Genomic DNA, 70900 nt, shown 5'->3' on the forward strand with positions numbered 1-70900 from the left:
ACGAAAAGGTTATGCTTAGCCGCTCAGTTACACCATGTTCTGTGTTGTACAGTATACCAAACGTTGCGAACGTCTTTACATTTCCAGGTTCCACTAACCCTAGTTGCATTTTCAGAATGATCATTTTGAGGTTTAGATGGATATTTTAATTATAATAAGTGCACATTCAGATGCACCTGAAATAATATACCACCTCACATCCTCCCTTCATTCATATTCTAAGATGGCATGATTTCCTTCAGGTAACTTCTGTTACACAGTGGCCTAATCATGTTACTGGTTTTCTTGTCTCTACCACGTTTCTGATCATATTAAGTGGCTCATTGCTACACACTGTTTCTAACTGGGTTTTCTAATATTGATCTTTTCTACATGATCTTTTATCAAGGTATTCACTTAACATTTTAAATGACTAAAAATTCTTAAATCTATAAGATAATATCACCCCCCATCTAAAAAGCATTCAGTATTCTTTGCCTTAGAAATATGTAGATCACTGAATAGAAATTTACTGTAAATTCTAACATGTTCATTAGGTACAAAATGTGTTTTTATTGCTAGTGGTAGCACTGAGCAGCAGTTATTAGCCATACTTGTTTCATTACCACAATGAACAAAGTAGTTTTTAAATGAGAGCAGTGACTTCTCTGTGGATCCGTTATAATTCCTGGAATGTAAACTTTAATGCTCCATAGAAATGTAGAGATGTAGTTCTGTGTACTGTATATATGTTCTGTTAGAGTATATAGAACTGATCTTTGTTGTTCATCTCTGTGGTACAGTGACTGTGGCAAAGGTAGGACAAGAAGACTGCCACCCATATTTTTTTTTTTATTTATTATTATTATTATTTTTTCTTTTTGTATCTGATGCTTGATCCAGCAGTTTCACAAAACTGCATTGTAGAACTATGTACATAATTGGTGAACTTTTCAAGAAGGTCTGAATGCTCTCAAATATGTACATGTTCATACTGTTACCTTTTAATGAATGTTTAGTACTGTACCATGAAACAAAGTGTGAAGACATGAGTTCTCTCTGTAGAAGTCCATTAATTATTCACATGAACAGTACATAATACATAATCTAATCTGGTCATCAAACTTTTAATCTGTACTAAATATCCTATCCTATCATTTCTTTACACACTCCCCAACGTTATACCCTTTATATACCCCCAGTGTAGGTTTGCTAAGGGTACACAATAAATAACACCACAGTTGAAAAACAATGCATTTCATTATAATGTGTACATGTGAAGCCATCAATGCTTGTCAGTTTCCTATTCAGCAATAATTAAGGCTTGTCTGAATACACTAGTTACGAGAATGGAGAACTATTCATAATTTATTTAAAGTGTCTTTTAAAAACTTCTACACAGCCTACAAATTGTCCATATAAACTTCATAAACTGCCACCCATGCAAATAATCTTAATCATTACAATAGAAAAATATTGCATCCTATATTATCATAAAGACTTTACACTCTGAAGTGGCATGGCCTGATATCTTGTGCAATATTGTGAGTATTCTGGCACCTCCTCAAACACTTGTTGATGTGGGTAATAAGTGTGGAGTCTGACCTCTTGTTTTTTAGGTACTATCTGAAAGAGTCACGGGGAAGCAGAAGATGGTTGATCTTTCTAGAAGGTAAATTTAAATGAAATATCTGCTCTGATTTGTACCTTTTGTACCTTGTCATGTCATTTATCTTTTACAAAAGTCATCACATACATTTTCAATGTTACAACATGGAGCAATACTCTATCTAGAGTACTGTGTGTAGTGTAGAAACTTGGACTATATCTACTTGTCTTAGCGTTATAGAGAACTAATTTCTTTTAGGTCATTCCTACAACATTACAAATGCTGTAATCTGAATAAATTGTAGGTATATGAGCACAGTAGCCCATTGCCTACACTTTCTTCCAGAGTACAGTAAATGCATAATCAAATATCTGTTTGAAATATAGGTCAGATCAGATCTGTCTGGTGCTGCTATTTTTTTTTTAAAGGAATTATATGCTGTTCCTGGTTATTGTTATGGGGACCCAATAAGTAGGTTTATACCAGTGTTTTGTATTCTGTCTATAAGTGAATGAAATTGTGCATGCTAATTTCAGTGGGATGGACAGAGGCACACATTAGCATACCTAATACAAACAGGTAAAGTGGTGGTGTTGTTTTTGTTGTGGTTGTTGTTGTTGGTGGTTGTTGTTGTTGTTGTTGTTGTCTGTCCAAATCAAGCCTTTTTCTTTTTCATTGTGGTGAGTGTTAGGCGATGTTGTGTCCTCATATTAATCTGCCTTTGTTGAATAAAGCCACATCTAGCTCATTTAATTACTTATTCAGTTTAATAAAATAAATTATATGTAGGTAAGTTTATATAGCTTCTTTTTCTACCAACATTTCTTTACAGAAGCATCAAACATATCAGTATAAACAAAAATCAACAAGGTAATACAATAACTGAACACACAGAGCGAGAGAGCGAGCCTGTGCACTGAAAGAAGAGTGAAGAGTATCATAGTGGCTTCAAGTAGAGATCTACCATCATGAATTTTTAGAGCCAATTCTTTTTTTTTTTTTTTTTTTTTTTCTTTACAGCTAAATTGTCTGATACTTTTATTCTTTTGGCAGATTTTTAATGAATGCATGAAACCAATTAGTGCATTACCAGTATGTTATTAGCAAAACCTGCAATCTGAACATTTATTTGCCCTTTAATGGCAAGGTTGCCCTTGCATAAGTTTTAAAATTTTAAATCAGTTGGCTGTTTAAATAAATGACTTCAGAAATCTTTGGCCAACCATCCAGAGCAATGGACAGAGTAGAAAAGAGGTGAAGAAGGTGCAGGCAGGATGGAGTGGGTGGAGACGGGTGTCAGGGCTGATGTGTGACAGAAGGATAGCAGCAAGAGTGAAAGGGGAGGTTTACAGACAGTAGTGCGTCCTGCTATGATGTATGGTTTGGAGACTGTGGCTCTGTCTAAAAGACAGGAGGCTGAGCTGGAGGTGGTGGAGATGAAGATGCTGAGATTTTCGTTGGGAGTGACAAGGATGGACAAGACTAGAAATGTGCAGATCAGAGGGACAGTGAAGGTGGAGCAGTTTGGAGATAAAGCCAGAGAGGCCAGGTTGAGATGGTTTGGACATGTGTTGAGGAGGAATAGTGGATATATTGGGCAAAGAATGTTGGAGATGGAGCTGCCGGGCAGAAGGAGAAGAGGTAGACCTCAGAGAAGGTTTATGAATGTAGTGAAGGTGGACATGGAGATGGTTGGTGTGAAAGTAGAGGAGGCAATGGATAGGGCAAGATGGAGTCAGATGATCCGCTGTGGCGACCCCTAAAGGGAGCAGCCGAAAGAAGAAGAAGAAGAAGAAGAAGAAGAAGGCTATTTAAATAAATGTAATCAAATAAAATGCTAGAATAAATAAAAAGCAGCTGGCTGAGTATGCTATGAAATTTTGGTATAAGTGTACCAGCAGCATTGGAATGCAGCACAAAGTAATTTACCTTAATGTTGTTATTTATGTCATATAATTACACCAAAAATAAAAACAAAAAATTGCCCAAACATCGATTTTGATATTTGAGCCCAAGTCTGACCATTCCAGTTGTGCATCCTTCGTATCACTGCTACTCTTTGTATTAAAGTTAAATCTGTTGTGTTATGGATTTTATACAACCTCTGTCATGCAATAGCAAAGCCACTCAACACAAGGGATATCTTACTCTTTGTAGGTGGGTGGTACTGCTTCAACAAGGAGAACTGTGACAGCAGATATGAGACAATGAGAAGGCTCATGAGCTCCTCAAAATGGCCACAGACCAAGACAGGTTAGATATACAACCTGAATGTTCTGCTTTATAGATCAGCATAAATACTCAAAGTACTTTTAAACCCATCATGCTTATGTGGTTCCACCAAAGAATAGCAAGAATTACATGCTTTCACAATGATGCAGTAGGAAGGCTATTCACAACAGATGTGAGGCACAGATGGCATTTTCACTTCATCTTTTCTTCTGTAGGCACAGGTATTTTGTCTCCACTACCGGAGGATAATCCTCACTGGTGGAATGCCAACATGGTGTGAGTACTTCAGATTTTCTTGTTCTCACACAAGTTATGTGGTCAATGATGCAGTTTAATAAATTGAATATGTTGGCTATTACTGATTTGAGGGAGTCTTGCTTTAGGGGGGAAAAATATTTTGCATATTTTTCTTCAGGTTTATTCCATATTGCTCCAGTGATGTGTGGAGTGGAGCCACCCCCAAAACAGATCAAAGTAAGGAACTTCTGCACTGCATTCCTCTGGGAGATGGCTTGTCAGATTTTAGTTCTGTTAAAATAAGAGTTGAATGGCATTGACATGTTCTGGTTGCATCCTGCTTTTTTTTAATTTATTATTCATATTTGTGGTAAGCAGATGACTATGCCTTCATGGGTTCGCTCATTATAAAGGAAGTGGTGAAAAATCTGCTAAGTAAAGGTCTGGACAACGGCAAGATTCTACTCCTAGCTGGAAGCAGGTTAGTCTGTAATGTGAATGTTCCTAATAGGGCTGCACGTTATTGACAAAATACTAGTATTGTGTTTATCTTACTACAAATTGCAAAACACCTTGCAGTATGGTAAAACAAATGTGTATATTAATAATGTGACCACATTGTCCTGTGTTATTTTGATTAAAGTTTATTTTTATTTTCTGAAGTGCGGGCGGTACTGGAGTGCTGCTGAATGTGGATGCTGTGTCAGAGCTGCTGGAAGAGCTGGGTCACCCCAACATACAGGTGAGGGGTTTATCTGACTCTGGCTGGTTTCTGGACAACAAGCAGTACCTCTGCACAGACTGTGTGGACACAATCAGCTGTGCCCCTACAGAGGCCATCAAGAGGGGAATCAAGTAAGTAAATGTTTCTCAACGTTGATCTATTACATAAATTTATATGCCTGAATTGTCTCCATTGAAGAGTGCTGATCTCAGCACTAATTGTAGGATGCATAATTTCTCAGATTAGTACAACCCCAATTCCAATGAAGTTGGGACGTTGTGTAAAACATAAGTAAAAAACCCTTTTCAACCTATATTCAATTGAATACACTACAAAGACAAGATATTTAATGTTCAAACTAATAAACTTTTTGCAAATATTCACTTATTTTGAATTTGATGCCTGCAACACATTCCAAAGAATTTGGGACAGGGGCATTTTTACCACTGTGTTACATCACCTTTCCTTTTAACAACACTCAACAAGCATTTGGCAACTGAGGACGCTTTATTGAAGCTTTGTAGCTTCTTCTTTCCCATTCTTGCTTGATGTACAACTTCAGTTGCTCAACAGTCCGGGGTCTCCATTGTCATATTTTGAGCTTCATAATGCGCCACACATTTTCAATGGGAGACGGGTCTGGACTGCAGGCAGGCCAGTCTAGTACCTGCACTCTTTTACTACGAAGCCACGCTGTTGTAACACGTGCAGAATGTGGCTTGGCATTGTCTTGCTGAAATAAGCAGGGACATCCCTGAAAATGCGTTGCTTGGATGGCAGCATATGTTGCTCTAAAACCTGTATGTACTTTTCAGCATTAATGGTGCTTTCACAGATGTGCAAGTTGCCCATGCCATGGGCACTAACACACCCCCATACCATCAGAGATGCTAACTTTTGAACTTTGTGCTGATAACAATCCGGACAGTCCTTTTCCTCTTTGGCCTGGAGGACACAACGTCCATGATTTCCAAAAACAATTTGAAATGTGGACTCATCAGACCACAGGACACTTTTCCACTTTGCGTCAGTCCATCTCAGATGAGCTTGGGCCCAGAGAAGCTGGCGGCATTTCTGGGTGTTGTTGATATATGGCTTTTGCTTTGCTTGGCAGAGTTTTAACTTGCACTTGTAGATGGAGCGATGAACTGTGTTCACTGACAGTGGTTTTCTGAAGTGTTCCTGAACCCATGTGGTAATATGTGTTACAGAATGATGTGGGTTTTTAGTGCAGAGGGATCGAAGGTCACGGGCATTCCATGTTGGTTTTCTGCCTTGCCGCTTACTTGCAGAGATTGCTCCAGATTCTCAGAATCTTTTGATGATATTATGGACTGTAGATGATGAAATCCCTAAATTCCTTGCAATTACATGTTGAGAAACGTTGTTTTTAAATTGTTGGACTATTTGCTCACGCAGTTGTTCACAAAGTGGTGAACCTTGCCCCATCCTTGCTTGTGAATGACTGAGCCTTTCAGGGGTGCTCCCTTTTAACCAAGTTAACCTGTTCACCTGTGGAAAGTTCCAAACAGGTGTTTTTTGTGCATTCCTCAACTTTCCCAGTCTTTTGTTGCCCCTGTCCCAACTTCTTTGGAACGTGTTGCAGGCACCAAATTCAAAATGAGTGAATATTTGCAAAAAACAATAGTTTATCCATTTGAACATTAAATATGTTGTCTTTGTAGTGTATTCAATTGAACATGAGTTGAAAAGGATTTGCAAATCAACGTATTCTGTTTTTATTTATGTTTTGCACAACGTCCCAACTTCACTGGAATTGGGGTTGTACTTGTAAGTTGTATAGTTGTAAGCTATGTCATTATCAGAATTTTCACGAACACTTTTTTTCTTTGTTTGTTTGTTTTTGTTTTTCCTGACATTAGGTTATCACGATGCTTTCTGAGGTGAAAGCGTCGTGACAACCTAATGTCAGGGGGGAAGAAATGTCATCTGACATGGATTTTTATGTCAACTTGGCATCAAAGTTGGCTAGGGCAACTGATATGAAAATGAGTATACATAGACTTATATTTCAGATATATCATCATAGATATTAATGCTAAAAATTTTGCTCGCATGGATAAAATGCTAAAACTTGAAAAAAGTGTGTGGGAAAACAGAAAGAAGGCATGTGTCTAAATTAACCACAGAGACATCTGTCTAAAATATGCACATGAGCATTTAGACAAATTGCAACTAATGCAGAACAACGTATTCCGGTCATATGAAACAAAAACAGAACTCTTGTACATTAATTCTGCTCATCATGTTTGATGAAAGAGTTGCACATATGATCTCAAGAACATCATACCCACAGTTGGAAGCATCATGATATGGGACTGCTTTGCTGCAAACAATGCTAGGGCATTACAAGTCGTTGAAGGAAACCTAAATATATCAGGACCTATTAGAGAATGTCATTTCCTTAGTGAATAACTGAATATGTGGAGAAGATGTTTGTCTTGACAAGACAACATTACAAAATTTACAGCAAAAATAAATCAAGACTGGTTAAAAAAAAAAGGTGAAGGTGCTTGCATAGTTGACGGGCTTGAATTGCATGGAAAATAAAGGGAGAATTTTGAAATTCCGAGTCCATCAGAGGCCCTTCATAACCTTGTGCAATTGAAGGCAATTTGCTGAAAGGAATGGGCCAGATCTGAACCACAGTACTGGAAAAAGCTACTGTAGATGTCTCAAAGCTGCCAACAACTTTGCAAGTACTGATGTTTTAAATTTTTTTGTGTCAGTTTTTTTCCATTTGTTTATGCTTCTGAACATGTATGTTTAAGTACCAAGTCCCCGTTTGTGGGATTACAAAAATATCACTTAACAAGTCAATATATTTAGTGGAAATTTGAAGCAGATAAATGCATAGGAAATAAGTGTCTGGATACTCGTTTCCTCTCACTGTATGTCCGGTCTATAAAGGTTATCATGTGTTTACATTATAAATGTTTTTTTTTTGTTTTTGTTTTCCCACTCCCAGGTATTGGGGAGGTGTTGTGCCTGAGCGTTGTAGACTGGCACATGAAGGGAGTGAATGGAACTGTTTCTTTGGTTATCGAGTTTACCCAACAATTAGACGTGAGTCACAAAGCACATGGTTCCAAAGAACAAATGAATTCAACTCATGAAATAATATAATTCTAAATGTATACCTTGGATCTTTATGTGGCATGCATTTGCATCCAGCACACATCTGTCACACATGCTGTGCTGATTTATTATCAAGGTGTGTGTTTGCTTGTTTGATTTATTATTATTTCTCACCCCCACCCCCACTATCCCTAGGACCTGTGTTTGTGGTGCAGTGGCTTTTTGATGAGGCACAGCTGACTGTGGACAACATCCATCTTATGGGTCAGCCTGTCCAGGAGGGACAGTGGCGTTATATACAGAACCTGGGCATAGAGCTCAGAAACACTCTCAAAGATGTCCCGTAAGTACAACGCTTCTTTCAGAACTTTCAGAACAGGCAATCGGAGAACACCTTTCTGATTAAGAGTTACTTTGTGGAACACACAACATTTTCTTGTTCTGCCTTTGATTTTTTTTTTTAGAGCCATGTTTGCTCCAGCATGCCTCTCACATGAGGTCATCACAAGAAAGTAAGACTTTTTCTTACATTGTTTTCCTATTATAAGCCATATACCCTTACTCCTTTCTAAGACGGTTCCTTTCTCTTACTGTCTGGAAGTGGACATTCTTTGAACAACAGTGCCCTCTTATGTCTGTTGTAGCTACTGGATTGACATACAGGTGAAAGGGACATCTCTTCCAAGAGCTCTCCACTGCTGGGAACGCAGTCTCCATGACAACAGCAAAAACAGCAAAGCCCCACCCAAAGGATGTCCCATGCACTTGATTGACAACTGCCCGTGGCCCCACTGCAACCCAACCTGCCCTACCATCCGAGATCAGGTCACCGGGCAGGAGATGAATGTCATCCAGTTTCTCATGCATATGGGCTTTGATGTGCAGAAGATGGCTCAGCAGCAGGGCATGGACCCCAGCAAGCTTCTGGGCATGCTCAGCAGTGGCAGCTAAACATCATGGCAATGGAAGGACTGCCTCCCTGCTTTGGTGGTACTTCCTGTCTGGCTGTTATGATACCTCTGAACAGTGACCTCGGACCACCTTAACCTGACCTGTTCCCTAACCTCACCATGAACACCTCCCCATCCCTCAGTATAACATTCCAGTCCTCATTGGAGATGTTAGAGATCCCTCAAATGTTTATTTAGGATGATAGTGCTGTTGTCAAATCCACTTCAATGAAAAACAAGGGCTGCTCACTGTCTCATGCAGTGCATAGTTGCAGAGGGAGCTTTTAAAAACAACCAGGGCATATCATGCGTGTTTCTTGCCTCTTAAAAGAATACTTAACCCAAAACATGCTGTTGGTGCTAATGATCAAAAGTGACAGGCAGGCAGTATTAGCATGTCAATCAAGCTAAACACTTCAGTATAGTTCTCAGGGCGCATTTACTAAGCACATCCAAAAACAAAGTTAAAAAACTGCAAAGTAGTAGTAGTAGTTTTTAACTAATTTACATTAGTGTATATGATACCAGCTTTCTTTGTTCATCAACTTTTTAGGCATTAACTATGTAGATAATAGCTAGTGAAGACTTGCGTTGTGTTGTAAACAACCCTACTTTCACCTGACGTCCCATAGGGCCAGTTGACTTTGGCATGTTTTTGCAGTCGAAAGTTAGTTCTGCACAAATTAAGCCTGTCTAGCCTGCCATTAGTTACTGTTCATTCACTTTTAGCCACATAAATGTTTTTGGGTGAAGCATTCTTGAAATTAGTCTTTGGTTGTAAACGTATGACGAATGTAATGCAGTTTTACAGATGGTGACCGTTGCTGATTTTTTTTTTTTTTTTTTTTTTTTTAAAAACCTTTTTAAACCCATATATTACACATTTTATTAGGTTCATATGTCAGTTGAAAGAAAAGAGTACAGCATGGTGGGTCATGACTGAGATGTAGTTTAGATTTGTAGCATTTATGAAGTACAATTAAAAATGCTGAGTTTATAAAATTGCTATAAGGAGTCATATAAAAGCAGGCAGACACTGATGTGACTCCTAGCAATGCTGATGTTGGATAAGCTTCCTTGTGTATACATAATTGTATTGATTAAAAGTATTCCAGGTCAGCACACTGCAAGTAGATGCAAGTAGATGATGGTTAGTGTACTCTCACAGCAGCTACAGTTTGTACAAGTCTTTAGTAAAGTTGAGTTTAGATTATGAACTGAAGTTCCTTTATATGGTCATGACAGCTTTTCAGTTGTACACAAAATTGAACCAAACTAGGATGCTAGTGTTTAAAACCTGCTAGAAAGTGTATACAGTGAATCTGACCCAAGTCTCTTTTATACTACTTGCTGCTTCCTCACCATTATGACCAGAAGGAGCTGTACAATAAACATCTTTTCAGTTTTTACAGGTTTTTACTCAGGTTAACTTCTATTCACTTTTTGATACACCTGAAAAGAGACCTTTTTTATATGTGGAGGAGAAAATTTTACTTCTGACCACAGTACTCTTGTACTGCCATGATGGTATGTAAAGTTAAAGGAAATGTTTACCATTTTTCTTAAATTTAACCTAGACATTTCAGCTTGCCTAAAAACTATATTTATTACAATCAGAGCCAGAGTTAAGTAGAAGTAATAGTACCTAGATTAGTTTTATATTCACAATATTATTTGGAGTATCCAGAGTGAAACCTGTTTATTTCGGTAAAATGGCCAACTATTTCTTTTAATTTAACATTTAATGCAAATTATTTAAATTCTATAAGCATAATTTTTCTTCAACCTTTTGTCACTTGAGAAATCATTAAATGCGACCCTCTGGATTGTTACAATATTTACTAGAAAGTTTTGCTTTTTAATCTAAAGTTTATTTCTTGAAACATTCTGCAAAAAAATCAATACAAAAGCATTGACAAAGGTATTACTTTTTTTTTTTTGTTCTAACTTTTTTTTTAAACAAAAACTCGAAGCTACATGGTAATTTACATATTTATTTTGCTATGTAAATCATATTTATAAGTGATATTTTCACAGAGAAGTGATTCTTTGTAAATTGTACATAGTTTTCCCATTGTGTTGTCTGCATGTGTTTGTATCAAAAGGGACACATTACAGTTATTCCAAAGAATTGTTTGTCGTTGTCTCTTCATTCCCAAGACAGCTTTTTTTCTGAAAGTCCCAATGTAGTGCTCCCTACATGAAAAGGTATAACCATTTAAAAATAAATTTGATCCCTCACTCAACTCTTCATACTGATGTTTTTGTAGTAAATGTCTGAAACATTGTCCCTCTACATCCACAAATATGTTGTGTAAATTTTTAAGTGTATAAAACGTAGGTTGACCAACACTGGGTTAAAAATAGCCTTCGTCACCAAGCAGTTGTGTTGCTTGGGTTTAGCACTCCACCCAATGAGCACAAGCTTTATTCTCTGAAGCTGGCACATGGACATTGTATGCACTCCATAAGACATATCCAAAACCAACAAGCCTACAATAGAATATGTTCACTCTATAGAGATATTGTGATTTTTCCCCAACATATAACTATGATCATTTAAAAAAAAAAATCGCTTTTCTGAAGTTGAATGTACTTGAAAACACACTTGTGGTCCTCCACCCAACACGTTCCCATAGATAATTACCCCAGAATTTTCAGGTTTTTTTCCCTTTGCTCTACTGAAGCATAAATGAGGATCTTTTCATCAAGCTCTGTCATTACCTCACACAAAAACATTTCCCTAGGAGTCTCACGCACAACTTCCCCACTCTATGAAACACGACTCCCCACACGGTTGCCTGACACAGACATGTGGACTCCCACCCCATTCCGCTGTGGAATATAGGCACCTATTTATAGAGATGGTGTGGCTTATGGCCCTGAGCTCAGCAGAACGGTCATTTAAACAACTTTCCCCAGTGCTCTACTGCTCTTTCAGAGACTAGAAGAAAACCCAGTATAAGAAACAGTTCTAGATAGACTAGAAATAAGGAGGATGATGTCCTTAAACGGCTGGACTTCCTGATTTGAACCCACTTTTTTTTTTTTTTCTTTTTTTTTTTGTGTTCAGACCACCAACGGAACAAAATTTTGTGATCTACCTAGTTTGGAAAAGGCATTTACCAACTTTTCTGGGACCTATTTCTTGAAAGAAACTGCTGTTACTGGAGGTGACATATGTCTCTCTCTAGATGGAACTTTCCATTTCACTCCAAAGGTAATGTTTGACTGGCAAATACTGAGCACATTTATTAAAAACAGTACAAATAATGGACTTAATAATATCCTTGATTAAACATGATTGAACAATTTTTGATATACAGCTCAATCAAAGCTAAGACATTGCTGTACCATAAAATCCTCTTATCTATCTTTATCTAAGATCTTTTTGTAAAATTGCTTTAAGAGGCAGGCACGAGACGGACTGGAGTTTTCTCCGTAATCTGATCTCCCACATATGGCCGTAATTACAATGCATGGCGGCAAAGCACTGAAGGAGATTTGTAATTAAGGGCATCTATAAAAAGATCCAGGCAGAGGGCGAGGTTTGTGGAGCCGGGTGTGGAGGTGCAGTGATACCCAGTCTACATTCAAGGGTGCTTGGGCCCATCCGGAGTGCAGCATACAGGCGTGCTAATGGATCCCTACGGAGGCCACTATCTGAACCGGGATGCAGTCCTGTCTGGCCTGGGGGCTGCCCGCATGTGCCAGCTGGTGTTAGGTTGCACCACCATGTCTCTGGTGGCCCACAGTGCAGGCTTCAGTGCCACCTATGGCACTTTTTGCATGTTCGTGTGGTGCTTCTGCTTCGCTGTGACATTGGTCATCTTCACGCTGGATGTGGCAAGGCTTCATGGCTGCATGCCCATCTCTTGGGACAACTTCACCGTGGCCTATGCCATGCTGGCCACACTCATGTATGTCACAGCTTCTGTGGTGTACCCAGTCTACTTTCTCAATAATGAGTGTCCATCAGAAGGCTGTGAGGTACGCAACTACCGCATTGCTGTCACAGTCTGCTCCAGCATCTGCTGTTTCACCTATGGGGCTGAAGTCTTCTTGACCAGGGCCAAGCCAGGACATGTTGTAGGGTACATGGCCACCATGTCTGGCCTGCTGAAGGTGGTCCAGGCCTTCATTGCCTGCATCATCTTCGGTGCCCTTGCAAATGACAGCGAGTACAACCGCCACATCCCCACCCAGTATTGTGTGGTTGTCTACAGCCTGTGCTTTGCCGTCACTGTGGTGGTAGTGATCTTAACCGTCTCTGGAAGGACATCAGCGCTGAGGTTTCCCTTTGATCGATTTGTCATCATCTACACCTTTCTTGCAGTGCTGCTGTACATGAGCGCCGCTGTGGTGTGGCCTGTTTTCAGTTTCGACAAGAAGTACGGCACCCCTGGTCGCCCAGATGAATGCCCTCGTGGGAAGTGCCCTTGGGATAGTAAGTTGGTGGTGGCTGTGTTCACTTCTGCTAACTTGGTGCTGTACTTTACTGATCTGGTGTACTCTCAGAGAATTCGCTTTGTCTCCCAGTCAGCAGCCTAAAATAATTTTTCTTCCAACTGCCAGAACATGAACACATACCTCAAAGGACATTATTAAGAAGCAATTATTGATACAAATAAGACCACTGTCATTTAACCAGTCTCTGATATGTAGGTGTTGTTTTGGGTCACTGGAAGCTGAGGTGGCTAATATGTCAATATGTTATTCTTATCATAATAAATTACATAATAGTATGTTAACTTGGGCACATCACAGACATTATGTATTCATAGATAATTGATTTGTGTATTCCTAGCACAATGGAATAAAAAAATCTGAGATTTCTCATTTTTTTCCTATTGTAGAAATCCTGGAACCAATAATGTGTCACATTTGTACTGTTGTGCATTGTACCATTTCCAACTTATTAGCAAACCACAGAAAAAAAAAATCTCATATTTCCCACCCCATATTTAAAAGGTTTTTATGCACATAGATAATGAATAAAAATTGTTCTTAATGACCTCAGCCATTTTTAACAAGGAAACACAGATGTCCTGTAAAGTGCAGTCTACCAGCAGTTATAACCATATCTGCTTCCATGCACTGGAAATTCTTCAATATCTTTATTCTCAAGAAATGCTTTCATTAATTATCTATAATAACACTTTTTAAAGTCACAATCAGGAATTTGTATAGTCATTTTTGTTTATATCAAGTGTTCAGTACATGAAGATAAAGCATTTCAAATACAACTGCTTTATATTATTGTGCCCACAATACTATAAAGCAGTCGTATTTGAAATGCTTTATCTTTATCAAGATTTTACATAATTCTTTATTAGCAGTGACTGTCAATTTGTCAATTTATGTGAGTAATGGTTGGTTATTGTTTGTCCTTTTTTTGCCTTTTGTCTAAAACCTTTGTCTAACCCAAAACCCTTCCTTTAGTGTTTCAATGTTTTTACTTTGTTGTCCATAAATTCTAGTTATGGTTTTAAAGGCAGGAAACGTTTAGTTTAGTCTATTTAGATCTGTCTATTTCACTACTATTCAGTAGTATTAATTGTACAAGTTAATAAATTTTTATTTATGCTTAATGTTGAAAATGGTCAAATAGTATGTGAGAAAAGTAGTTTACTTAAATTCATTGATAAATGGCTGTTTGCTTGTAATAAATGTTTGATTCATTCTCCTGACATGCCATATGTTTATTTATGATAAATTTAATGTACACTCTTAAAAAAGATTCTTCAAGAAGTTCTTAAGTAAAGAATATGGTTCTATATAGAACCATGAATACTCAAAGTACCCTTTACATGATTAAAGGATTCTATGTATTGTGAAAGCATTCATTAGATTGCTGGTGGTATACACCACCAAAAAGGGTTCTGCTATTGTTACAAGTTTGATATTGTCACTACAGAAGAACCTTTTTGGTGCTATACAGAACCCCTTTTAAAAAGGTTCTATATAGAACCATATGCATCACGTTCCTAATCAATCTGGAGAACCCTTTCACAATGCAAAGGACTCTTCAATTATGCTGAGTTCTTTTAGTGTTCATGGGTCTATATAAAACCATTTTCTTTTCTACAAAACCCCTAAGGAATGATCTTTTTTTAGTGTAGCTTCTATTTCAATGTTTCAGATTTTTCTTTCGTGTAAGTATCCCTTTCTGATTGTGGTGAAATGTATACAACCACTGCAGTGATTGAACACGATTTCATATGGTACTAATCTCTCAAATCAGTGTGTTCAGGCTCAGTCACTCTGTCACTTAATGGAATAAAATGGAATTAAAAGGCAATAAAATGGAATACATTTGGCATATCCAAATATGCTGTTGAATTGTGTTTTAAATCTGCCCTGAACAAGGGTATGTGCCCTATAAAATCTGCCCCCAGATTCTTCCACAGTACAACTGATGAAGCAAAACAAGCTTACTAACTTTGGAATTGTTTTTCCCTGGCAAGGGAACCTCACTCTCTGCACATATAAGCTAAAAACAGGCTTGTTATTGTCAGACAACGTTGATGCTGCACCAACACCCCCTTATTTGAGTCCTGCCTTCACCAAAAGTTGGATTGGTTTAGAAATTTTACATGGTTTGTTCCAACCCTGACAGGTCTTTGCTTCCATCCACACTTCACCCAAAATTTCTTATAGTTTTCCCCAGATGTTCTAGCTACAAGATTATGTCTGGTCTTCTGAGACTGCAAGTAATCTAGATTTTCAGGTTGGAAAGCATGAGCATGCTCTGGTTGTTTTGGTTGTTGTGATCAGTACACATTAGTAGGTTATACTGCTTAACTGTGATTAGACTAGGGTTTGCTTCCCCACCTAGGCAAGCACACCATGCTCTATTGATGAGAGTCCTTAGGCAAGAAGTGCTACATTTGCCTACCACCTGTCAAATTAAAAAATGTCCTGTAAATTTAATGTGAATTTCTCAACAAGGCAGGAGTGAAGTAGCATGTTGTGAACATGTAATCCATTATTAAACATCTACCACATAGCCTATGTGTCTGTATTGTAGAATGTATGCAATCATTTCATCATATAGGTTACATCGAGTGTAGACATCAGGCGTCGTACAAACATGTTGTTACATCACACCACATTTTTTATGAGATTAACAAAACAGCTGTTTCATTTTAGCACCTTAATATATGTGTATAGTACTTCTCCAGTAGAAATAATTAGATAACATAAAAATGATCTTTCACCTCGGGCGCCTGAGCGAAGTGATTTTAAAAAAGTGACGTAACTGTCGTCCCGCCAATAGAGAAGAAAATCGAGCACGATGATTGGCTGTTTGCATGGCAATGCTTTCCTGTTATTGGTTCTTCAGTTTGTCAGTTTTGGCTTGTAATCTCGCAAACGCGCACCGTCTGACGATTAGCAGTTGTGACACGACAAACTAAGGAGCGGCTGAAGTGTCTGAAGGTTTTCTTCCTTTCTTTTTTAACGTAGGTAAGTATGCTTATTTATTCTGTACTTACTTAACTAGTTTGTACTGCAAAATTTCCAACGTGCCTCGACTGCGACCAGGAAATGAGCGTAAATAAACATTACAACTCCATGCACGAAATGCTTGTCGTAGCTTCGAGTGCTTTCTACAGACTATGCTACGGTCAGATGTAACGTTTTTGATCCGAGTTTTTAGCAGTATTTGTTCGGTTCTGTTCGGTTCGTATTCAGCTAGGCAGCTCTCAAAATGAGTGTTGGATTCATCGGAGCCGGCCAGTTGGTCCACGCGTTGGTGAAGGGATTCAGTGCTGCAGGTAAGTTACACTGCCTTAACGTTTTTTTCGTCGGTTTATGTAAGCAAAACCTGAGCTGCTCCTTCCTTCCTCCTCAGGAGTGATCGCTACACACAGGATAACAGCCAGCTCTCCTGAAACGGGCCTGTCGACAGCAACTAGGCTTCGGGTCAGACCCGTATTTTTCTGGTAGATTGTATACATCTCAATACAGGAAAGCCTCTGGTGGCAATATATTGTAGTTCTGTGTGTCTTGAAGTAGTTCGTTTTAATGCTTCTGAATGCTTATTAGTAGTTTGTCTTTACTTCAGAAAATGGGAGTGAACCTGACCACCAGCAACAAAGAGACTGTCAAAAGCAGTGATGTGTTGTTTCTGGCCGTCAAGCCACATATTATTCCATTTGTGTTGGATGAGATTGGACCAGATATTGAAGAACGTCATCTAATCGTCTCCTGTGCTGCAGGTGTCACCATCAGCTCCATAGAGAAGGTCTGTAAAATGATTGCGAAAGACTTTAAACATGGCAGCCTGTTCATGCCTCATTACAAGCAATGTTAACGAGATGAGAAGGCCAAGAAATTCATACACAAGAACTTTACATCAAAACCAATATTGGCAGACTCTGCTGTCAAAAGATGTATTGTTTCTATATAATGCACAATAAATAACCTTGTGCTATTCCATGTCATTAGGGATTTTAAAGATCTTTAAGGTAGGTCACAGTTTTTTTTATTTAAAAGCATTCAACTTAATACCTAAAAATGAAGCTATTTTCTTTTTGTTGCACAAATGCAACATTTCAAACCAACTCTTTATCTAAGAAAACACAGCAGTTGGCCTCATTTTGCTTGAATATCTTTGTCTTACAGAAACTGCCCCAGAATAATTAATGTTAATTTGATCTATAAATAATGGTCAATTTCTGAACATTTCTTATTTTGCAGAAACTGCTTCAGCACCAGTCTGCACCCAAGGTGATGCGCTGCATGACGAACACACCGGTAATGGTACGGGAGGGAGCAACAGTGTATGCCACTGGCATGCATGCTGACTTGGAAGATGGGAAACTGCTTGAGCAGCTGATGTCCAGTGTGGGCTATTGTACAGAGGTGGAGGAAGATCTGATTGACGCTGTCACAGGCCTTAGCGGCAGTGGGCCGGCCTACGTGAGTAAGATTGGGGAAGTTTTGGCTGCTTGGACAGCCAAGAATCCATCTCCGGCATTGAGAGACTTTGTCTGTACTATCTCAGATAAATTGTTTGGTAAAAATACGTTATTATATAGTTTTACCCTTATTCTAAATGTCCTGAAGCTACATGGCCAGTGTAGCTAACAAGTGATGAGTGATACCCCACTAATTAGCATCCTGCAAATTGCATACCTAAATCATTATCAGTGCTTTAAAATGATTTCAAGACATAACCAGAAACAAGCAGTATTTCGGAACGAACAAAAACAAAATCAAAAGTGTAGGTATCCTTACCTCTATTAGAACAGAAATGTTCATTGATTTTAGCTTCTATAGCGTCTAGCTGTTATAGCATCTCCAATCTTTTGAATGACACCACTACACAATTTGGAGGTAGAACTGAGCTTACTATAAATGTTTGTGTACAATTTACATTATGTTAAAGTATACTGTTTATTTGGTATACACTAAGTTACAATAACAAGTGCTTTAATAACAATGCTTTAATCAATAGGCTGTCTAATATATATATATATATATATATATATATATATATATATATATATATATATATATATATATATATATATATATATATATATATATATATATAATAGCAACATAATTTGATTGACTTTTTGATTGCAAAGTTTCAGAGTAACTTACTGATTGAAAACAGTAAAATTCCATAGCCTGTGTGTGTCCTTTTCAGTATAAACGCAACAACCAAGCCTATCAGCTTTGCAGAACTTACTACTTAATATTAGGCCTACACACGGAACTAGTTTAGGAAGATTGATGTTATATTTGGAAAGCAATGGAAATGTGTGGTTTCTGACACACTCTGAAACTGTCAGTACACTGTTGTCTATAGAAATGGTCAAGTTCTAACAAATACCAGACTTTAAGATGGCTACTACTGCTTTTTTTTTTTTGTCTGTGTGATGTCCACTTTTTCTGTGTTCCTTTAGCACTAGTCCTCAAGAGCGGCTTAACCTGTCCAGTTGCTTTTCGGAAACAGATCGAATGTGATAAATGCCACAGATTTGATCTATATTGAAGAGCACAGAAATGCTTTACAGATCTGTTACTGTTCTGTAACTCAAGAGTCCCTGTTTTATTATCTGTCATGGTCCTAATAAGAAGTTAATCCCTATATCTTTGGTCAGGCTTTCACTGCTGTTGATGCACTTGCTGATGGAGGAGTGAAGATGGGGCTGCCCAGGAGACTAGCTGTTCGGCTTGGAGCACAAGCCCTTCTGGTTAGAGCTCTGTCTAAGATTATATTTATTTCAAATGACTAATAATGCTGAGACTGTGACTGACAATTAAATGTTTCCAGGGAGCAGCAAGAATGCTGCTGGACTCTGAGGAGCACCCTGGTCAGCTGAAGGATAATGTTGCATCACCAGGGGGGGCCACTATCCATGCTCTGCATGTGATGGAGAGCGGCGGTTTCCGCAGTCTGCTTATAAATGCAGTGGAGGCATCATGCATCAGAACCAGGTTATCAGAAAAATGACCTTTAAGCAGTATAGACAGCATGCAGCTGTTATTGCTTTATAGGTCATTATTTATTCCTTTTTTTCATGCTCATGGGGACCCATTGCCCTGCACAGCTAATTATTAAGCCTTATTATTATTATTATTATTATTATTAAGTAGGCATGAAACCTATCTTATCTTCTGCTGATAGGGAGCTTCAGCACTTGGCAGACCAGGAGAAGATTTCTGCAGCTGCAATCAAGAAGACCACTTTGAAAAAGGTGTTGCAGCAGCCAGGTGTGAGTGGGACAGGAGTTACGGTGCGGACTGGCATCAGCCTCAACAGCCCCAGTTCCAAACACAAATGAAACTGTGGCTGTGGGTGAAAGGTTGCACTCCCGTGCTGTTCATTTACTTTGTCAGTGTTTCCCAAATTTGAAAAATGCCAGTATGATCCGTTTTCATGTGCATGCACATACACAGGGATATAGACGCAACAGATTAGGCCTGCGATTTCAGTAGTTTGTGTGTGTGTAAACAACCAAAATCACAAGTGTAATCTGTAGCATCCATACGCCTGTGTGACATGTGAAGAGAAGGAATTAGGCATAATGCCATCAAAGAGTACATCAGAAGAGAAAAGACGTTGATGTTGATTTACAAGGTAGATAATATTGCAGGAGGTTTCAAATTTAGGCCTACATGGTGTGAGACTGACCAAACCTTTTGACGTGAGATGAATTTCTTTCTTTGCATGCTAGCCTGAAACGGGATTGAGGTTAGGTGACTTTAGCCTCCAGAAAAATTCCGTAACTCGCACAGAGATGATGCAGATAAGGTTATAGCCTATCTCACCATCTTTCATAAATAACATTGGCAGGAATTTACAGGAACGTGCCATTAAATTTTTGTTGTTTTGCCAGTAGACGTCTGAGAGTCTATTTTACATCTCTTTTAGCTCTTGTCAATGAGTAAAAGCCAAGTCTATGTTTACTCTTATTCTGTCTCTCTCTCTCTCTCTCTCTCTCTCTCTCTCTCTCTCTCTCTCTCTCTCTCTCTCTCTCTCTCTCTCTCTCTCTCTCTCTCTCTCTCTCTCTCTCTCTCTCTCTCTCTCTCTCTCTCTCTCTCTCTCTCTCTCTCTCTCTCTCTCTCTCTCTCTCTCTCTCTGGTTTCTGTTACAAAAATATGTAGCGTCCATTTTTATGTATTTTCTGAACTGTCCTCTCTGCTTCTCTGGCATAAGAGCTGAATACTGTATTTTCATACTTTGAGTATATTTAACTTCTTTTGTCTATCAGTGCAACTGATATTGGAGCTGTGCATTGCAGCAGAATGTATGAAGTACTACTGTATAGAACAAAAAACTAGTGGTAATTTTAAATAAATACTGCTGCAGCTGTGATCTAGGGAGTGTGAATTTAATGTATTAATACACATAGCAGGTTTATTAGATACATTTACCAGTTTATTAGGGATGCAATACAATTAAAAAAGTTACTAATTATAGCCCATCTAGATTGACCCTTGGACAGTAGCATTGCTGGACATAACAGTTAATAAACAATTACTGACTCGTCCTTCTAAGCTGACACCAGTATGCTTACATAGACTTAATTTTACAATTATTGGATTAAGTTCATTTTAACACACTGTGCATACTTACAGGCCACTTTATTAAACGCAGCTTCCTCATTGGTTCACCATGTCTGTATCTTATTTTGCTCATGCACATTTATTTTAGTCATCTTCTTGCCATTCATCAGTGGTCGGTTTCTGAACACAAGACCACTAACTGGGTATTTTTTGTTGACTAACTATGCTTAACCCAGCAGTGACACTGTTGAAAAACTCCAGCAACACTGCTGTACTTGGTACACTCTTAGCAGTGCCACACATACTGCCATGCTGATGTTAGGATTGGTCAACCTAACGTATATCTGGACAGCAGTGGTCCTACGTTGGTCTCTTTTTGACCAGTTGTGCAGCAACAGATGGGATACGGTCAGTAATTGTAAACTTACAAAGCCCATCTGTATGTCAGGTGTACCAGATAAAATGGCCAATGTACAAGGTGACTGTAACTCAGTCTATTTTAATGGAAATGGTTAAACTTCGTTCTTGACAATTCAATTGTGTCCAGCCTTTAATCCTTTGGAAATGCTAAATGGTGAAAGAATAAAAGATTTGTATTTGAAATATGTCTTTGCATTGTTGCTAATTATATACTTTAACTATACAGAACATGCTGACAGGTTGTGGAACTAGCTAAGTAGTAATTATATTAGTGTCAAACAATTAATTTTAATAAAAATATTTTGTGGTGATATAATTATATAGCACCATGATAAATTATTAAATAAATAAATGGTTAAAATAAGTGAATTTAGAAATAATAGGATGATGTTTGCATTCAAATGATAAAGCTCTTACGAAGATTCATATAATTAAACGACATAAATATCAAAGGTGAAGCTGACATTTCATTTTTTTTCCAATGAAAAGATAAACTGAAAACCAAGCATGCAAAATCTGTTGCAAAAAGAACATTACACCATTTACATAGATGACAAAGAAGGTTTTGTCTATCACTTCAGCTATTTTTGTCCATCATGATGTCTTCCTTTGCTTGAAGGTTTCTATGGCTAAGAGACATTCTTTCTGAAACTCTGTGATGATCTGTTGGACAGTGATGCTACACAGCTCTCCATGGTTGCCTGTAGACATGTCTGAGCAGCTCTGTGGAGCTCTCTCTCCAGCTGTGAACAGAGATTAAAAAGGCTTGTGTGTCTAAAGAAATACGTAATACAAAAAGACAGTCAGTCTCAGTGTATTCAGTCCAAAAATGGAACTAACCTGTTCATAGTACAAAAACCATCAGATATCTATTGTACAAAAAGATTTATTTGGAATTTTGTCAGTTATTTTCTGAGTAGATATGTGTGTGTGCGCATGTCAGTGCTCCAGTTTTATCAGTTCAATGGGGAACATTTTGTCACAATTTCTGGACTGAAAAAAATTTGTGAAGTACACAGCATTACCATCCATCCATCCATCCATCCATCCATCCATCCATCATCTTCCGCTTCTCTGGGGTTCGGGTCACTGGGCCAGCATCCTAAGCAATGAGGCCCAGATCTCCCTTTCCCCAGCCACTTCCACTAGCTCTCCAAGGGCGATTCCGAGGTGCTCCCAGGCCAGCTGGGCGATATAGTCACGCCAGCGTGTCCTGGGTCTTCCCTGGGGTCTCCTCCCAGGTGGACTTGCCGAGGGAGGCGTCCAGGAGGCATCCTAACCAGATGCCCGAACCACAAACCACTTCAGCTGGCTCCTCTCGACGTGAAGAAGCAGCGGCTCTACTCCGAGTCCCTCCCGGATGACCGAACTTCTCACCCTGTCTCTAAGGGAGAGTCCAGACACCCTGCGGAGGAAACTCATTTCGGCCGCTTATATTTGCGATCTTATTCTTTCGGTCATTACCCAGAGCTCATGACCATAGGTGAGGGTGGGAACGTAGATCGACCGGTAAATCGAGAGCCTTGCCTTATGGCTCAGCTCTTTCTTTACCACAACAGACCGGTAAAGAGCCCGCATCACTGCTGACCCAGCACCAAACCGCCTGTCAATCTCCCGCTCCCTTGTACCATCACTCGTGAACAAGACCCCGAGATACTTGCACTCCTCCACTTGAGGCAAGAGCCTATCCCCGACCCAGAGAGGGCTCTCCACCCTTTTCCGCCTGAGAACCATGGTCTCGGATTTAGAGGTACTGATTCTCATCCCGGCCGCAAACCGATCCAGCGAAAGCTGAAGTTCTTCCCCAATAGGACCACATCATCTGCAAACAGCAGCAATGTGACCCTGAGGTCACCAAACCGGACACCCTCCATCCCCTGACTGTGCCTAGAAATTCTATCCATAAATATTATGAATAGAATCAGTGACAAAGGGCAGCCCTGACGGAGTCCAACTCTCACTGGGAACGAGTCTGAATTACTGCCGGCTATGCAAACCAAACTCCAGCTTTGTTTGTACAGGGCCTGAATGGCTCGTAGCAAAGAGCCATGTACCCCGTACTCCCGAAGCACCTCCCACAGAATACCCCGGGGAACACAGTCAAATTTACATTTACATTTATGGCATTTGGCTGACGCTCTTATCCAGAGCGACTTACAGTTTGATCATTTTACACAGGGTGGCAAAGGTGGTGTTAGGAGTCTTGCCCAAGGACTCTTATTGGTATAGTGTAGTGTGTTTGCCCAGGTGGGGGATTGAACCCCAGTCTACAGCGTAGAAGGCAGAGGTGTTACCGACTACACTAACCAACCAAATGCCTTCTCCAGATCCACAAAGCAAATGTGGACTGGTTGGGCAAACTCCCATGAACCCTCCAGAACCTGGAGAGGGTGAAGAGTTGGTCCAGTGTTCCACGACCAGGGCGGAACTCGCACTGCTCCTCCTGGATCCGAGGTTCGACTATAAGCCAGACTCTCTTCTCCTGCATAGACCTTACCAGGGAGGCTGAGGAGTGTGATGTAGTTGGAACACACCCTCCAGTGCCCTTTTTTAAAAAGAGGCACCACCACCCCAGTCTGCCAATCCAGTGGAACCGCCCCCGATGTCCACGCAATGTTGAAAAGGTGTGTCAGCCAAGACAGCCCCACAACATCCAGAGCCTTGAGGAACTCAGGGCGGATCTCATCCACCCCTGGAGCTTTGTCACCAAGGAGCTTCTTAACTACCTTAGCGACTTTGGTCTCAGTAATGGACAAGCCTATTCCCATGTCCCGAGACTCTGCCTCCTCACTGGAGAACATGTCGGTGGTATTGAGAAGGTCCTCAAAGTATTCCTTCCACCGCCCGATGACGTCTTCAGTCGAAGTCAGCAGCACACCATCTCCATTATATACAGTGCTAGCGGCACACTGCTTTCCCCTTCTGAGTCGCCTGACGGTTTGCCAGAATCTTTTCGGAGCCGACTTAAAGTCACTTTCCAAGGCCTCACCAAACTCCTCCCACACACGGGTTTTTGCCTTGGCGACAACTGAAGCCACAGATCGCTTGGCCTGTCGATATCTGCCAGCTGTCTCTGATGTCCCAAAGGCCAACCATGCCCGGTAGGACTCCTTCTTCAGCTTGACGGCATCTCTCCCCTGGGGTGTCCACCACCGGGTTCAAGGATTACCGCCCCGACAGGCACCAACTACCTTACGGCCACAGCTACAGTCAGCCGCTTCAACAATGGAGGAGCAGAATATGGCCCCCACCTCCCCCGATATCTGGTCAAAGTTCTGACGGAGGTGTGAGTTGAAGATCAATCTGACAGGTTCTTCTGCCAGACGTTCCCAGCAAACCCTCACTATACGATTGGGCTTGCCTGGTCTGACCGGCATCTTCCCCCACCACCTGATCCAACTCACCACCAGGTGGTGATCAGTTGACAGCTCAGCTCCTCTCTTTACCTGAGTGTCCAAAACACATGGCCGCAAGTCCGATGACACGACTACAAAGTCAATCATTGAACTGCGGCCTAGGGTGTCCTGGTGCCATGTGCACTTATGGACATCCTTGTGTTCAAACATGGTGTTTGTGATGGACAAACTGTGGTTTGCACAGAAGTCTGAACAGATCAGATCAGAGAGGCCATTCCTCCCAATCACAGCCCTCCAGGTCTCATTGTCATTCCACGTGAGCGTTAAAGTCCCCCAGTAGGACAATAGAGTCTCCAGGAGGAGCACTTTCAAGCAGAAAAGCAGACAGCAGTCAGGACCCGTTCCCCAACCCAAAGGCGTAGGGAAGCTACCCTCTCGTCCACCGGAGAAAACCCCCACATACAGGCACAGAGAAAAGAATAAAGCCAAGCCCCTCTCAAGGAGATTGGACCCAGAGCCCAAGCTGTGTGTTGAGATGAGCCCAACTATATCTAGCTGGTATCTCTCAACCTCGCGCACCAACAAACAGTTACAAATAATGCAAACAGCAATAATTAAGTCAAAAGCTATAACTATTTGAATCTTAACTCCACTTACACTGTCATAAAAACCTGTTTATGTGCTGACACAAAGGCTGGGTAGAGGTGTATTTCCTACTTGGAGGTGGTTATGTTATGTAAGATACCATTTCCAAATAGACCAGAGAAGGTTTGGGCTTTTGCATTCTGGCAGAGAAACAAGAAAACTGCATTTAAAAGTAGGCAGATGGCGTTGAAGAGAGCCATTCATATTCAAAGGGGGTGCTCTGCCCACAAATATGTTCTTTTGAATCTACTGTTCTAAAGTTGGTCAAGATTTATTAAAAGTTGACAAAAACCCATTTAATCGTAGTAAAAAAAAATCATAGAATTTTTTTTGCTATTGAAAGACAGTGTTCATAAGGCAACACACCTACAAAAACTGACATAAGCCTATTTAGATATTGATTAGATAGGAAATGAAATTACATAAAAATTGACATAGGTACATTTACATTACATTTATGGCATTTGGCTGACACTCTTATCCAGAGAGACTTTTTGAAAATTTGATCATTTTACACAAGTAGGCGAAGGTAGTGTTAGGAGTCTTGCCAAAGGATTATTATTAGTATAGTAGCTTTTATGATAACTGGCTCTTGTTGAAATAAGCCTTTAGAAATGCTTTTCACTGTTGTCAGAAGAAAACCTTGGAAGAGAATCTCCAAATTGTTAACTTTACAGGAGAAGTATAAAAATACTTTACTTATGCCACATTACTGAGCTGGATGACACTGCATGTTCAAATGATGGTACACACATGGTCAACATTTCTTCCTCTGCTCTTCTGGGAAGACTTGGCCTAGAAGTTTTGCCTAGGATTTGATAGCATTTAGCCACAAGAGCATTAGTGAGGTCTTGTACTGATATTGCATGATTAGTTTTGAATAGTTTGTTATGAATTTTGTACTATCAGTGTTATTATTTTGATAAAAACTGACATACTCATTCTCATTACAGTTGGATGGAATTTTTTTATTATATATTCAGTATAGCTCATCCAACGTCCAACAGGTGTTATAAACAAATACATTTGTGGGTGGAGCATGGGTAGGCCATGTAATTCTCCCCTTTATATGTGAATGGGTTGCTCGAAAAGAGCTGCTCATTGCCCAGTGTGTGCAGTTAAATTCCTTGGCTATTAAAATCAAAATTCTAAATATTCCCAAAACACTGCAAATGGTAATAGCTGTTTATCCCAAAGGCAAGTGTCACATACCACCTCTGTGACAGAAATGTAAAGATCTGCTGAAACGTGAGTAGGGGTTTTCCAATTAAAAACTGGCTGTAAAGAGGTCATCTTGATGTTGTCCTTGTCCAGACCAAGAAACTCCTGAACAGCCTGATAACTGCAATTGGACAAAGCTTGCCCAATCCCTGTAGAGGCAAAAGGTATCATATTTCTCTTCCTTATTTCACAATGTAACACTAGTTACAGAATTGCCAGTGTATCTGGTACACTTCACTCATTGACCATTTTATCAGGAATACCAACTATACAATGCACTTTGTAGGTACATAATTTGTAATTTTACCACGTCAGCCCAGCCTATGTCACTCTTTATATATTGTAAGTTGAAATATACTATACTAATTGAATGAGGTGCCAAGGTAGGGGATACCTAATAATTTGGCAACCCAGTCTACTTACCTATACAGCATTTTAAACATACTTAATGTTCAACTCTCATCCTTCATCCATAAAAACGAACAAACATGCATTGCAGATACAAACAGCCTTAAAACCCAATGCAAGGGCTCTTCAGTACTCTTTACTGCTTCTCATTGTGCCTCAGTCATGGAATGTATAAACAAAGTAGCAAGGTTAACCAATTTAAAAAGAGACTTACCAAGTAATGTAGTGAACAGGCAAAGAAGATACATGTCACTAGAAAAAGCTCCAAACCCCCCCTCCCCATTCACTCTTTCAAACAATTATGAATTTTTGGGATCCAGTCAGACATTTATGCCTTTAGCACAGTGATTACGCCCCACCTCTTCTTACTTTAACAATAGCCTATGATGTACCCTAAGCAGGAGTTATGGACAGCTCTGTTTTTTGAGCTGAAAAAAAGATGCTTTACACAAGGCTGATAACTCTGAAGTGTACTCAGTGAAGCTTTATCCCTTTTGGTTTGTGTTAATAAAAAAAGAAATCAAATTAAATGCACACACAGACAAGATTAGAGAAGTTTGAGTACTAGTGACATTATATAAGTAATTACATCAAACCACTTCACTCCCAAGTTTTAATTTTCTGACAAAGTCATCAGTTAACAAACTGTCAATGATAGTTAAGGCAAGAATGCTGCTGTTAATGCTGGAATAAATTCACATTATTCCAGTGAGAAGATTTTTACATTGTAGCACTACAAATGATTTCCAATGATTCAGTTCAATCCATATTAAAGGAATTCCCTGAGAAACTGTTTTTAATTAGTTAAAAGTTCCAATGATAGCAATTCAAGGTCCTTTTCTGCTGTGCAGACAGTATGTAACCTAAATGGTGGGCAAGATCCTTCAGTAGATATCAGTGGGCAGCTTGAACTCCTTGAAGCAGTAGAAAGAGATATCTCCATGGTCCACCACTGCAAATGTGACTGGAACATCCCCACTCTGGAAGGACAACTGCTTCATGACAAGCAGGTCGGGCACTGGACCATCAAAACTAGGTGAAGACAAGAAATTACAAATCAAAATCAAACCACACATCACAAAAATGTGGATCAATATTTAGCCCAAGAACAAAGGGTGCATGATATCATCAAATAAGCACTGCATGAATAAAACACCTGCTCTGAAGATCATTTACAACACACAGAAAATGTGTTGGTAAACTAGCTTATAATCACCCTATTGTGTTTCTGTTTACCTGCAAACACACATGCGTGTATAGGGCTTTCCAGGGTGACTCTTCTTAAAGTCAGCTACTGTGTCAGGCTGGTAAACATTGAAACAAATCCTCCACTGCTCTGAGGGAGGTAACCTGAGAGGGCAGAAGCTGAAGTGAGATATCAAATGTTGCCGTTCAAACATTGCCAAGGCCAAACATCATGCCTTAGCATGCAGCAGTATGCACCTGCTTTTAAAATATAAGGGAGGACAATCAAGGGCAGTTTTGGTTCCAAAAAGTAGGTGGGGGTCACAATGAAGCAGAATGCCACCCCATCCCTCACCTACACACAAACACACACACATCCACTCTATTTCTCCAGTCTTCTCTGAACTTGCAGACTCATGGACCTAACGTTCACATTAGCCAAAGCCAAAGAGCTGTCTAATTCTGCCAGGTGAATAATGCAGGCTTTTTGCACTTTCAGAAAGTCTGCTTGGAATACAGGTTTGCAGGTTTGACGTGACGACGATGAGCACTTCAATGAACGTAGATCCACAAATTTGTTAGTTAGCTAGCTAACATGATTTCAAACACACATTGCTCCAGCATAGCAATAATTCTCTTTGCATGGATGGTAGATAGCTAACCTAGCTAACCTTCCACTCAGACAACATTATCTGTACAGCAATAGCTAACTTTGATGTTACCAGCAACTAGAACTAGCTAAACAACTAAAGTAACTCCATTTCACTATTTATCTGGTAATGCATAGAACAACCCACCCACCCACAACCCAGACAGATAAGCAGTTTAGAAAAGGTGTGTGTGTGTGTGTGTGTGTGCACATAGAAACCTGTAACGTTACTGAAGTCAGTACTGACAGAATCTCGCCAATTGACCTGAATCATGACGGTTCAACAAAATATTAAGGCTCACTACTCAGTTCGGAGTACAGACCAGGTTATACCAGGTGAAGCTCACTGATTCATATATCAGTGATGGTGTAGTTTAAATGTGACAGCCTTTTAATCACTTTTAATCACTCAGGCCATCTTATAATACAGCTTCTATCATCTGGATTATGTGAGCTGGACCCTAGGAATAAATCTGCCTGATTTAATGATTTCCTTACAACCTCTATCTACTTCTGAGGGTTAAAAGGACAAAAAGTGGGGATGATGCATTCTTTCCCCATCCCCACTAAAACTAAGCCTGTGAGTGGAACATCAGAGCATGCTTTAAGCAAGTCAATGAGAAAATAAAGACAGAAACTTTAAGTACCTGGAGGCCCCATGCAGCAAATCAGAAGACTGAATCACACTGACTTGCTCCAGCAGATCACCTGTCCAACAAAAAAGAGGCAGAACAAATATTTACACTGGACAGAAAAAAACAAATAACCTTCTGTTCCTTTGCCTTTTTGTCTTTTTAATCACTTTTAAAGAAAAGTTTTGGAAAATCTAATCTTTCCTTCTGCAAATTCTCATTTTATCCATTTTACATGTGCATGAGAAATACATTTTTTCAAGGCAGCTTAAGTAGTTGCTTTTTGTGAATGTTAATGTCTCTTTGAAGGCTGACACTTGAGAACAGCTCTGTCGAGAGGACACATCTGTAACTGGCTGGTCATAGAACTGGAAGGATAAAAGAGGTGTAGTATAGTGTACAGAAGTAAAGAGTGGACAAAGTTGTCCCTTGATTCCAAACAAAGGTATGCACACATACGAATGAGAAGAAATGCACACATTTCTGCAGTGCAGAACTTACGGTGTGAATCACACTGTCCAGGCTGAGCGAGGGGTATAACGTCCTGTTCCCAGAGGTGGGCGGGTCTTTTCTTGAACTGGTGGCTCCTCCTCTTCTCCATCAGCTCTAAATATTCAGCCCAGTTCCTGCAGCGTCGTACCTCTCTGTCATTGTTAATGTCCCGATGGTATCTGTCCCGCTCCCTCTGCCGCTCCCATTCCCGCCGGGAGAGCCTCTCTGCTTTCAAATTCAGTTTCCTCAGCCAGGGAGTCACCTCACACTCTCCCACCTGCAGAGCCCCTGGGAGTAGCTTGGGGTCAGGGGCTGCCAGGCAGGCATGGCCAGCCCTGGACGAGCCCAGGTCAGGGAAACGGATGCAGCTGAAGTCCCATGGCCGAGCTGACGTATGTTGGCCTAAAGTATGTTGGACCTGGCTTGATGTATCTGTCCACCAGTTTCTCCTTGGAGCTCTGTCCAAATCTGTGTTAAACTCCATCAGCTCATCCTGGGGATTCTGCTCTGTTTTCGCCTGGTCAGGGGCTGTCTGGTCTAGGCGTGGATCAACGGTCATAATTTCTCCTTCACACTGTTGTGCAGGCTTTGTCTCCTCCACAGGCAGAGTACTTCGTTTGTCACAGTGGCTAAATGACATGGACAATCATTCAATCAGTCATTTATACACACACACAGTGGGGTCCAAAAGTCTAAGACCACTTTAAGAATCTAGAATTTTTTCATTTAATGCTGTAAATAAACAACAGGATGTTGACAAATGTAAAACAAAGAAAAGTCATGACAAAGAAAGTAAAATAAAAAGAAAGATTCTTCAGTGTTCCGAGGTGACTACACTAATGAAAGCAAACTCGTAAAACTGACCATGTTAAGTCCTTTGTATAAATAGGTCAGTTTTTTTTTTTTTTTTTCAGGCTTGCTCTTTCCACTGAAGATCATATTCAGATGCCTCTCAGGTAGATCTCACCCACATTTGATCACTCAAATTGTCATGCTTATAATATCCATAATGAAGACCTTTTATTAAATAACCTAGAGCCTAGAGGGCTGTTGCCATGTTTCCTCTTCAGATGTTTAGTCTGTTTATTACGGGGCAGAGGAAGATTCAGCTGTCGTTCATAGAGGGTTGGCACTGTACTGCAAGAGAAAAAACTCTTTTAGAGAAAAACAAACATATACATGTTTAACATATAAATGTTAAGGTGGAAAAATAATGTGAATTTACCTAGGATCAAATCTGTTTACCACATATCCCAGTCTCTTTAAATGACCAAACACCTAAGAAAGGGAAAAGAGCCATGCATGAAAATAGCAACAATTTGCCATCAAATACTGGGACAGTAAAGTCAAAACTATTTTTATTTTGCACTGTACGCTCAAGATATGTAGAATAAAGATAAATGCACATTAGCACTTGTACTGCACTTTTAGTAAAGTAACTTTACCTTGTTTTTAAAGCTAAACCTGATCTTTTTGTTCATGTGGCTTTTTGTCTCTTGTATAATATCCTTACTTTGCACACAATCTTTAGTACAAGTTTATCTCCTGGTCTCTATAGCAAAACTTACTTATTTGTGCTGTTCTGTCCAGATAAGAGCATTTCTCAGGATAGACACTTAACAATTCTGCTTTGATGTAATGTCCTTAAAACAAGTCAAAATGAGGCTCAGTGTTGTGTGTGGCCTCCACGTGCCTGTATGACCTCCCTACAACGCCTGGGCATGCTCCTGATGAGGTGGCGGATGGTCTCCTGAGGGATCTCCTCCCAGGCTGGACTAAAGCATCCGCCAACTCCTGGACAGTCTGTGGTGCAACGTGGCGTTGGTGGATGGAGCGAGACATGATGTCCCAGATGTGCTCAATTGGATTCAGGTCTGGGGAACGGGTGGGCCGGTCCATAGCTTCAATGCCTTCATCTTGCAGGAACTGCTGACACACTCATGAGGTCTAGCATTGTCCTGCATTAAGAGGAACCCAGGGCCAACCGCACCAGCATATGGTCTCACAAGGGGTCTGAGGATCTCATCTCTGTAACTAATGGCAGTCAGGCTACCTGTGGCGAGCACATGGAGGGCTGTGAGGTCCTCCAAAGAAATGCCACACCACACCATTACTGACCCACTGCCAAACCAGTCATGCTGAAGGATGTTGCAAGCAGCAGATCGCTCTCCATGGCGTCTCCAGACACTGTCACGTCTGTCACATGTGCTCAGTGTGAACTTGCTTTCGTCTGTGAAGAGCACAGGGCACCAGTGGCGAATTTGCCAATCCTGGTGTTCTCTGGCAAATGCCAAACGGTGTTGGGCTGTGAGCACAACCCCCATCTGTGGACGTCGGGCCCTCATACCATCCTCATGGAGTCGGTTTCTAACCGTTTGTGCAGACACATGCACATTTGTGGCCTGCTGGAGGTCATTTTGCAGGGCTCTGGCAGCGCTCCTCTTGTTCCTCCTTGCACAAAGGCGGAGGTAGCGGTCCTGCTGCTGGGTTTTTGCCCTCCTACAGCCTCCTCCACGTCTCCTGGTGTACTGGCCTGTCTCCTGGTAGCGCCTCCAGCCTCTGGACACTACGCTGACAGACACAGCAAACCTTCTTGCCACAGCTCACATTGATGTGCCATCCTGGATGAGCTGCACTACCTGAGCCACTTGTGTGGGTTGTAGAGTCTGTCTCATGCTACCACGAGTGTGAAAGCACCACCAACATTCAAAAGTGACCAAAACATCAGCCAGAAAGCATAGGTACTGAGAAGTGGTCTGTGGGCCCCACCTGCAGAACCACTGCTTTATTGAGTGTGTCTCGCTAATTGCCAATAATTTTCACCTGCTGTCTATTCCATTTGCACAACAGCATGTGAAATTCATTGTCAATCAGTGTTGCTTCCTAAGTGGACAGTTTGATTTCACAGAAGTTTGATTTACTTGGAGTTATATTGTGTTGTTTAAGTGTTCCCTTTATATTTTTGAGCAGTGTACTTGCTGATCTTCCACATTTATTGAGGCTCAATGTTTGTTCATGTCTACTGACTTCAAAGACAAATGGCAAAAAAGCAAAGGCTAAAATTAAGAACATACAATGACAGCTCTACTATGTGTGCTCAATCAGTGCCACAGGAAGTATGCAACCAGTTCAGTAACAGTTCAGTCAACACAAAGGGCCAAGACACCAGATGTGTTTGCAGCCAAAGCCACAATCAACAGTCAACTGCTAATACAGTAACTCTTACTAACTTGATACTGATGGAGAGTCACTGTTTCAGGAGAAAGAAACTGTTCATAACCTTCCTGGATGGATAGTGGAAGGTCCTGGTAGAACACCTGAACACTGCCCTGTTATGGTTAACAAAGAACAAAGATTTAATGTAATAACAGAAGGGGGAAAAACAATTACATAGTTACAAAATAAATACAGTGCCATTCAATCAGCTCCTCCTTACTATAGTTTTTATCTGACAGTGTGACACCACTGGCCATTGTTTACAGGCTTTCTATAATGGAGTCTAAAGCTGTGTTTTTAATAAGGCATAGAATTGGCCAGTTTTCTAGAAGTATTGATTAAACATGCAAAGGTTTGCTTAGGTAAGCACATTGTGATGTGGTTTATTACTACAACAATAACATATCATCCCTCTCTAAATATGAAATATGGCTCAATCAATGCTGTCAAGTGGGGACTGGATAGCAATTTTATTACAAAATACTGCATGGTCCCTACTGCCACTCACACATTCCATGAGGTAAAGAGCCTCCTCTGGAAGCAAGCACTGCTTGCCACGATCTGAAAAGCCCATGGTCTGCCAAAACTTCCCCTTCAAAAAACACAGTTTACAATAGACACAGTCATTTCCACAATGTAGAAAATGGATTGTCCTTGAAAAATGCAAACTCTTAACATAGATGTGAAGTTGGAAGAAATTCTCTGAAAGCTATGGTTAAACCAGAAATCTTTTACAGTTTCGCTTTAGCTCAAATGTAGTCAGTCAGCAAAGACTTAAAACAACAAGTATTGGTGTTTTAAGTCTGCTTCTTTAGTTCTGCACTGGAGCTACAAGACTAATTTAACTACCAAGTATAGTTATCCAGGCTTGTATTATATGAGCGCAGTCATGGGCTGGAGGTCAGGGAACCGGCCCTGTGACTGGAAGAGCTGACAGTACATGACTGAGGTGTCCTTGAACAAGGAACCTAACCCCCAACTGCTTCCCAGGCGCTGTGGATAGGGCTACCCACCACTCCGGGCAAGTGTGCTCACTGCGCCCTAGTGTGTGTGTGGTGTTTCACTGCACAGATGGGAAACTGCGCAGGTGAAATTTCCCCAGTGTGGCACTAATAAGGGTCACTTAGCTTATATCTATAACTGCAGCAATTGCCTCACAGAATCCAGTTGTTGACGCCCTTAAAGCCATCAATTTAAACACAAAAATTACTGAATAAATTATTAAATATTTGTATGCATTATTGTTATGCACAAGACAGTTAAAACAGCATAGCAATCTAAACCTTAACAACCCTTAAATATGAGAAGATCTATAAATGCGCACGATTATGCAAATTGTAAATCCCCACCTTTTCCTCTGGGGGTCAGGCCAGGCCCCTCAGCCTTTGCCTTCCAAATAACATAACACAAAGTGACCTGCTTAGGGATGAGAGAACCATTTGAGAGAATTTTTTGATTCCTTTCCAATCATTACTGTTGTTTTCAGTCCAAAAATATACGTAAGCTTGATCATTACTTTATTGCTTCAAAATAAACATTTATACATGACAGTATGGAAAAGTACGCGAAGAAGCTGCAACTTGAAACACTGCACTGCAATATTTGAAGTAGGAGCACCTCAATAAAACAAAGCTTGTAGCAGATTCACTCATTACTACTATTACTACAAAAATGCTGCAATACAATAAACTAGTTACAACTATTCACAATATTTACAACAATATTTATTTACTAATTACATCTTTGTTTTTAATGAGCAATATAATTTATGTTTAGTTCACTGTGTTCTCTTGCTCTGTTGTATTCATATGTTCTCAATATTTTACACAAACAAAAGAATAATGAAGGAAGTCAGTATGTTTTGAAAATGTACTGTCGCTCTGAATGGAAACCAGCCATTAGGGGTGTACTTGGTGTACTTCTGGTGCCAGTCCCAAGCTCAGATAAATGGTGAGGGTTGCGTCAGGAAGGGCATTCGGCGTAAAACTTGTGCCAAAACTATCATGCGGATCACAAATATGATTGCCATACCGGATCGGTCGAGGCCCGGGTTAACAACGACTGCCTCCAGTGCTGTTGTCCAACAGGGTGCCACTGGAAATTGGACTACTGTAGGTCGAAGACCATCAGAGAGGAGAGGAGGAAGGTGGGTTAGACGGCAGCGAGAGAGAAGGAAAGGCAGGAGTGTGGATGTTAGAGTAGGGACTCTGAACATAGGGACAATGACTGGTAAAGGCAGAGAGCTTGCAGACATGATGGAGAGAAGGAAGGTAGATATTCTGTGTGTCCAGGAGACCAGATGGAAAGGAAGCAAGGCCAGGAACACTGGAGGTGGATTCAACCTGTTCTATCATGGTGTAGAGAGGAAGAGAAATGGAGTAGGGATAATCCTAAAGGAACAGCTTGGGAAAAGTGTTCTGGATGTAAAGAGAGTGTCAGAAAGGATCATGAGCCTGAAGTTGGAGGTTGATGTGATTTTGAATGTGGTCAGTTCATATGCACCACAGGTTGGTTGTCAGTTAGAGGAGAAAGAGGAATTTTGGAGTAAGATGGATAAAGTGGTAGATGGTGTCCCTGGAGAGGAGAGATTGGTGATTGGTGCAGACTTCAATGCACATGTTGGTGAAGGGAACAGAGGGGATGAAGAGGTGCTGGGTATGTATGGTGTGAAAGACAGTAATGCGGAAGGTCAGATGGTTGTAGATTTTGCAAAGAGAATGGAAATGGTTGTGGTGAACACGTATTTTCAGAAGAGGGAAGGACACAGGGTGACATACAAGAGTGGAGGGAGGTGCACCCAGGTGGATTATATCCTTAACAGGAGATGCCACCTAAAGGAGATTGGAGATTGTAAAGTGGTGCCAGGGGAAAGTGTAGCAAGGCAGCATAGGGTGGTTGTCTGTAGAATGAGGTTAGAAACAAAGAAGAGGAAGAGAGTGAAGACAGAGCCAAAGATTAGATGGTGGAAGCTGAAGGAGGAGGATGGTTGCAGGCAGTTCAGGGAAAATTGTAACAGGCACTTGGGGGCAGTGAGGAGCTACCTGAGGACTGGGAAACTACAGCTAAGGTGGAGAGAGAAACTGGCAAGAATGTGTTGGGTGTTCGTCTGGTCAGAGGAAAGAAGACAAGGAAAGTTGGTGGTGGAATGAGGAAGTCCAGGAGAGTATTCAGAAGAAGAAGGCAGCTAAGAAAAAGTGGGATAACCAGAGAGATGAAGGGAGTAGGCAGGAGTACTGTGAGGCTAGTCGCATAGCGAAAAGAATGGTGGCAAAGGCAAAGGCTCAGGCCTGTGATGAGCTGTATGAGAGGCTGGACAGTAAAGAAGGAGTAAAGGACTTGTATCGTTTGGCTAAACAGAGAGATAGAGCTGGAAAGGATGTACAGCAGGTTAGGCTGATAAAGGATAGAGAGGGAAATGTACTAGTGAGTGAACAGAGAGTGTTGAGTAGATGGAAGGAGTACTTTGAAGAACTAACGAATGAGGAAAACGAGAGAGGAGGACAATGGGGGGAGAGATAGTGGATCAGGAAGTGCAGAGAATTAGTAAGGTGGAAGTGAGGGCAGCTTTAAAAAGGATGAAGAATGCAAAGGCAGTTGGTCCAGATGACATACCTGTGGAGGTATGGAGATGTTTAGGAGAGAAGGCAGTGGACTTTTTAACCAGGTTGTTTAACAAAATCCTGGAGAGTGAGATGATGCCTGATGAGTGGAGAAGCAGTGTATTGGTCCCCATTTTTAAGAACAAGGGTTATGTGCAGAGCTGCAGTAACTACAGAGGTATAAAGTTGATGAGCCACACCATGAAGGTATGGGAAAGAGTTGTTGAAGCAAGGCTAAGGCGAGAGGTCCAGATCAGTGAGCAGCAGTTTGGTTTCACATGACACATGAGGTCAGACAGGAGGGTCCATGGACCATGATGTTTGCAGATGACATTGTAATTGGTGGTGAGAGTAGAGAGCAGGTGGAAGAGAATCTGGAGAGGTGGAGGTTTGCACTGGAGAGGAGAGGAATGAACGTCAGTAGAGATAAGACGGAATACATGTGTGTGAATGAGAGGGAGGCAGGTGGAAAGGTGAAGATGCAAGGAGTAGAGGTTGTAAAGGTGGATGACTTCAAATATCTTGGGTCAACCATCCAGAGCAATGGACAGTGTAGAAAAGAGGTGAAGAAGAGGGTGCAGGCAGGATGGAGTGGGTGGATACGGATGTCAGGGCTGATGTGTGACAGAAGGATAGCAGCAAGAGTGAAAGGGAAGGTTTACAAGACAGTAGTGCGTCCTGCTATGATGTATGGTTTGGAGACTGTGGCTCTGTCTAAAATACAGGAGGCTGAGCTGGAGGTGGAGATGCTGAGATTTTCGTTGGGAGTGACAAGGCTGGACAAGATTAGAAATGAGCAGATCAGAGGGACAGTGAAGGTGGAGCAGTTTGGAGATAAAGCCAGAGAGGCCAGGTTGAGATGGTTTGGACATGTGTTGAGGAGGAATAGTGGATATATTGGGCAAAGAATGTTGGAGATGGAGCTGCCGGGTAGAAGGAGAAGAGGTAGACCTCAGAGAAGGTTTATGGATGTAGTGAAGGTGGACATGGAGATGGTTGGTGTGAAAGTAGAGGAGGCAATGGATAGGGCAAGATGGAGGCAGATGATCCGCTGTGGCGACCCCTAAAGGGAGCAGCCGAAAGAAGAAGAAGACTGTCGTTCTGAATGGCTGTGATACTTGCATAGCACACAGTTCCTTGTTTAAGTAAATATAAAGATATTTATAAAGATGGCACTTTGTTTACGACAGAAAAACACGACGACCGCTCACCAAAAACCGGACTTGGAGTTATTGTTTTTTTTTTGTTTTTTTTTTTTATCTGTCATGTCTGGCCATTTTTGCAATCGAAATGGTAATCCGAATGTACTGATGTACCAAACATATTTGTTTTCACAAGAAAAAGCTCTATAGGTTACTAAAGCCTATTCTTGTTAAAGTTTGTATTTTATTTGTTTGGCCAGGCCTGACAGGCAATAAAAAAGAGGACAGGAAAGAAAGAGAAGAAGGGAGGAAAGAGAAAAAAAAAAGAGATAATAATAATAATAATAATAATAATAATAATAAAAATAAATCATAATAGTGATAATTAAATAAGTAAATAAATAAATAGAAAATAAATAAATAAATAAATAAAAAAAGAAAGAAAAATCAAATAAAATAAGTAAATAAACAGACAACTAAATAAAAATAGAAATAAATTGGACTTGGATTTATTGAACGCAGATCCATTGTTCGGGAACCTCAAAGAGGCCCCATTCATCTAGGCCAACCGGCTGAGGAAACACTGCAGACGCCAGAAAAGAGGCAGGAGAGCTGGTATTCTCTGTCAGGCTGAGACGGCGTGCTAATCGCCCCCCACTCCTCAGCATACTACTGGCAAACATGTAGTCCCTGGACAACAAAATCTGCAAACTCTGGGCACGATTTGCAGATGACACCACAATTGTTGGCCTGATCTCCAATGACACTAAGGAGGCCTACAGAGAAGAGGTCAGCTTTCTGACACTCTGGTGCCAGGAGAACAACCTCTCTCTCAATATCAACAAGACCAAAGGGTTCATAGTGGACTTCAGGAAGCAACAGAGAGCGCACACCCCCATCACCATCAACGGAGCCATGGTAGAAAGGGGTCAGCAGCTTCAAGTTCCTCTGTGTTCACATCTTAAGAGGAACTGACATGGACCAAACACACCACACGGGTGGTAAAGCCAACTCAGGTGCAAAAGAGGTTCGTCTCGAACCCCCGCATCCTCAGAACATTGTACACACGTACAGTGGAGAGCGTTCTAACGGGCACCATCATCACCTGGTATGGAAACTGCACTGCCATTAAGTGGAAAGCTCTGCAGAGGGTGGTGCGGACAGCCCAGCACACCACTGGGGTCCAGCTCCCAAACCTTTTGGATTTATACACCAGCCGCTGCCTGAGGAAGACCAGGAGGATTCTAAAGGATTCCACCCACCCAGGCCACTGTCTGTTCTCACAGCTGCTGAGTGGGAGGAGGTACAGAAGCATAAAGTCCAGAACCAGCCGGTTCCGAGACAGTTTCTTCTCCTGGGCCATCAGTAGTGCTGGTGTATAGGCCTGTCACTGCACCTCTGAATCATCATTTCCATGGACAATCACCACCTCATTCACATCTCATCAAACTCATGCTGATCTTACTGCACCTTCAATCTAGCAAATCTGTACTTACACATATAGATTTATAGATCTTGTACATCTATCCATATCCTGTACAATCTGGAAGATTTCTATATCAGTATTCTATTGCTGTTTACCTGCAACTCATTTATTATCTACCTCAAACTAACTGCAGATAAAGTGAGTGTACAACAGCACATTCCGTAGTTTTATTTCATAACTTATTACTGTACAACTGTACATTCGAATAGTGTAATACTAGTGTTTGTGTATATTCAGAGTTGGTGTATACATGTATATTTTTTTTCTTACAGTGCTGCTTGAAAGTTTGTGAACTCCTTGAGTAGTTTAGATTGTTCCGTTGTTTTACCATGATTCTCTTATTTTATCATCACCAGTTTTTGTATATAAAATGTCAGGTTTATGTTTTGTCAAATCCATGTATTTGTTTTGAGGGAAATGTGTAAGTTGCCAGCAGACTACATGAAACATGGAATCCGAGCACGTGCAAAAGTAAATGAACCACAGCTGCATTGGTAAAGTCAATTAGGTAAGAAACTCAAATGAAACATGTGGGTGCTCAAGTAATCAATTAAGCAGACCAATCAAATGAGACATCCTTGGGAAATGTCTTGAGCCGCACTGATTAAAAGGGTGAGGAAACTAACCAAACCACTGTCGTGCCAAAGTGTAAAGCACACAGATCAACAATGCAGAGAGGAAAGGAGACATCCAAGGACCTCAGGAAGAAGGTGGTGACAGCCCATCGGCCTAGGGAAAGCTACAAGACCATCTTCAAAAGATTCCAGCTCTATCCATCCACTGTAAGACATATCATTTACAAATGGAGGGTACTCAGCATCACCGCAACTCTGCCCGGAAGTGGACGGCCACCAAAACCAAGAAGCAACAGAAAAATAATACTTCAGGCCAACCCAAACATCACCTCCAGAGAGTTGCAGAATTTTCTGGCAGCATCTGGAATAAATGTACATGCGTCTACAATCAGGCAAAAAAAAAATAAAAAAATCAATAGACATGGCATTCATGGGAGAGTTGCTAGAAGAAAGCCTCTGCTCTCAAGAAAGAACAAAGTTGCCTGTGTAAACTTTGCCACTCTAGAAGTCAATTCTCTGGACAGAGAGTCCAAAATGGAATTATTTGGCCACAATCACAGGTGCCATGTTTATAGAAAAGTCAACACTGCATATAAAGAAAAGAACCTCCTCCCATCAGTGAAGTATGGTGGTGGAAATGTGAAGGTCTGGGCCTGCTTTTCTGCCTCCGGACCTGGACGACTCCATATTATCGAGGGAACCATCAATTCCCAGTTTTGCAGTTTTTTTTGAACAATATATTGCTTTTGTTGAATAAATAATAAAAATATCTTTTTTTGTGTGCCTTATTTGGAAGGTCTGCTTCACAAATTGAGATTTGGCTGTTCATTTCATAAGATTATTTAATTTTTTTTTTTAAAAACAATGATCATGTTTGGGTGGATCGCAAACTTTCAAACAGCACTGTAGCTATATATATATATATATATATATATATATATATATATATATATATATATATATATATATATTTTTATTTTTTTTTTTATTTAAATTCTATAAGGGGGCTACGCACCTAAGGTTTCACTCACTTTTTACCTGTGTAAATATGATTGATTTGATTTGATTTGATATACTGGCTGTTGAAAATGTTCAGACTGCTTGGACGGCTAAAACAACTTATAATCAAATGGGAGAGGAGACGGAGAAAGAAAGTCTCTGTTGTGATGTAGCATTCACACTACCAATGTAATGCGATCATAATGAGACCTGACCACTTGCGAAGGTGGCTTAAGTGCGTGGATGACAATGTGTCACTGAGACGTACTGGACCTCATTCACAGTTATCATCCATTTATAACTGGATCATCCAACATGCACATAAATGCCAGGTGTGAACGGGGCCTTGTTTATGGCAATTTTCTGAATTTTGTCCTTATTTTTGTTGATTTCCTGCGTAACTTTACTTTGTACAGTGTGTAATTTAGGCATTCCATTTGCACAATAGTATTTGTAGCTATACAAATCCATTGTTTGTTAGCTGTATTATCCTTGCAGCCTCTGTGCAAAACTAAAAATGCAAACTATAGACATCAAGCATGTCTTGACTGATCAACTATAGGGTAAAGGTGGAAACTGCATAAATCTATTTTATGGCTGAACTATCACTTTCATAAATAGATAACTACAAATGATTCCTATCTCTAGCCCTAGATGCCCACCTGTACTGCATGATTTTCCTGTTATACACACCTGATCCAGATAAAAAAAGATTTGATATATAGCTAACAATATGAGAGCAGTGCAGGTGGACCTACAGAACTGGAACGAAAAAATACTGGAAGGGAAGTGCTCTCTATAGAGAAAACTCACTGCTGGTGTCTGCAGCTTCACTAGCTTTTCCTCTGGAATCCATTCTGCATTTACAAGGTTTCCACTACACAGGAATGAAAAAATAAGAAGCACACATAAAAAATAACATTAATATCGATTAAAAATCACATATTTACAAGTACATAGTAGTTGGAGGACAACATTGTTCCATCTTGAGTTCCTGAAAAACTGGATTTAAATCTGATTTGACCTGGTTTATCCACGGTGTTACCAAGTGGAGTTTGCTCTGTCCACCAGTATCATATAGCAGTACTCACAAAATGGTATCTAATGTCTTCAAAAAAATGACATGACTAACACATTTTTTGACATGACATATTTTCCAAATTCTTATATTGTATTTTATCATGTTGTGGGAAAGACTTATAGAGAGAGGGGTAGGGCACAGTGTTAGGGCTACATGGCCCTCCAAACGGAACTTTTCACAGGCTCACTCCAAATGGAGTGCAATGAAAAAAAAGAAAAGTGGGCAAGATGGCTGCGTGAGTGACCAAAGAAACCCACAAATGTAAGTATTTTATCCACTAAAAATTACAATAAACATTGTATATTTTTAAGTTTAATGTCGTTTCAGTGCCTTGTGGTCGTTTGTTCGTAACAAGCATAAAAACTCTAAAAGTATGCTAATGTCTCAGTAGTTAGCTAATTAATTTTCCAATTCCACCTTAAATAGTCCCAGCAGTATTGACGCCTGATGGGATTTTGATGGGTATTGATGGGAAAATTCAAACAAGAATAGCTGATTTCAGTTTTGCATTACCAATGAATTAGCGGTGGTCGATAATAAATAATTGTCTCAGACCTATTCTTTGAATGCATATGTTACCCCAGTGAGGTTCCTGAACTTTTCCCTTCTCTCCCATCACTGAAGTCGGGCCGGGTCACCTACAGAGCACCGTAGCTAATGAAGCTAATGAAGTTTTTTTTTTTTTTTAATTTGAGGGTTGTCCCAGAGCCATGTAGAGAGAGAGTAGCATCAACTCCATTCACTCCAATGAATCATTTTTTTCCAGCAATGGTGGATCATGGAGCTGCTCAATAGTACTTGGAATTTAGCAGCAAATAGGAACAAAACCTCGTATCTCCATTTTTGTTGTTTTTCACTTTTTGACATAATTTGAAAGTACCCATGGTCCTATATATGGTGTGTAAGTTCCCTGATGAATGGAACAACAGAAATTGTTAAGTTACAATTTTGGAGAAATGAAGTTTCCGACAACAGCGGAGCCGAGTTGCAGACTGGTTGTGATGCACTTGTAAAGGGTAAGACATTTAAAGAATCAGTTTATACAAAATAAGCACATCTGAATTAAATTAAAATGTATATTAAAGTGTGTCAGTGGATAATTCCATATTAAATTAGTAGATTTAAGGAACATTAAAAGGTAACAGATTAGGCTAGGATACTGAGTAAAGTTAGCAACCCATAATGTTAACCATAAACAGACAAGTAATTGTAAAATCCCTGCTCTTAATGTCATTTCATCCACTGTCGTTCAATCTTAGAAATAGCTTCTAAACATGATTTTTCACAGGGTGGGTGGGAGTTAAATATTATTAAAATTTAACATTGGTAAAATGAGAATATCATGATCCATTTTGGAGTACGAGCTTATGTAAGTTACACAACAAAAATAAAGCTATTTTCGTGATACGTCACTACTGATGTGAAGTTAAGAGTGCATATTGGAGACTTCAAAGAGTAAACAGATTTAAGACTTACAGATTAAAAGATTGCAGACTTTGTGATTCTTTTGACTATTATCTGTGCATCATGTTGCAGTTATTTTGAATTAATGGCAACGAACAGGGGGTGGGGGGGTTGGGTTCAACTCAGCCTAAAGACTCTCTACAATAAGACAACACCCCCACCTGGCACCCTGAGTCTCAACTCCCTGGGTTTTGCTATTCTTTACCTGTTCTGTATTTTTAATAAACAAAACATTAAGCTTCCTAATGGTGTGGCTTTTGGTTGTGAAATGTATGCAATGTCACATTGTTGCTGTTGTAATCTTTAGTGATGGTAATTTAGTAATTGCTCCTACTGACTTGAGCCAGCAATTTGTTCTTCTCTGTTCCACTGGAGAAACCAAACATTTTATGTGTAAATATCAATCCATCCATCCATCCATCCATCCATCCATCCATCCATCCATCCATCCATCCGCTTCTCTGGGGTTCGGGTCGCGGGGGCAGCATCCTAAGCAATGAGGCCCAGACCTCCCTTTCCCCAGCCACTTCCACTAGCTCCCTGGGGGGGATTCCGAGGCACTCCCAGGCCAGCTGGGCGATATCGTTACAGTGTGTCCTGGGTCTTCCCCGGGGTCTCCTCCCGGGTGGACTTGCCTGTGACACCTCCCAAGGGAGGGGTCCAGGAGGCATCCTAACAAGATGTCCGAACCAACTCAACTGGCTCCTCTCGACATGAAGAAGCAGCGGCTCTACTCCGAGTCCCTCCCGGATGACCGAACTTCTCAACCTATCTCTAAGGGAGAGTCCAGACACCCTGCGGAGGAAACTCATTTCGGCCGCTTGTATTCGCGATCTCGTTCTTTCGGTCATTACCCAAAGCTCATGACCATAGGTGAGGGTGGGAACGTTTACAGGGTATATACAGAGATTCTTAAGTTGAATTTAATACCTGAATTTAATACACCAGCATGACTTAAAGCGGCTACTGAAGTGGCTTTAAGTGAAAAGTAAATAAAGAAATCACTTTTTTTTTTTTTCCAAAGATATAACACATTTTTAATTATAACAATGTCATCACTGGACTCAAGAACTGCCCAGAAAGAGATCTCTGTAGAGTAAGGTGAGTGAGTATGTGCATGGAACATTCTCCACCCATCTATGGCCGCAGAAGGAGAGGGGAAAGCAAGAGGAGCTGGTGTGCTTCGTGAAGTCCTCTCTCCGGGCAGGAACATTGTGGAACAGAAAATGCATCGCTCGCAGAAGTTTTTCCAAGTTGCCAGGCTATAAAGCCTGCCTTCATGGCATTGTGGAGGGTATGTAGTCCACAGCTCCCAACCATTATCACTTGAGCACCTCCATGAAGCTCAGCATGCTCCTTTTGAAGGAGATCTAAGAACTTAAAATTTACATTGGGGCCATCCATTCCAACCGACAGAAGCTGCCTCATGTTCAACTGCGCAACACATTCATCCCACAGAAGAAAGATTGGATGAATAAATACTTATTGTCGAAGTAAACTGCATATACAGACAAACAGTAATGTATGCTTCAAATTGAACATTTAGACAACATTAGCCTATACTTACAAGAATAATTATCCTTAAGTAAAACATGAGCCAGGTGTTGGGTAACATTTGACAGAGATGGATATGTCAGGACAAGGCTTGGGAGGTATACGTTTTTTCATAGCGATGTACTCTTGACTGCCGGTATTTACGTTTCCCATGACGGTCTTATGTTGCAGAATGGCATACTTTGAGGTGAGAGTGCAATATCGACGTACTGCCATCTCTAACACAGCCTTTTTTGTAACAGGATATAGCTACGGTCTCCTGAATAGGAGTGCTAGATGTCCTATTATTTACTCTAAATAACCAGTGAGATTATATAAATATAATTCTATGGATATGATTCTATGTTTTTTGCGTGGGTGTGATGCCAACGGCTCCCATAATTATACACTAGACAGATAGTTGACTTAACCGAGATAGCTAGCTTGCTAACGTTAGCACGTCAAGCAATTTTGCCTGAGTAACAATGGGAATATGGCTAGTATGCTCGCTAGCTCGCTAGCACGTCAGGACTTCTACATGCATATTGTTTCAAACGAACGTGAGATTGAAATGTTCTTTTTAAATGACAGTAGTAATGTTGTCTAGCAAGGTGACATTTTATTGAGATGGCGATTTATCCATTTAAAAGCATTGCCATGGCGATCGCTAGCGTTTTAGTTACCTTACAATCAGACGGCTGGACATCTCTCTGTGCTCTACGGGATGCTTGAATTTCCCTACGGGGATGAATAAAGTACTATCTTATCTGACTTCTTTCTTTCTGGGTTTCAATTAACTTAAAATAAAGTTAAAAGCTCCAATGTCTCCGCTCAAATAAGGGTTGTAAATGCATTGGGGAGATGGTGTAAATTCCTACGAATTCCCTATTCCTGCAGTAATTCCCCATTACATTTAGGTGCTATCCTGTGTGACTCTCACATGAATCAGGCTGCATTTTCCTCGGAGACACTGCGGTTTACCCAAATAACCACCAGGTAAATAAAATATACATGTACAAATGTAAAAATAAAATATATCGCCGGTATTTTGTCATACCGCGGTACAAGGCATTTTCTCCATATCGCCCAAGCCTAGTCAGGAATGATTAATAAGAAAATAAACTTACTCTGTGATGTGCTGCAGCAGGTCATCAGCCAAAATTCTGAGCCAAAATATCTTGACCTGATACAGCCATCCTCCAAAAAACGAATATGTATGTCCATCTGTTTTTTTTTTAGGATTGGTTGAGGCTCTCGTCAAACATTAGAACAAACAGCCGAGCTTTGTTTATGGTCGTCACCAGTTGCTTCTTGAAACATGGCGCAATACCAAATTTGATAAAGTAAGCAGTTTTATCCTTGCCTAACGCGAAGGATTTCGCTATGTCGGAGTCTAGAAACATATTGCGAAAAAGCTCTCCAATGCCTTCGTTGGAATTGAAAGAGTGGTGTTTCGTTTGGCCCGAACACCACAGCACCTCAGCTCGCAACGTAGGTGGCAGTGGTGGCATTGGGTCTGCTGCTGTCTAGCATCTGAGCACCTGTTGACGACGCTATCGTTTGGAAAACTGCCGGCAGTAGTCCGGGTAGGGAGAGCAGTTGACGGCAAAGCAGTGGCGGTTGATGTCAGCGATGTACCACAGAACATTAAAATTGGAAGCTGCTCCCCACGCCTGTGCATCCTCCTCTGGTGGTTAGCGGACTCCATATGCGATTTTACCGCATTCAACCCCATACAGAGTATGTTGATGGTCTTCTTGCAAACGTGGCAAAAAGCCTCTCGGTTGTTGCTAACCACTGGCCTAAGCCAGTCTTTAAATCTTGGGTCGTCAAGCCAGACGTCGGAAAACTTGCACTTTCCCATAGTGTTTCGCTAACAGGTTTGGCGGCAAGCCGGCCAGGTATTTAGGTGACTGGCACGTGCGCGAACAAACATCAGGTCACGTCACGTCATATCACTGCAAGCAACATAAAAATAAATCTAATTTAAGGAATTTTAGGAGAAAAGCCTGCACTTAACACACATTCAAAAACGTCTAGGCAGTTGGATGAGGGTTCGAAAATTTAATACCTCGTCAGATGAAGCTTACACCCTGGTATACCGCGGACACCCTGGTATATCGACCAGTAAATCGAGAGCCTTGCCTTATGGCTCAGCTCTTTCTTTATCACAATTGACTGGTAAAGAGCCCGCATCACTGCTGACCCAGCACCAATCCGCCTGTCAATCTCCCGCTCCCTTGTACCATCACTCGTGAACAAGACCCCGAGATACTTAAACTCCTCCACTTGAGGCAAGAGCTCATCCCCGACCAATATGTTTATATGTGTACAAAAAAATATAAGTGTTTCATTACATACTGTCCAGCACTTTCACAGGCTCCTTCTGTTCTCTTTGGAAAGTCAGAATTTACAGTAGTCATCAAGTCATTATGATCACTGAAACAGCAAATTAACTAAAGATGTATTTATGTTAGAAAATTAATCTGATCTCAATTTTGAAACATTCCTTCCCTTCCCGTCCCTCTAAGTAGATCAATAAACATTAGGATATGACTGATGTTAAATACAATACAAGAACATAATATCTATAATATTGAAAAATGAATGTAATGAAACAACGAAACACTCTGAAACCATGTCGACATTAACCCAGCATGTCAACAAGGTAAGTAACGATAGCTGTTCAATCCTCAAACAGCAGCGAGTTTGACTTTAAAATATATCATATTGTTGTAACTCGTCACACACACGCGTTGGGTTTCTATATAAATATTGCAAAACAACACATTTATTGACTTCTAAGTACCAAAAGACGCAGTTCTGTCGCTCTGTTTCTTCCTGGAACTTTCTGAAGAAGCCGTCAATCACGTGATCATCAAGCATTTTGAACGTCTCTCTCTCTCTACATGGCTCTGGGTTGTCCCAAGCTTTCAACCTCTAGAGTGACACTCGAAAACAACGGTTAGGGGTTCAAATAAGAAATAAGATTGAGGCAAAATCTAACTCTGTTGTGTGTAGGAATTGATAAGCACCCACACGCAGTAACAACCGTGGACTTAACAACGATACTAATAGCAATGTAAAACTACCATTAAAACGCCCTAGGACTGGGCTTAATACTGGCCCTGGAACCAAACCTAATGGTGACACAAGTACGCAGAAGGTAAACTACTTATACACCGATTGTTCTTTTGGACCTTAAGTCCCAATTCTTCGAGACCTGTATGTCACTCACAGTCTCTCCACTCGTTCCTCCGCCACGAGTGTCCAGTGCTCATCCAAGCTCTTCTGCAGGGCCGCCCTCTGCTGCTCAGATCCGCTGAGCAAGAAGTCTTTCTGGCCCTTTACAGGAATCTTATGATTTCGAGACCGCGCATGGAGCAGCTCTGGTGGACTGCGAAGCAAAGAGGGGGAAAGGTTTATGAGACGTAGCAACGAACATGTACACAAATAAAAGACGACCGCAGCTTGGCGAGTTGTCTCCTAAAAACGATGTTCCTGGTTACTCAATATCATCTCGCTAACAGCAGAGACTCCACACGAGTCTGCAGTGAAGCGGTTAGTCTTCTTTCCAGTGTGTGTGACTCTACCCCTCGGGCCATTTAAGTCTCGCAAATTATATACAAACCATACGCCTGAAAAACATATTGGAACATCGACTAAAAACACGTTTATCTGTTTTCCTACATAGGGTAGCGGCTGAGTTCATTCAACAAAAGTTTGTTGTGTTGGCTAGCTTTAGCCGTCTCGCTAGCGGTTGTAGGGCCCAAATGCAACATGGTTAGCTGTTCAGACTAATGATTTGTCGCAGAAGAAGCCGTGCTCAGAGAATCAAAATGGGAACCCAGTACTTAGCAGCAGCACAATAAAACAGTTATTTAATCCCGCTTACCTTAGTAATTCATTACTAAATTCAACTTGCACAGCCTCTGTTAGAGTGTCTTTGGCAGCCATGTTTACAGCCTGCTATTTAGTTTGTGGGTCCTAGTGCGTATGAGGTAAACGTGTAATTGTGTATCTGTACCACGGGGTGGCAGCATAGTACAGCATAATATAGTGCATTTAAATGGAGCCCATTGCCCACTTTCTCAACAGGTTCATGAAAGTTCAGAAAGCACTGGTACCGACGCGTGAGAAACAAGGACACTGTAGTGAAGATGGGAGATGGGGATTTTTCTGCCACCACGTCACCAATAACGCCCTACTTATAATAAACATTTTGGATAAGGACTACTATGACTAAAACGTTTTTCAAGAAACGAAAACCACTGGAATGCTGAAGAATTTGAAGTTTCACATGGGGAGGCTTTGGCCAGTTCCTTGAGTCCTAACTAAACGTCCTAGCTAAACTTAATCTTGGACTATACTGCAATGTCAATATTGCACCTCTGAAATTCTTTAACAGAGCTAAGCTTCGGGCAATGCTGACCTGAAAATAGAACTGTGTTAATTTCATATTTTATTTGTCTTGTTATATAATCATAGAAAGCACAGCATTGCATTAGTCAGCCACATTTGTTTAGAAAATTGCTTGATTTTGTATCCTATTAGTGTTTTCGTCCACTTTCAAGATACACCACCTGAAGGGAGTTTCCCTTGGCTTTAAAGTGGAAAATCTCACTTTTGAGGCTATTGTAGCACAGCTGTAGGAGGTAAGTAGGTACATTTACAACTTTTCTGTCAGTGGTTGCATTTTTCATTTTGTCTGTTTTATCCATTTAAAGCACTGTTTTGAATCTAGATAACAGAGAGAATTAAAATGGGCTCTAGTTACTTAATTTAACATCAGTTAAATTGTCATTTTATATTGCTTAACATACACATGTACCATCAAAATGCAAATGTGAAACCTTCCTTAACAAACGTACTTTATCAGTTGAGGGAATATGATAATATTTTGTAGATGCTTATTCTCACAGTCCTGTCTGTACTCATGGTATGCTACTGATTGATGACAAAGAAGATGACACAAGACCCCATTACACACCTTGTGAATGTTTAAAGGCTTTTGTTTCAAATACTTTCAAGGCAATTGATAAAGTGTCCATTGAGGTTTTATTAGGAGTATCAGGTGAAAAGTGGACAGTGATGTGTGTGGCCACCACATGTTTTAGCTGTGCGTTTTTGGCCACAAAGAAGGGCTACCTGACCCCAGAGGTGAGGGATGTCTGTCAAATGAAGGAATACCTCTCAAACTTAAACCTGGACACCCAGCACAAGGAAGTGAGCAGCCACTCCTCCCACGGCCCCCCTGTCACCCCTCTCCCCACCCCCTGACTGAAAGTCAACAATACAACCACATTTCCAGTAAGCCAGATAGCTTCTCAAGTGCTGCTCATCACCATAGAAACAAACGCCTCAAGCTGACAGTGGTGTCTCTCCTTTGGCCAAATGAGGCCACCCAAGCTCCAAAAACACGCAACATGCTCTGTTTTTACTTTGCAATACATTAAGCAAGTTTTTACAATAGCCATACAGACTCGTGTACACAATAAACTTTTTGTTTTTTGTATTGTTTTTTTTTTATAGGTTGAAATGTGACAAAAGAAAGAACTAAAAAAAAAAATTCTAAAAACATCTTGGCAATCATTGATTTTTCATGATGCACAATTACAGTCACATCGTTTTTAGTTATACATTTATACCCTGTACATATATTACATCCAGAAAATCCAAAGAACTAAAGATATAAATAAAAGAGTAATTCAATTTTTTTATTTCTATAAAATTAAATTATTAAACTGTCAATAAAGTCATTTGGAGTGGTTCGATGTGAAACGTAAATGTTTACAGTGGTGATAGCAACCCGACATCTGAAGCTTTTAATAGCTTTTGAAAGCTACAGAACAGAGTGTAAAGATGGTTACAAATATGCCTACCTGATGCCTGAGACATTGTTTTATGCAATTATGTAAATACCTTACATAATTTTATATACTTTATGCAATATAGTTTTAATATAAGGATTTGACCCAAGCATAAATAATTAAAACAATTTTATGGTAGATAGACATGATTTTGGAAGGCAAAATAGGACCCAATGGTAACATATTTTCCAGAATTACTACTATTATAGCTTTATCAGCATTAAATGTAAAACTCAAAAGATGTGTATTCTGTTTTGAAGTCATTAAGTTTCTCTTCAGTGCAATATTTCACATCAAAGCAAAATCATTGGAATTCTCGTTTAAATAATAAAAATTAATATGTGAGCTCTTTAGTGTATAGGCATATCAAAAGAAGCAATTAGAAGAGAGCACTAGAATACATATCGTATGTGTGTTGAAGTATAATTTTGCAGTTATTTTCATCAGTGGATTTAGATATTTAACCCTCTTCAGTTATTGGCTTGCAGTTGCTGCTTATGATCTATGCCAAAGTAATGTCATTATCTTCCTTGCCACCAAAAGAGTACATTGAGCATTAGTAGGTTAGTTCTTTGTACAAAGACTCTTTAGGAATTACTTACATAATGTATACAACTATAGTAAAGATACTACTCAAAGTGCACATTAATTGTTATGAGAATTATGTAGGATCAAGTGTGACGTCAGACTTGTGGGAACATTTAAAATATCAAAATCTTTACAGCAGTACAGGAAAAACTGTCACATTTAACTAGTGTTCATGCACACCTTAATGGGTTGACAGATTTTAGCATGTGACGTCATTCAGCCCATTGTCTAATGTGACAAGGCAGCTTTGTGTGCAATTCTCCATGTCTTATTCAACCATGCTTAACTCCTGGGTCTGTGGTTGCGTGGAGGTCTTTCATGGTACATGACTCTTTAATCCCCTGGATCGAATGCACTTCTGAATTGAGCTTCTTGCATCTAAAGTCAGCAGAGCTGGATGACAGTAGACTTGCAAAACATGCATGGATATGTTTGGGCAGCGAACAGGATCATCTTAAAGCGTTAGCCTGAATATTAACACTGTTCGATATGGGTTTAGCAGTATCTTTTAAGCTTTGGATATTTATGATAAAACTTGTAACATCTTCTTTGAAGCCTGAAGTTATTTTGGACAAAAGCTTGGATGTATTAGTGTGGGAGAGATCCATGAGTAACCTTCTCATATCTAATAAAATATTCTAGATATTTTCCAACAGTCTGAGATGTAAGCTCTCTAGTGCCCAATTTAAATTCTATCACTCAAGAGTCCTGTGTAAACACATCTTAAGAGTGGCAGAGAAGCTGACACCAGCAAAGCCATTAGCAAACAAAGCCACGCTAGGGACTGCTTGCTAGCGTAACAGACTCATTCGTGATTTTGCTTCCTACAGCACTAATCTGTTAAATCTTTTTTTTTTTCACCTCTGTGCACTTTCACTGATACTGTGTCTAACACTAGGCCAAATCCCCAACACCCCATCCCAACAGAAACTTCTGAAGCTTACTGCATGATAGGGAAGCAATGTCTTTCACCTGTTCAGTTTCACATGGAAATAACAGATTTGAACAGCAAAGTTCTTGCCCTGCAACTACCTTTTGGTAGTTAATGGTCTTACAATTTTTTTGGGTGGTAGTCTTTGCAAGGAGACCTATGGAAAAAAACAATAATTTACTTCTCTTATTTTCTTGACCTTTAAAAAATGTGGGCTTCCCATTCAATATGTGACTTGTAGAATATTACAGATATTTCAGAGGGGTAACCACTATCAGTTTAAATGTCATTTACCTTAACTTTACATACATATTTGTTATTGTACTATATGTGGGACACAAATGGCACCTCAAAAGTGGAATCACCCTTTTCATCTGCATCTGAACTGTATTGACCGGTGCTGCCAGCACAGCTAGTTCTGCAAACTGCTAAAGGGAACAGCCTTGCATGTGATGCTCGGCTAGGTCCTATACAAGGTCACCATGTTCCACCCTTCTAAGGATTCCATTGTTCTAGAATGTTCTAGTCCCCCCCAGACGGATCGTTTGTGTGGTTGAGGTGGCGATGTTGGGTGAGGGGACATACCCCTCCTTCATTTTTCTTCTTTTCCACTGTGTCCAGCCTTTAAGCTCTGGCTTGTTTGCATTCCTCTCAGTTAATAAGTGTTTGTCTGATGCCTGGCAGGGACTAAAGATCACCCCACGCAAACACACTGGGCCCCTCCCACGCCTGACTGGAAAGGAAGGAGCGAAAGTGACACTAGGCTAATGAGCGTCATAAATTTCATGGACATCCAGCTCACCCATTAACCATGATAATAACAAGCGGACCCGCAGAGATCAGATCTACCACAGTTGAGTCAGGTGACCCCTCTGCATGCTAACACTTGTACTTTGCTAGCACTCATGCATATACATATATATATACTCTCAAGACCTAGCAGCAGTGTTTCAGAATTTGAATGCAGAGAAACTGGGAAAAAGAATTATGTAGGTCTTTGAACATGTTTTGATTACTATATAATAGAATAGTACAGACAGCAATGATATGTGGCTTTGGAGTTGTATGAAATGAATCTCTATCAAAGCAAGTATTTTTGACTATAATGACATAAGTATAGAAACAGACTGAAAAAAATGGTTTTATTATGTGAGAGTTTGAAGCACATTATGTGACCTGTAGAGCTAGTAGACCTCAGTAGGCCTAGCCTTTTAATGTCCAGTTAACCTTAACTTCATCCTCTAAACTTGCAAATTCTGGGCAGTTAAAAAATGATGGGTCTCAAAGTGTGCATCATGAACATTCATCACAAGTCCTACACTGTAACGAGATTCTGTTACGCTCTGCTAGCCACACTTCAAGTCACGCTGATGAATCTGTGCCCATGCTGTATAAATTCAACCTTGGACATGGAGCAAGAGAGCTGTGGGAAGTAGCCATGGTAGTTTCTTTTTCACTTCATACCCCGTCTGTTCCAATCAAGCCCTTTAAAGACGAGCGCCCGGCACAAACGGCGGGTCCCATTGCTGGGGGTTTGGTGGCCTGAGAATGCGTAGCCGTTGTGTTCGAATTAGCAGGAGAAAGCCCTGGCCAGGCTACTCTACAAGGGGGTCCCACTTTGGATCCAACGTTTGGGCCTTTTGTTGGGTTTTTGTCACCCCCGGCAGCTCACCTATTGAAGGGAGAGCCTAAGATATGTAAAGCAGCATCGTTTCAAAGCATTTGCTCTGCTGGGAAACAAACAAAGAAATAAAGAAATCAAATTAAAACTTTTTAGAGAACTAAGAGTCTGAGTGTGTATGTGTAGTGGGGGAGAGAAACAAAGAGAAAAAAAGAGAGAGTATCCTCTGAAGAAAGTGTTTAAAAAAGGACCCTGGCAAGCAATGTATAGGAAGCCAGTGATGGTTTGGTTCTGAGACAAATAATAAATAAATAAATAAAAGAATGAATACATGGAAAATATGGACCAGGGTGCAAAGAGCTTACTATGGTTTTATTTGGCAGGTTTTTTTTTCTTTTTATTGAGGCCTGACAATGTTCTGTGCCTTGGTATGCCTCCCACCCTGTATTGAAAGGCAGGCCTGGGCTTGCCCATCCAAGGTCGTGCCACGGCCAGCAGGACTGCACTATGAAGCCTTAACCTGGCTGCCATGGCCTTTGTTTATGTTTGTTTTTTTCTCTCACTCTCTGTAATTCTCCTTCGCCAAGGCACCCTTAGGGTAGTCTCTCTCTCTCTCTCTCTCTCTCTCTCTCTCTCTCTCTCTCTCTCTCTCTCTCTCTCTCTCTCTCTCTCTCTCTCTCTCTCTCTCGACGGAGATCAGGTGTCAGCTGTGTGCTCCTCTTCCTACTGAGGTATGTGACAAACAGCTCAGGTCGAGTGTTGCATTGTCTTTTCGTCTCCACAACAGTAGATGCCGGCGTCTCAGGCTTGATGCACCTGTCCTCAGAGGTGACAATAGAGGCCTGTAATTGTACCATTTTTCTCCACCTAAAGCAGGGATTATAAAATAAATGTACTTCCTCTGCAGTTCAAAGCAAGGTGCTTTGAAGCCATCAGAGTTGGTAAGGTGACAATGTGGTTCACATGAAAAGTAAAAGGATGCCTCGGGTGCTTCTGTTTTTTTTGCTCAATAATAAGAATAAGAATAAGAATAAAAATAATAATAACAAGAACAACTATAAATAATAATAACAACAATAATAATAATATTAATAATGGTATTGTTACTAATCTGTACCCAGATTGCCCAACAGAACCATGTTTTCTGGTTCTCTGGAGGTTGTGTGATGGTCACATGATTTCTCATGCGACATTTGTTTTAACAGCAAATAAAAAACAGCATGGAGAGGTTTGTGGTTTACCTTTTACTTTACATTTGCTTTTACATGAGACTTGGTAGTGGGAATGATGACAAAATGGGATCATAGATCATGGATTTGTAAAGAAAAAAACATACTGCCCAGTGGAAAACAGGTACACCTACCATAATGGTGCACTTAGTTGGTATACAATTAGTTATTGTAGCCCATCTGTTGCTGCATAATTGATTAGCCACCCCCTACTCCATCCATCAATGGAAAGGGACAGCCATTTAACCACTCTGCAGATATTATTTGCTAGTGCCTGTTGTGGTGGCATGAGTGTATCAGGCATAGGAGCATTGCTGGGGACTTTTACTGAGGAAGCCAGTGTGAATGGCTATACTCAACTAATAGTAGCAGCAGCAATGTCAACAACAGAGGCTATGCTACACGCTTAAAAATAAAGGGTATGCACAATGCCATCAAAAAAGAAACACTTTGGGTCCCATTAAAAACTTTTCAGTGGACAGTTCTTTGAAAAAGAGATTTGTGAGTGGGAGGAACCTTTTTAAAGTCATACAAAAAATGGATATACAAACTTTGTAATTCAGGTAACCAAAAGTGGTTCTTGCATGGCATTGCTCAAAGAACTCTTTGTGGCACCTTGCTATGGCTAAAAAATAGAGGCAGAAAGACACCCCAGTGTTAACTCCTACAGGTGGCATCACCTGCTTCTCAGAAACAGGGCAGAGTAGATTTGCGTTTCGGGAACCCAATGCGTGCTTATCAGAACCTTTTCAGCTCACCAGCTTACACTCAGATTGGCCCATCTAAGAAGGCCCAGGCGGTCTTAGGCCGCCACTTTTAGATTTGGGGCCATGAAGAACATAATACAAATCACTCTGGAGTAGAGCTTATCACTATGAGACAAGACGATTCCCATTAATTGGCTACAACGGGAAACGGCTTTGTCATAGCGATCTTTTGCCGTCTCACCCCCTCCCCCCCTCCTGAAAACACCTACAAAAGAGCGTCACAGCTTTGTGCGATGAATAAGGGACCTCCCACTGTTTCACTAGGTATTGTTCCCTCTGCGCTTGCTCACCGTATGTATTGCTCGCTAAGCTAGTGATGGATGTCGGATTACCCTGCTGCTAGTGTCTCACTCACAAAGAGACAGTGGCTCAGAGAACACACACACCGAACATAAACCCAAGAGCAGCAACTCTGCATACAATAGCTAACAGCTCTTGTCTGACTCCCACTTTCGACATGTGTCTGTATCCATATGCCAAGGATGCTGAAAAATAAAGTCACTTACTACTTTTGGATGTGCTGTTCTAGGAAAGATCACCTTTGCATGTAGTGTATCTCATTTTGTTAAATGGCACTTTAAAGCATTGTATTGTCTCCTCATCTCCCCAACAGTACCTTTCCTAAGTGATGAAGCCAAATTAAAAAATGTAAACATCAGCCCAGTGTGATTTTTATACTGTATCAGCAGTACTTCAACCTAAACTTCATCTGCCATGTCTGTACATTTGCTTTCTCCAAGGTTTTCTGTTACCTATGTACAAAGTCAGGAGCCTGACTCTACCCGTGTTTCTGTGTTGGTAAATCACTATGGCACATTCTCAAAAGAGTTATAGTTATGTGCTTTTATGAACAATTATCAGACTTTTACCTAATGTGTGAGCTACCTCCTCAAAATTTAGATAAACTTGTATAGCTAGCTAACTTAGGTAGGACGCCACCCAAGCTAGGGCTGATTTTGCCCAATCTTAGTCTTTGCCCTCTCTGGGTCTTGATTTGAGTGGCTGCAGTCAGATGTCACTCAATTCATGAATGTTGTACAGAAAAGGCATGTGTTTTGCAGAAACATTTACTGATGAAATTTAGCAAAATTTTGTCTTGGTTGATCATAGGTAAATTTTATGTAAATGTGATTTTTATTCTTTATGTACAAGGAAGTTTCACAGCTTTCTAAGCATCGGCTTTACCATCAGGAAATTGTGAGTCCCCATGACGAGGCAACAAACGACAACTGACAGAACCATGTTTGAAAAAGAGATTTGTAAGCGGGACGAATTTCTATATAGGTTCTAGAAACAACCCTTATGAAGGTTTAGAACCTTTACATTATGTGAAGGTTGTTTAAACCTTTAAAAAGTTCTTCATACGCTTCATACCCTTTTAAACAGACAAGTACCACATTGCTAACAAATGCAGGCATCTGTAACTGACGATTAGTGGTTAGCACTCTCTGGCAGCACATGCTGGTGACTTTAATACAGTAGTTTATTAAATATGTCAAAATACTATAGGCCTACTGAAATACTGTAGAGCTTAGTTCAATCTCAAACATTAAGGGGAGCTTCAGTTGCCATCGCATGAGCCATAGCTGTTAGGGGACATAGATCTGGATGTTTCCTTGCCCTTCCAATTTGCTACTGTTTGAGCACTTAGAAAAGGCCCATTTAGTTGAGCTACAGAAAAATGTATATCTACCATGACATGATTAATCATGCACATGAGAGACATATAGACTCACTGTAACTATCCCCTAAAAAGAAATGATTCCCTACAGTGTAGATGGGCACAGATGTGTTCATTGGATTTTATCTCTTACCCTCACTTAAAAGCACTTTTTCCATTGAAGATACTCTCTGTTCTTTGAGTAGCTAAAGAGGCTCCAACAAACAGTAAACCTCTGAGTGGAGAGAAAAGTCTGAGGTTGTGAATCCCCCCCTACCCCCCCCTTCCCGTATTTTTTTTAGAGGTTCACATTGGTTAGATGCGTGTAGATACAAAGCCCTACAGCATCACTGTAATAAATCTTGGTTACCACCAGGCTCTTTCTCTTTCTGTGTTTTCCAGGGGGACTGTTATGGGCTCTCTTGCATTTTGTGTCCAGCCTTCGTGACAATAGCACCCGCAGTTACCCAGGAGACTGGCCTTTTTGGGGGGCCATGTGATGAAAAAAAAGATGTATTCCACCTCTCTCTTTCCACTTTTCCTTTTTTTCAGACTTTTGCTGGATAGAGGGGATATATTAAGTTTTGAGTGGATGCCTGAAGCAATGGTGAAGCTATGCTTTCCTCCTCTGGTCCACAGCACCAGGAATACCAAAGGAGTTGTGGTGGCAACAGTGGAAAATCTAACCTGAAGACACAGCATGCCAATGTGACTGATATGTTCATCAGTGTAACATTTTATTAAATTTCTTTTCTTTTTTCCTTTCGACTTTTATTGTTGTCTATCCGTCAGGGAAAATACACATGAATTAAAATAAAAGAACAGATATAAGTAACCATAATGTCAGCTGTGCTATTCTAAACAAGTCATCCTGAAATGATAATAGTTTGGTTTTATATTGTTAGTGGTCAAGTGTGGTTCATCATGTGGTATCATTTAAAAGACAGGATTCTTGTCTTAAATTAAAATGTAATGACTTTTGACAACCTCAAACCATCTTCTCAACAACCTCCCACTCCACATCATTAAGCAAAAAACTCAACTAGCTTCCTAATACTGAGAACACAGTCAGATCTAACCTCCTAACTCTATTATTTTAGGAGTTCTAAACTCAGCTCATCTCACTCTCAATTGAGTTTAACAGCTCAATAAACAGCTCATAATGCCTAAAGCCTGGCCACTTAGTTGCTTACTCTTCTCTGTCACTGTACAATGTTCACAACCTCCACAGGCAACACCAAATTCCTGCACTTTTCTTTCCTTTTTTGACCATAGGATGTTAAATGCTGTAGTAGCCATTTTACAGTTTTGGTTTTGAGCGTTTGTTTCACTGGGGGAAAAAAATGGTTAACATTTAATAAGGGAGCTCTCCTTACGTACTGCCATCAGCAGGGATGGAGAATAATGCCTGCATCAGATTACCCAGGCATTCTCGTTTGACCAAGCCACAACATTATAATTACCAGCCATGCACTCTACCAGGAAAGACAATTCCATTCCAGCATGGACTGGCCATCCCAGAGTGGAGAGATGACCTAACCAAGAGACATATCAACATTTCTGTAGAGAGAGGAGGGGCATTGCAACACCACTGTTGAGAAGTTTTGTTATGTTTTTTTAAAAATGGAGTATTTCTTATATAATACAAACTTATACCATGTAGATTTAAAACCTAAAATTAGTTGTGATAATGATCTGATGTTTTGTTCGACATTTTAAGAATTTTGAAATGTATTATTTCATGGATCATCTCACTCCTAACTAACAGCATGTTTAAGAGATTAGAACTATGTTTGTATACCTTATTATTTAACTTAACTATTACTGAATTATTGGTGTTTGTACAATTTGTATGTCTATGTGTATATGTACTTTTTTTCTCTCTCTCAACTCCTTTTGATGGGGACTACCTAAGCCTTAAACAATGTACCTTTTTGATGCCTGGTCTTCCTTCCTACCTCTCTTTTTTATACGATATACTATACAAGCTTTTGTTTACTGTGTTTAAATAAAAAATTTAATTGCAAAAAGAATTTTGAAATGCATCAGGCTTTTAACAAGCTTTGATCACAACTTTTCAAATATAAATACAACAAAATACCTATTATACATATATCAATATTAATTATCAAACAACTTTCATGCTCATCCATGTTTTACAGCTTTCTCTGGCATTTTAGAATAATCTACATCCATAATGTATACATTTCTGACAGCTTCTTTATTTCCTACTAATTGTTTGAAAGCCATGAAACTGCACAGGACTAGCATACTGAATTCACTTTATTAATTTAGCTGAAATTGCAAATTGCTTTTAGATAGTTGAAAGTGATACCAGACTTTTGAAAGAGATTTTAAAATTTTGAACTAGAGTGTATAGTAATAATGATAGTAACAATAATAATTCTCTTTATTTTATTTACAAAAACTCAAAATGCTTTACACAGGAAATAAATCACTGGAATAATAAAAACTACAGTCTAAATGAAATAAAAGCCAATAATTATAAACAGGCAAAAATTAACCCTCACATACCAAAGTTTGAACATCCCATGTCAAGTGACATGTTTGTTTGCTTTCCTAATTCTTCTACAGGGATGAACTGTTATTTTAGAGAGAATCTGCTTGAGCAGTAGACTGAAAAAGGGGGCACAGGGTTACTTCCATGGCAAAATTTAACAAGTGACTCTTGCATATGCTAACAGTCTGCTGTTCAACAATGGCAAAATAGCATTTTATAGGTACAAACTGCAATAAATGTGTAAGTCGATTAATTTGGCTAATCACTCTCCATCTTCCCCCCTCTTCCACTGCACTGGTCTGGTATGGGGTGGAAAAGCCGTGATATATGAGGGCGTGGGACACTTGTCCCCATCAGACCCCACATGGTCCCACTGAGCAGACGACTAACTGGAGCTTTAGAAGGTGCGAGAATTTGACTGAGCACAGACAAAGCCCTCACAGCCCCCCTACTCTAAGTCACCTCTGAAATGAGACAAGCTGAAACAAGCTCGTGTAAATCACACACACACACACACACACACACACACACACACACACACACACACACACAAATATATACACACAAACACACTTCCCAGAATAATAAAAGTACTGCCCAAAATTGTAAAAACAGAGAGAAATTATACTTGTTGAGGATAGGAGTTCTATTGAAAACTTTTATGAGCATTCTTGAGGAACGCAAACCACCTGTAAAAAAAAACAAAGTCACCCAGCTGCTTTCAGCATAACTTCTGATATTTTACAGCAGGCAAGTTAACTTGTTTTTTGGAATGATTTCTTTCTTTCACAGATTTCTTTCTCCAAAGAATGACAAGCTGTCTGTTTTTTTAATGATTCCATGCCAGCTCATCCAGGGCTTGGCTGACCATTTCATGGATTTCCATTAATAAAATCAAGAAAACCATCGCTTAAATGTATGTCTTTCTAAACTCTGCTCCAAATTATTTTTTGTTAGCTTAGTACTCTTAGTACTAAAACTAAAAATGGCAAGATACTTGTTCTCTGCAATAGATTCTGTGCATAATATTCCCCCTAACAAACAATTAATAGAACAATATATTGTTTCCAAAAATAGATAAGAGACTTATTATATTATGCTTCTTAGTCTATGCCTTATGTTTTAACAATAATTATGTTTTTTGTCTTAAAAGAGTCAAAGTGTCCTATTTTATGTTAACATAAAATAGTTGTGATTAAGGAGGAAAATGTTTGAAGAAAATAACATTTGAGTCTTTTGAGAAAATATAGGGCCTATAAAGTATAAAGTTGTAAGGTTGTGGTTTTACATACTGCATGCAGAATTGAATGTGGCTTGAAAGAAATGTATTAATATTAAATGAAAACACCTTTTTAGAAAAACAGTTTGAGGAAGTGGATGACCATTTTTAGCCCTTTAACATCCCAGGCTTATTACATATTAAGCCTTATTAGCCAGCAACTTCAAAGCAAATTGATTAAGATATTCTTAGGTGACAGTAGTGTGTAATAAAACTTTGGGCCTGCCGTCAGGCTATGGCCATGCAAGGGGTTATCCTGTTGACCTGCTGTAATAGTATGTGAAGATGAAATAAGTTGCACATTTGAAGTGAAATTTTGTGAAATTTTGCATGTTCTTTGTTTTGTTTGTTTGTTTTTTCCCATGGAAATCATGGCATGGCCCGTTAGGCTTTATGTGAATGAGTATGGAGTGACCATGATAAGAAACATTGTCCCCTCTCCAGAGGAGGTTACTGAGCTATTAAAGAATAAGAAATAGGCCAGTATCAGTTCAGATTTATTTTAGCCAGTCCATATAATCATGTGAATGAACTGTCCAATTGAAACAGTACCTATAAACTCATGAAAAGAACATTAAGTTAACCAAACTAATTTGCAAATATTTCACAAAATATTTGACTTATTGCCACATCTATCTATCTATCTATCTATCTATCTATCTATCTATCTATCTATCTATCTATATATATATATATAGTGTGTGTGTGTGTGTGTGTGTGTGTGTGTGTGTGTGTGTATACAATTATTTTTCTTGGCACATTGATCATGACATTCAGGTCTTCATTGACAAGCATCTGTAGCATGAACTGAGTACACATTTCATGTATACATATTTCACTTATTAGACATGATTATTAGACAAGAGAATAAAAAAAGAGAAATCTGCCACTAACATCTCTGATTACTTGATCAGCTGTTGCTTTGAGTAATCAGTTGCTGATTTATTAGCAAATAAAGTTCTTTGTCTAGGCAATGTAAAATGTATTTTCCAAAATGATAAAATTATGATAACATTGTTATATACCACTATTAAGAATCTACCAGGTAAATGTAGCTTGAATGGTAAGAATAATCACTTTGATAACATTCATAATAAAATGTACAGCAAAGAAAGCATAAGTAAGCATTAGAAGAGGTTTTAATCCAAAGCATTTGTATTGGGATCAGATAAGTTGGGACTTTTTACACATTCTAAAGTAATTACTCTATTCTAATTATTATTCTCTAGGGTAGGATTCTTACAGATGTTATTGAACACGTACAGCTTCAGTGCCAGTATGTATTATTTGCTTGGTGGCCTTTAAACATGTCAGCACAGCTACCATAAAAGTGTAAGGGTGCTTTATTTTATCTAGATGCAAATGCCATACCAGTCCAAATTAGTATGGTTTGTATTGTACTTATCAACATTCGAAAATTAGGCAAAATAGTTTCTTCAAATATCAGTTCTTCATATAAATGAACAAGAACAAGTTTCTGAAAAGTATCGCAGCACAAAGCTAATTTTAAAATACTCAATCCAGTGCTACTTTGAACACTCTTTGTAATTACTAGGGTGATGTTAACTTTACAATACTATGGAAACTGGATTCAGTTCTGCATAACTATGAGACGTTAAAGCAACACCCTCTTCATGCTGTGAAGGCATTTCATAAAGTAATAGCATGCTACAACAATAATTATAGTAATAGCAGTCCAGTGTTATCAGTGTGATCTGTGTTTATTTGCATTTTTAATTTTGTTCTTTTCAAGCAGGTGCCTCAGCTGTAAATGAAGAAGAAGTCCATTTTTGCTTGCTTTTTGAATGCAATTAGTTGACATGAGCATCTAAACAGTAAACAAACACAAACTTCTGGCTCTCATTTTTCTCCTTCTACATGCATTGTATTTGTAATTCTACAGTCAGTCAGTGTTCACTTTGCAAGTCCAATCTTACATGTTTTAGGAGAACCCACTGCTTGTGGGTCAATAAAGGGAGACAATTCAGTTTGCCATATATAAAAACATAATCATAAAAATCAAAGTAAGGAAAAGTCACAAGCTTAAAATGCTCTCTATGTGATGAAAACAAAGTTCTTTGGGATAAAACTGTCTCAGTCCTTTTTGTACATTATAACATTTCCTGGGTTTGGTTGGAAATGAAGTACCTCAAGAGCTACTGATGATCTCTTCAAAGAAGAGATTCAATTTTACAGTTCATGTCAACTGCAAGTGAGTCTCCCAGATCAAACAGCTGATCTAGACTAACGGTGGAACTGCAGAGGAAGTCAGGCCGGTCCCCTGCTTCGTCCTCTGCCCATGGACTCTGTAAAAATTCTGTAGCTAAGAATGTTTCCTTGTCAAAGTCTACATTGTTGCTCATTTGTGTTTCTATTAACACACTGCTCTCTGCAGTACAGGCAGGGCCCTCCAGGGGGCTGATGTGGACGCCATGTATGGTGAGATCCTCCTCTCTTGGTATCGGGCTCAAGGGACCACCTTCATTCAGGCTAAGTTCCCCATTCAGGGCTGAATCAAGAAGGGCATCCCAGTCAAAATTGCTCTTGAGGGAGTCTAGATCTGTTGGTTCTTCCGTGGCCAGGAGTGGGGAGCTGGAGCGGCGCAAGGATTTGTTACCACCAGTCCGGTGTCCATATGGCTGTTTTCTCTTGTGGCCCTTTCCTGAGCCCCAATAACCAAACATTGTGGCTTCAGCAAGGCGAGGGTCCCAGTTCTGGTCAACTCCAGTGGCTTCCTCGAATTCTTTCAGGAGCTGCTGGGATTCAGGGCTAACACAGAGACCTCCAGTGACACTTGTTGGCACACTCAGATCAGGTTGCAAGTTCATCCTGAGACGGCTTTGAAGAGCTGGGTTGATCTGTACTGGAGGCATCCTCCGCTTTTTATAGGCCCCGCTGAGAAGACGCTCAGCATACTGGGGGTCAATTTTCCAGAAACCTCCCTTTCCTGGCTCATCCTTCTGTCGTGGAACCTTTATGAAGCATTTGTTCAGTGAGAGGTTGTGCCGGATCGAATTCTGCAATAATGCATGTGGAGAGAAACAAAATCACAATAGCATTATTGATTAATCCTACTGTGGAAAGAAATGCAGGCATGAGTGTACTCATTATTCATTATAATTTTCAGCAAAGCAGGAAGTCCACATATTTAAAATCCATGCATTATACAAGTCTTCTGCACATCCTGCACTTTAATGAACAGCACAATAGACTGACCAGGCACCACAAAGCACTTATATTTAAATGAAGTACTGACCCTTTGACCTTGGTTAAACATTATTTGTTAATGTTTGGGTTAGAATAACTGAAACTAGAGGAAATGTCTGAGTTGTCCTCAGAAATGCCACAGGGGTCATTAATCATTCACCAACAAATGAATTTTTTCTCAAAATCCCCCTTTTTGACAGTAAATATTTACTTTAACATGCAAGTACCTTTGGTCAGTAATTCAATTTCTTTCCTTTTAACTGTTGTTGGTCTATACTAATTTTAAGTCCAAAGGCTTATGTGCGATTGAATGAACAAATAAAATCCTCTGTAGTAAGATACCCCATGTGCCGTAGAGAGACCCCTCTGGGTTTGCAGCCATTCCTGTACCTTGAGCACACTAATTAGCCACAGTGCTTAGTTGCTAAAGCTATTTCACTGTGTGGCAGGTGTCCAAGAACTTCCCAAATATAAAGTCTCGGAATAAAGACGGCTTTCGAAGGATTCCTGTTGAAGAAAATCATTGTGTTTGCAGAAATTGGTTTCTCTCCAACACAGAGAGCCTGCTGAGGCAGCTGTGACAGAAGACTGAAACCTTCTCTCGCCTACTTTAACAAGAGCAAAATGCTAACATTTAGCTTCTGTCAAGAGCATGAATATACTCTTTTGCCTTGTTAGTTCAGGCAAATAAGTTAAAACATTTTCTGAAAGTAGCCTCCACTTAGCATGATAGTATTTAATAATGCTAATTTGTTGCTGTTCACTTTTATTAATTATTAGAAAAATTAGTACTGACTGAACCATTTATTTAATTCCTGTATTTTCAAAATAGTCCCCAGATGTAAGGGAAAAGGCTCACCTGCCAGGTGGGGTCAGCATGGCGAAAATAACAGAAGTTGTCAGTGATCCATTTATAGATGCAGGAGAGGGTGATTTTGGTTTTCTTGCTTGCCTGCATAGCCATACATATGAGGGTGGCATATGAATATGGTGGCTTGATATGAGGATTGGTCTTGTAGTCAACTTCATCTGGGCAGTGGCCATGTGCCACTAAGCTGGGCAGAGCTGACAGGGAGGGCACCCGGCAAAAAGCAGCCGCTGTGGGCTTACCTGGGGTCAGCGGCATACCTATGGAGGCAGGGTCGCCTGCTAGAGGAGATGCGGGGGCTTCTGCACCCAGCTGTTGGCCAAAGAAGTGATTGGGGTTTTGGCTGGAAGTAGACACATGTTGCCCTCCGCTGACATTGATTATAGAGAACTCCTGAAGCCACTGTAGGCTGGTCAGGCTGTCATCCAGATTGTCTGAGTTATAAACTAAAGAGCTTCCGTCCAGATCCTCAGCCTGAGCAGCAGCGGTCACTACCTCTTCCTCCAGCCCCACAGAGCCACCGGGCCAGGAGTCCACACAACTCATGGACAGCATGGTGCTCCGTTAACCTCTCTCTGCACCTTCCCAGCCAAAACCTGCACAAGGACAAAACACTAATGGCAGCCTGTTTTAATCATTCATGAGGCTGGATGTCATTGCAAGAATCAGCCGGAGCACATCAAAGCAGCCCAGATAAAACTACCAGCTTTTAGTTTGATACATGTTTCTGTAAGCCTGAATAAAAGAATGTTTTTTAAAGCTGCTTGTGTTCCAGCCACTTAAGAGTGCCTGCCAAGAAAGCCCCCCTCAAATTCCACAGCTGATTGGAGGCCATAGAATGTTCCTGAAAAAGCTGCAGCTCGCTGTGTATGTGAGCCATCTTCCACCAAGACAGGTGCACTATACGGATACCACAAAGCCTTGGCTCACAAATAAACGATTCTCTTGTGATACATTGGTCTAAAAGAACATCATTGGCCTAAACGTTACTCTACAATGCGCAGGACATAATGTAAAGCCTACTGATGGTAAAATGTTCACATGTAATAATTTAAACAAACTACGTAGTTTCAAACCCGCAGTAGCTCATGCTTTGTCTGTATTTATCGAACGACGAGTAAATTAGTAAACAGAAAATAGCTTGTGTAGCCTCATTGAATATAAATTATTACAAGCATTATAAAAAAAAACAGTAAATCCAGCTTACCTGTTTGTATCAACTTAGAATGATTTGGAAAAACATCCAAAATAGATTTTTAATATGAATTTTAAATCCTTATTCGTCGGCACAGCTCTGAAATTCCGTAAGATGACGTCTCTCCTCAGTTTCAGGTCTCTGGGGCCTTCTGACCGGGGGGCACTTTAATACCTGCTGCACTAGGGCTGTCCAGTAACCGTAGCAACGCTACACCCCCATGTAAACAGCTTGCCGTTGTTCTATTGGCTGGGCGGTTGCTATAGAGCTTCATTTTAATCACTCTCTCACAGGTTTGTTCGTCACGCTAGTAAACTCAGGGTAACTCGCAAAAGGGCAAGAACGATGAAATCTTTCATTTTGGCAGACCAAGCTAAATGTGCAGACGGGTGAAAATGGCCCGTTAAAATTAGAGGTTCGTTGTAATACTTGCAGCGGTTGTAGTAGGTAAGATTGAAACAAACCAGCACAGCCTTCAAATGTAGGCACTGTAAGTTAACCTAGCTACATTTTTCCCCTGACAAAATCATTTTAGAAGAATCAGTAAAATGATGTTCATGTGAGGAGCAGAGCAGCAGAGACTCGGGGAACTTCGTCCTCGATGCTAAGTCGACGAAAAAGTCTTGTTTTTTTATTGCTTGACACTTGCCTTTGTAAAGTGCTACAGGAAGCCTCTCAGCCACACTAATGGAGTATTTGAGAGTTTAAACCGTTTTCCCTCTCTGCCTTTTTAGATTTCTGTCGGAGAATAAATGGAAAGAAGTGCTCTCGCTTTCTTTAATAATTATCACTTTTTGTCATCTTTTTATGGCAACTTTTTTTCAGCTGAAATCTGTCTTCTGTTACCACTGAAACTCCACTGAAAACGTGACAATTGTTGACAAAGTGAGAGAAAAGGAGCAGCAGACAGTGCTTGAAGTACTTTCACCTCTCGCCTTGTTGCCAGCCACCCGTGAAATGTATATCGAGACATTCCTTTTTGTTTCGCCTTGTCAGCCTTGTTTACATGCCTCACGTTATATAACTCAGAATATAATGGTTTTCTTTGAAGTCATAGTAAAACAGTGATTTTCTGTGAGGTTTGTAGGACGTCATGAACTAAGCGGCTCAATTTAAGGTATTTTTAGCCCGTATCAGTGGTATATTAAGTAAGTAAGTAGGCCACAAATTCAGCAACATATTATATAATCAAATGTTTGCTCACTCATGGCAACAGTAGCTCTTACTTTCTTGTAGATTAAAAAAATAGCCAAAGAAATGCAGTCAATATAGCAACACACACAAATCTCTCTCTCTTTTTCTCTCTCTCTCTCTCTCTCTCTCCCTCTCTCTCTCTCTCTCTCTCTCTCTCTCTCTCTCTCTCTCTCTCTCTCTATATATATATATATATATATATATATATATATATATATATATATATATATATATATATGTACACACACACACACACACACACACACACATATATAAACAATTAAAGGCAGTATGTCATGGTAAACAGTAGAGGGCGCAAATGGATTAAATTCTGGCAGTTTGTCATTTCAGATTCAGCCACTTGAGGGTTTGAAATTATTTACAAACCTTTTCAAAAATGAATTTTGTTTGCTAAAAATAACACGCTGAAACTACAAAATGAAAATTCAAGACGGAGGGGAGAAAATCCATCTTTGCTCCTATAGCACATTTAATATACAGCTTACAGAATTTGCGAAGAAGGTCTTTCAGAATACGAATTTTACATTGAATGAAGCTTAATGAAGAAGTCTTTGCATTACACATTGAGTTTTCTTAACCAGTAACCTGCATACAGAATCCTAGAAACACAAGGCTGATTTATTAATAAGGGGAAGTATAGGGTAAATCACGCATGTCATCTTAATGAGTGTGTCATTGAAGTTTACAGAGACTACATCATTATCTCTGAAAGTCTAAAGTCCCTTGTATCAATCATTCACCATCCAATTACAGGCAGGAATAAAGAGGAAAGGGAATTCCAGCGCAAGTCAGACTTGACTACAGATTAACAACAAACAGACAATAGCAATGTAAAGTCTGTGGCAAGTGTATATCAAATAAACTGTTTATAAGATGTATTACAATAAAGTAGACATCACCTAGTATTTACTGCTTTGTTTGTGTAATGCTTAGAATCCACTGAATTCCATCTTTGTATACCTTTGATAAATCTCTCTCTTCATGTAATCACTGTTTCAGTGCATTGTGGTAGAATGAAAACGGAATTACAAGGTTTCTTTTGTTGGATTTGGTCAGCCTTGGCTCATGGTACTGTTCCAGACTAAACAACTCATATGAAACCCCAGAGTGTTTATTACTTTTGCTACTTCATGGTTTTGCCAAATCATGGAAAATTATAAATAATACTTTGACAAAAAACTTTTTGACAAATGGTTCTAACAAATACAATGTATGTCCAAGTTTACTAGGCTTTAGGCCATAGGAGTAGTTTTTATTTTCTCATGCACAGTCGGGCACCTTGGCTGTGTTTAACAATGCATTAGCAGTCTTGTATGTCTTGTATTTGTTTCATATTAATTTCAATGTGATTCAAATAAACATTCTAAATATATTCTCTTACAGTGAGGAAAATAAGTATTTGAACACCTGCGACTTTGCAAGTTCTCCCACTTAGAAATCATTGAGGGGTCTGAAATTTTTATCTTAAGTGCATGTCCACTGTGAGAGACATAATCTAAAAAAAAAAATCCGGAAATCACAATGTATGATTTTTATTTGAAATAATAATTTATTTGTGTGTTACTGCTGCAAATAAGTATTTGAACACCTGTCACTCAGCAAAAATTCTGGCCCTCAAAGACCTGTTAGTCCGCCTCTAATAAGTCCACCTCCACTCCACTTATTATTCTAAATTAGAAGCACCTGTTTGAGGTCGTTAGCTGCATAAAGACACCTGTCCACCCCACACAATCAGTAAGACTCCAACTACTAACATAGCTAAGACCAAAGAGCTGTCCAAAGACACCAGAGACAAAATTGTAGACCTCCACAAGGCTGGAAAGGGCTACGGGGCAATTGCCAAGCAGCTTGGTGAAAAACGATCAACTGTTGGAGCAATTATTGGAAAATGGAAGAAGCTAAACATGACTGTCAATCTCCCTCAGACTGGGGCTCCATGCAAGATCTCACCTTGTGGCGTATCAATGATCCTAAGAAAGGTGAGGAATCAGCCCAGAACTACACGGGAGGAGCTGGTCAATGACCTGAAGAGAGCTGGCACCACTGTTTCCAAGGTTACTGTGGGTAATACACTAAGACATCGTAGTTTAAAGTCATGCATGGCATGGAAGTTTCCCCTGCTTAAATCAGCACATGTCCATCTTAAGTTTGCCCATGACCATTTGGATGATCCAGAGGAGTCATGGGAGAAAGTTCTGTGGTCAGATGAGACCAAAATAGAACTTTTTGGTCTTAATTCCACTCGCTGTGTTTGGAGGATGAAGAATGATGAGTACCATCCCAAAAACACCATCCCTACTGTGAAGCATGGGGGTGGAAGCATCATGCTTTGGGGGTGTTTTTCTGCACATGGGACAGGACGACAGCACTGTATTAAGGAGAGGATGACCGGGGCCATGTATTGCGAGATTTTGGGGAACAACCTCCTTCCTTCAGTTTGAGTATTGAAGATGGGTCATGGCTGGGTCTTCCAACATGACAATGACCCAAAGCACACAGCCAGGATAACCAAGGAGTTGCTCCGTAAGAAGCATATCAAGATTCTGGAGTGGCCTAGCCAGTATCCAGACCTAAACCCTATAGAAAATCTTTGGAGGGAGCTCAAACTCCATGTTTCTCAGGGACAGCCCCGAAATGTGGCTGATCTGGAGAAGATCTGTGTGGAGGAATGGGCAAAAATCCCTGCTGCAGTGTGTGCAAACCTGGTGAAAAACTACAGGAAATGTTTGACCTCTGTAATTGCAAACAAAGGCTACTGTACCAAATATTACATTGATTTTAACATGTGTTCAAATACTTATTTGAAACAGTAACACAAATAAATTATTAAAAAAATCATACATTGTGATTTCTTTTTTTTTATTTCTTTTTTTTTTTTTTTTAGATTATGTCTCTCACAGTGGACATGCACCTAAGATGAAAATTTCAGACCACTCAATGATTTCTAAATGGGAGAACTTGCAAAGTCGCAGGTGTTCCAATACTTATT

General features: G+C 40.1%; 5 protein-coding genes across 8 annotated transcripts in view; 3 read left to right on the top strand and 2 right to left on the bottom strand.

Annotated features, from left to right (window-relative positions):
• Positions 1-9641, top strand: part of notum1a (notum, palmitoleoyl-protein carboxylesterase a) — a 10598-nt gene extending 957 nt beyond the window's left edge. The window contains exons 2-11 of the mRNA XM_017717038.2: positions 1599-1651; positions 3746-3841; positions 4036-4096; positions 4236-4294; positions 4436-4538; positions 4721-4912; positions 7771-7868; positions 8076-8223; positions 8345-8392; positions 8525-9641. Of these exons, the coding sequence (XP_017572527.1) occupies positions 1599-1651; positions 3746-3841; positions 4036-4096; positions 4236-4294; positions 4436-4538; positions 4721-4912; positions 7771-7868; positions 8076-8223; positions 8345-8392; positions 8525-8831 (1165 nt within the window). The 3' untranslated portion in view covers positions 8832-9641. The remainder of the gene's footprint in view (positions 1-1598; positions 1652-3745; positions 3842-4035; positions 4097-4235; positions 4295-4435; positions 4539-4720; positions 4913-7770; positions 7869-8075; positions 8224-8344; positions 8393-8524) is intronic.
• Positions 9642-12250: 2609 nt separating this feature from the next.
• Positions 12251-14002, top strand: LOC108438913 (myeloid-associated differentiation marker-like protein 2). The gene has a single exon (XM_017717037.2). The coding sequence runs from the start codon at positions 12470-12472 to the stop codon at positions 13379-13381; it is 912 nt and encodes a 303-aa protein (XP_017572526.1). The 5' UTR covers positions 12251-12469; the 3' UTR covers positions 13382-14002.
• Positions 14003-16171: 2169 nt separating this feature from the next.
• On the top strand, positions 16172-21460 carry pycr1a (pyrroline-5-carboxylate reductase 1a). 2 transcript variants are annotated; one of them, XM_017716997.2, is made up of 8 exons: positions 16172-16297; positions 16526-16608; positions 16686-16756; positions 16899-17078; positions 17534-17755; positions 18949-19041; positions 19122-19285; positions 19476-21460. In XM_017716997.2, exons 2-8 carry the CDS (start codon positions 16542-16544, stop codon positions 19630-19632), a joined length of 954 nt encoding a protein of 317 aa, XP_017572486.1. In that variant the 5' UTR covers positions 16172-16297; positions 16526-16541; the 3' UTR covers positions 19633-21460. The 2 variants fall into 2 exon arrangements, with proteins under 2 accessions (XP_017572486.1, XP_017572487.1); XM_017716998.2 differs by having other exon boundaries at positions 16198-16297; positions 16530-16608.
• A 6042-nt stretch (positions 21461-27502) lies between these two features.
• On the bottom strand, positions 27503-48944 carry tsen54 (TSEN54 tRNA splicing endonuclease subunit). Of its 3 annotated transcripts, none has more exons than XM_017716995.2 (11): positions 48856-48944; positions 48199-48357; positions 41696-41759; positions 33590-33673; positions 33096-33194; positions 31091-31143; positions 30898-31002; positions 29875-30494; positions 29389-29449; positions 28144-28257; positions 27503-27939 (listed from the first exon to the last, which is right to left on the bottom strand). In XM_017716995.2, exons 1-11 carry the CDS (start codon positions 48915-48917, stop codon positions 27792-27794), a joined length of 1569 nt encoding a protein of 522 aa, XP_017572484.1. In that variant the 5' UTR covers positions 48918-48944; the 3' UTR covers positions 27503-27791. The 3 variants fall into 3 exon arrangements, with proteins under 3 accessions (XP_017572484.1, XP_017572483.1, XP_017572485.1); XM_017716994.2 differs by having other exon boundaries at positions 30883-31002; XM_017716996.2 differs by lacking the exons at positions 41696-41759; positions 48856-48944 and having other exon boundaries at positions 30883-31002; positions 48199-48329.
• Positions 48945-62190: 13246 nt separating this feature from the next.
• Positions 62191-66830, bottom strand: foxj1a (forkhead box J1a). Its single transcript, XM_017717036.2, has 3 exons — positions 66709-66830; positions 65493-66097; positions 62191-64443 (listed from the first exon to the last, which is right to left on the bottom strand). The coding sequence occupies exons 2-3, from the start codon at positions 66054-66056 to the stop codon at positions 63598-63600; spliced, it is 1410 nt and encodes a 469-aa protein (XP_017572525.1). The 5' UTR covers positions 66057-66097; positions 66709-66830; the 3' UTR covers positions 62191-63597.
• Positions 66831-70900: the final 4070 nt, after the last annotated feature.

The sequence above is a fragment of the Pygocentrus nattereri genome, chromosome 14 (assembly GCF_015220715.1).
Source record: "Pygocentrus nattereri isolate fPygNat1 chromosome 14, fPygNat1.pri, whole genome shotgun sequence".
Classification (NCBI taxonomy): Eukaryota; Metazoa; Chordata; class Actinopteri; order Characiformes; family Serrasalmidae; genus Pygocentrus; species Pygocentrus nattereri.

What these genes read in the sequence shown, in the direction of transcription:
- LOC108438913 (XM_017717037.2), top strand. Translation starts at nt 12,470, where the DNA reads ATGGATCCCTACGGAGGCCACTATCTGAACCGGGATGCAGTCCTGTCT.
- pycr1a (XM_017716997.2), top strand. Translation starts at nt 16,542, where the DNA reads ATGAGTGTTGGATTCATCGGAGCCGGCCAGTTGGTCCACGCGTTGGTG. An exon ending in GAAGGGATTCAGTGCTGCAG is followed by an intron (nt 16,609 to 16,685) that starts GTAAGTTACACT and finishes CTTCCTCCTCAG; the next exon opens with GAGTGATCGCTACACACAGG. An exon ending in GCGGCAGTGGGCCGGCCTAC is followed by an intron (nt 17,756 to 18,948) that starts GTGAGTAAGATT and finishes ATCTTTGGTCAG; the next exon opens with GCTTTCACTGCTGTTGATGC.
- tsen54 (XM_017716994.2), bottom strand. Translation starts at nt 48,917, where the DNA reads ATGGCTGCCAAAGACACTCTAACAGAGGCTGTGCAAGTTGAATTTAGT. An exon ending in TCTAGGTTATTTAATAAAAG is followed by an intron (nt 30,495 to 30,882) that starts GTCTTCATTATG and finishes CATGTCATTTAG; the next exon opens with CCACTGTGACAAACGAAGTA. An exon ending in TTGCTGCATGGGGCCTCCAG is followed by an intron (nt 28,258 to 29,388) that starts GTACTTAAAGTT and finishes CTGCCCTCTCAG; the next exon opens with GTTACCTCCCTCAGAGCAGT.
- foxj1a (XM_017717036.2), bottom strand. Translation starts at nt 66,056, where the DNA reads ATGCTGTCCATGAGTTGTGTGGACTCCTGGCCCGGTGGCTCTGTGGGG. An exon ending in ATGCTGACCCCACCTGGCAG is followed by an intron (nt 64,444 to 65,492) that starts GTGAGCCTTTTC and finishes GCATTATTGCAG; the next exon opens with AATTCGATCCGGCACAACCT.